The sequence below is a fragment of the Electrona antarctica genome (genome assembly GCF_951216825.1).
Source record: "Electrona antarctica genome assembly, chromosome: 17".
NCBI lineage: Eukaryota > Metazoa > Chordata > Actinopteri > Myctophiformes > Myctophidae > Electrona > Electrona antarctica.
In genome coordinates this window covers 19,645,775-19,717,863 of record NC_136798.1, presented here as the reverse complement: position 1 = coordinate 19,717,863, position 72,089 = coordinate 19,645,775, and the positions used below count along the sequence as shown (strand labels likewise).

Sequence of the window (72,089 nt, the reverse complement as noted above, 5' to 3'; positions counted from 1 at the left end):
ATTTAAGTTTCATCTTCATAAGTTTGTAGATACAGCATACTTTATCTAGGGATGCACAAAGCTGACCAGTTAGAATTTTCAACTGCTCTGTCAAAGATTATTCGAATATTCCCCTGGCCCAGTTTAAAGTCTGAAATGGTTAGACCTATAACATGCACTATATATGCTGATGCAGTGGTTCTCAAAATGTTGTCCAGGGACCCTCAGGGTTCCTGTAGAGGTTTCCAAATGCACCCTGAAGGTTATGCGGTACTTAAAAATAGAACCACTGACATAGAGAGGGTGGAAGATATGCTTGTGTTTATGTGTTAACCTGGACTCGCCTCCCTCCCCCACACAGGTACAAGTACAGTTACATGGAGGAGATGTTGGGGAACATTGCAGGCTGCAGGCAGGTGTTTGAGCGCTGGATGGAATGGGAGCCAGAGGAGCAGGCCTGGCACTCCTACATTAACTTTGAGCTCCGATACAAGGAAGTGGACAAGGCCCGCACCATTTATGAGAGATATATCCTTTTCTGAAAGTGCTTTGTTTTCACTATTGGTCTTCTGCAGGGTCACAATCTTTCTTTTTAAATGGACATGGGAGTTTAGTTTAGGTTCTTCCACAGAGAGGCCTCTGTTGCATAGCTTTACTTCCCTGAAAGCCGAGGAGGTAGGGAAGTTTGCGCTCTAAACTCAAGGCTTACTATAGGGCTGTAAACGGGTGCGAGAGGCCAGCATGAGAGTCCATAAACAAAAAGAAGGGGCTTGCACACTGAAGGATGAAAACTGCCAACATGGCATGCAAGAGCTCCCAGAGACAAAGCGCACAAACCCTGTTGCCTTATTTAGTGGAAATAATTAGAAGTAAGCCCTAGAATAGTGCAGCACAGTAGTTCAACAATTAATGGCAGCAAAAGAGATATGTCCCTTTGACTTGATCCTCGGCACGTGAGAGACGGCACACAAACGGGCTGACCCGGGAGTAGGATCATTCTCTACATCTCTCTTTCTCTACATGGTTCATGCCACCACCTGATGGGATGGCTCAGAAGTATCTACTGGCATCACTGAACCTAACTCCTTCACCGTATCCAACATATCGTTGGTACACAAAAGCATCAAAAGTAGCACATCCACATGAGCTTGTAGAACTGCTACTTTTGCTTGAAAAGTAACAGTTTTGGCCATGAGGTCTCCACCCGACAGAGACAATATACAATTACAAATGCCACACTACTGAACATGTTACATTGTTTTGTCCACAGCCTGTTGCTTTATTACATGGTACAGTGAACATTCATATTGACAATAAAGAACAGGGTAGGAAAAAGGAATGACTTAGAACGCAGGCCATGTGCCAGTATGGAATGATCAAGTAACAAGAATGTATGCATTCAATCTACATAAAAGTTCCTTAACTCCAGTGTACTTGTGATTGTCCACCCTCAAGTAAAGAACTGGATCAAATATGCTCGTTTTGAGGATAAACATGGCTACATCGCTCATGGCAGGAAGGTGTTTGAGAGGGCTGTGGAGTTCTTTGGCGAGGAATATGTGGATGAGAACCTCTTTGTGGCCTTTGCCAGGTTTGAAGAGGCGCAGAAAGAGGTTTGAAAAGTTTAAATGTTAAGTAATTAAGTATGTTAAGTAATGGTAAATTAAGTAATTTACCATTACTTAATTAGATTTTCCACAAATTTAAATTTGAATATGCATGACATTTGTTGACGAGCCCATATTTCTAGCTATGTCAGTCAGAATGGTCTAAAGATAATGAAGTAAAAGTAGAAATGGTATCTTGAGATGAGGATGTTTGAAATCGAATACGTTTGAAAGCCTCATCGTCTGATAAGGAAACCAGAACCCTTTTGTTTTGCGCAATGTTATGTGATGTGTTTCTGTCTTAGTTTGAGCGTGTGCGGGTCATCTACAAATACGCCCTGGACAGGATCCCCAAACAGCAGGCCCAGGAGCTGTTCAAGAACTACACTGTGTTTGAGAAGAAGTTTGGAGACAGGAGGGGCATAGAGGACGTCATCGTCAGCAAGAGAAGGTTTCAGTACGAGGAAGAAGTCAAGGTACAATACACTTACTTAATCTTAACATAACACTATACCGATAACCATATACCTGTACCATAACATAAGCCTAAGTAAACAAGGCAGCATAGTTGTTGACACCCAAGTTTGTTTGTAATGTACACATTTTTAAGTATGTGTGCAGGGGGAAACTGTCGCTCCGTAACAATAAACATCACTACACGTAAGTTTAGGTTTTAGCATTGGCTATTCAAAATGGCAGATATACAAGCTCACAGAGCGTCACTTTGTGCCGTGCTGCGAGCTTGTACATCTGCTATTTTCAAAGTGTAAGAACTGCTGATTTAGAAGGCATTTGTAGAATCGGCCTCAGGCGGTTTTAATGGGTTAAACCTCCCCTACTACCCCTTAGCATTTTATTCCTCATTTAACAGCTTAGCGTTTTTGTAACCAACTGTGTGTTGACCTGTCTGTCTGAACTCATTATAAAACCCCTCAACTCCCCGATCAGGCAAGCCCACACAATTACGATGCGTGGTTCGACTATCTGCGTCTGGTGGAGAGCGATACAGACGCGGACACGGTGAGAGAGGTGTATGAGAGGGCCATCGCCAATATGCCCCCCATACAGGAGAAGAGACACTGGCGGAGATACATTTACCTGTGGATCAACTACGCACTGTACGAAGAACTGGAAGTCAAGGTGGGTCAGTGTTTGATGTAGGCACATTCACATTGTGCAGGAGTTGGTGCCTCAGCTACTTAGCAAATACATGGGATCTGATGACCCTGTGTATATAGAATTGGGTCACCAATGTATTAAACTAAAGCCATTTATGGTAGATATTTACATGGACTGTATGTAGGCTGTACTGATAAAAGTTGTTTGACTTTCCTGTTACAGGATCCTGACAGAACGAGGCAGGTGTACCAAGCATGCTTGGACCTCATCCCTCACAAAAAGGTACTGTGATAATACGGTTTCTTTTCTGGTTCCTTAATTTAATTGGCTGTGAACGTTATGCCAATTTTGATATGCTTGATTAATATTGCATGTTATCCTGCACATCATTTGCCATTTTATTCATGTGTGCTAAATGATTTGTATAATTTTTCCCCCAGTTCACATTTGCCAAGATGTGGTTGCTGTACGCCCAGTTTGAAATCCGCCAGAAGAACCTCCCGTTCGCTAGGAGAGGCCTGGTATGTAGAACACTTACTATAATCCGCCTGGATTGTGTCCATTTTTTTAATGTGCTTTGGATATTATGTCCAGAACGCTACATGAGATGCCTCTGCTCAATTGATTGATTACTTTATTAATCAGAAAAACAGCATGTGGTACAGTGAGCCATTCAGGCTACAATTTCCTATATATTAAATTAATCAACATAACATAAAATAACACGTATGTTGTCAACAAATTCAAACACTAATGTTCAAAGGAGAAAAAGGATAAACGACAGCAGTGAATAAATTCCTTAATTTACATTTATGTTTTTTCAGGTCACTTTAGAAAGAAACCAGTGATTCACATCCTGTAATTGATGGACAAAACAGTCCAGTAATTAAACACTAGAGCTTGGATAAGTCCGCCAAAACAACTATATCCATTTAATTATTCAAAACATTCCAGCTGGAAGAGAAGTCTGTGGTTGTTATACCCTCCTGAGTAGCCAAATATAAATGGTTAATTAAGCATGGGTGGGGTGTAGCTAGAATAATGCTTCTCTTAACTTCATGTAATGTGTGGTTTTTCCCAGGGCTCAGCCATAGGTAAATGTCCCAAGAACAAGCTGTTTAAAGGCTACATTGAGCTGGAGTTGCAGCTACGAGAGTTTGACCGCTGTAGGAAGCTGTATGAGAAATACCTGGAGTTTGGACCCGAGAACTGCACCACCTGGATCAAGTTTGCAGAGTTGGAGACCATCCTGGGTGATGTGGACAGAGCCCGCAGCATCTTTGAACTTGCCATCGGACAGCCACGGCTGGACATGCCAGAGGTACAGCTTTTTCCCCTTCTGAATAGTTGTTAATAATGCAACTTATTTTCTATTGGGATAAGTGTCCATTAATTGTGTTACGTGACTAATGGTTACTGTTTCAGGTTCTGTGGAAGTCATACATTGACTTCGAGATTGAACAGGAAGAGTACGAAAACACCAGAGAGCTTTATAAAAGGCTCCTGCAGCGCACCCAGCATGTCAAGGTAAGAACTTCAGGCTGAATTTATTTTATGGTGGAATAATTGTTTTAATAGTAATCTGTATAGCTCGTAGTAATTTGTGTATCCAATATCAGTCAAAACGCTTCCGGTAAGATGAATGATGAAAGCCTACTAGGGAAAATGCATTTGAAGAAGTGATTTTGCATTCATTTTTACATGCATAGACTCTTTCTGTACATACGTAGATTATTCAATTGACTTTTGCACCCTGACTCCAATTTTAGACCTATGCAAAAAAAACAAAAGTGACCCTCCCCACCCTGACATCACTTGCTGTCTCCTCTCCCAGGTATGGATCAGCTACGGCAAGTTTGAGCTGTCCATAGAGAGCGGTGGCGACAGACTGCAGAGGAGCAGACAGATCTATGAGGAGGCCAACAGGAGCCTGAGGAACTGCGAGGAAAAGGAGGAGCGCCTCATGCTGCTGGAGTCCTGGAGGGACTTTGAGAGGGAGTTCGGCTCAGACGTGGACAGAGTCAGGAAGCTGCTGCCCGAGAAGGTCAAGAAGAGGAGAAAGCTCACGGCCGAGGACGGGGTGAGTGCCTGGCCTGCCACAAGGTTTTGGGTGATGTGGGGTACTGCATAGAAATGTTTACATTTTTGCTCATAGAAATTATGCTGTGGTCTCAAATAGCACATGTTGTAGTGGCAGTGTATAATTATCGTTTCACTTTCAATGTTAATTTGTTGTGTTAAAATCAGTTGGGTAGATTTATGGAATATCATCTTTCACAATTATTTCTGGTAAACATTTCTCAATTTCATCAACTTCACTGTAATGCACCAACCTCACAGAGACAAATGTACAAACGCACTTGGCAAAATAAACTGATTCTGAATTCTAATTGTGGTAAGCTCCAATACATTTTAATTCACAATCCTTTGTCTTCCCCACAACCAACAGTCGGACGCAGGCTGGGAGGAGTATTACGACTACATCTTCCCAGAGGACGCGGCTAACCAGCCCAACCTTAAACTGCTGGCCATGGCCAAGATGTGGAAGAGAAAGCAGCAGGATGACGAGGACGAACCAGAGGAGCGTCCACATAGACCACCGGTGCCCCAGGACGATGAAGCGCCGCCTTCATTGCCGGTACCCGTTCCCGAGAAACCCCAGGGCGCCGTAGTCACGGATGATGCGGAAGAGTCTTCCTCATCCCCAGAGTCCTCTCCCAAGAACCCCCCGGGCCCTGTGCCCAAGGATGATGCAGCCGAATCTTCTTCATCCCCAGATTCCTCGCCCGAGAACCCCCCGGGCCCTATCCCAAAAGATGTTGCAGCAGAGTCTTCCTCCCCGATGGACCAGGGCGATGAAGCAGTGCCAGCTTCGTCACCGGTCTCTACTGAGAAGCCCCCGGGCCCTACTGAGAAGCCCCCGGGCCCTGCGTCAGCTTCCCCTTCTGATAAACCGAGTCATGGCCCCAAATTAAGTGAGCAGGGGCCACAGGGGAGTGCGCCACATCACGACGACAGAGATGATAGTAGTAGTAGCAGCAGCAGCAGCAGTAGTGGTAGCGGTAGTAGTAGCAGCAGCAGCGGTAGTGACAGTGAGGAAGATGATGATGCTGGTGAGAAACAGGCCAAGAAGAGGCGTGATGATGATGCTGGTGAGAAACAGGCCAAGAAGAGGCGTGATGATGATGCTGGTGAGAAACAGGCCAAGAAGAGGCGTGATGATGAAAAGTAGAAAAATGTTTCCCATTGAGTCAGAGACAACTGGGAGGGAGGGGGGTTTCATATCTTTCAATTTGTTTCACAAAAATGGGGAATCGTTGTCTTTTGTATGCCCTTGTTTTTGCAAGTATTCCAATGTAAATACACAATTTAACAGTGAAACAACCCAGTTTGAATTTGTGTTCTTTAATTAAGCAAATGACAATATACAGGAAATGAAATGAACTTGCATATATTTATTTTATTTGAAACAGTGACTCTCTGACTAATTCGATTTTTGGGAGTTACACGGCTTCCGTTGTGTACATTTATATCCCGTTCATCAGCTCCAGCTATGTACAATAGAACTATTCCTGACCAAATGGGGTCTTTTGGTAATTACATAATTGAGCACTGAGAAGCGTCAGAGAGCCACCGTCTATTGTTATTCAATGTCTTCTGGTCTGACAGGATGAGGCAGTGGAATGATCGACTTCTTTTCTGTGTCTCTGGACAAGGCCTTCCTCATATCTGTAGAAGAGAGAAAGAAGTCAGCCGCATCAAATGATTACACTTGACTACAGTTTGTTTATAGGATAAATTATTTTAAAGAGGCTTAGAATGTATACATTGAAAATCAGGAGATAATCAATTGCAACCTTAGGCTTTTGGTATGAGGCCCTGAGTAAGTTAGAAGTCAAAATACTTGTACTTCCCAATATGTCCAACCTTTTTGTGGCCAACTCATCCTATATTATTTTCAAATGTTAGGGGCAGTCCACTCTTCTTGGCACTTTATTCTGACTGATTCAATACTGTGTCGGATGCTTTTTCTCAAAGGGTAGCTCCCAGCAAATGAGGAACGGTACGTAAACACTTGAGAGTTGAGACTTATTTTATTAGGCTATGTTACCTGCTGTGAGCTTCTACGTCTATTTTGTTGGGATGGGGGGGGAAATCCTATGGGGGTCCCTGGCACAATCCTTGAATTAAAACGTGAGAACCAATGGTCTGGTCTTGACACAGGGGTCTATGCAGTTGAATACCATCTTACCATAGGCGTCCTCGTCTGGCTCTCCGTTGCTTGCAGAGTAGTACTCTATAACAGTCCTGTAGACGCTGTAGCCTAGCTGCTTGTACATGTTCACTGCCACCTGGTTGGACACTCGCACAAACAGGTCCACAAAGAAGCCGCCCTTCCTAAACGGCAGAAAGACATAATGAAACAGTTTAAACTTTGTATTTTTTCGTAAATGAATGCCCTACTTGATCAATGATCATACTCAGCATCACACCAAAAGTAGCAGATCCACAAACTTGAAACATAACACGAAGCGACACGTTTTGAGCTTGTCGATCTGCTACTTTTGAATTATGAAAAGTAACAGTTTTGGACACAAGGTTTCCAGAGTCCAGACATTATCATTGATGTATGCAGTACAAATATCATGAATAACATGACATCTGTCACTTATGTAAGGTCCATTTTGTTGCATTCGTACATTCTCAGAGTGAAATGAACTCTATGGATATTTTCAGTGTTACCAGCATTACATCATAATTTCTACATACCTTTCTGAGATTTCCTCCAGCATCTCCATGAGTTTGGCAGCCAGGCCCAGTCTCCTGAACTCTGGGGCCACAGAGAGGGCCGTGACGTGGCCATGCCACTCCTCCCTCGCCACCGATCCCTCCGCCTTCCCCATGACTGCACAGGAAACCATGCTGTTAGCCACTTTACACCTGACCGCCCCGTCCCAGGGCATTAAAGGTAACATCTTTCAAAAATAGTCGATCTACAAGCACAGATGTGTCATGACGATATGTCTTGTTAGCTTGTAGATCAGCTATCACTTTTTGTATATAATGGGGCTTATAGTAAGGGCATTTTATCAGGTATTTGACCAATCTGGGAACTAATTCGTTACCAAAAAATGTCTTCACCAATGTGTTTCTAAAGGTGTCTAATAACATATACTAAAAGTTTGAAATTCAACTCCCGTGGGAAATTGAGTTATTAGCATAATATGTGACCATACCCCATAACATCCTATATAAGGCAAAAAAAGTCCAAATTTCATCATTCTTTAAGTAGCATGTGACATATGAAACTAGGGGGTTTTCATGATTCTGAATCCATTCCAAGCATTAGTTTTGCACAAAAAACACTCCTTGGGGGGGAAACGGCCTCACAAACGTGATGAGGTCAGCACATTTGGTAAAGTGGATATGGCCTAATTTAGCCCAAGGAGTGTTTTTTGTGCAAAACTAATGCTTGGAATGGATTCAGAATCATGAAAACCCCCTAGTTTCATATGTCACATGCTACTTAACTTTTAGTACATGTTATTAGACACCTTTAGAAACACATTGGTGAAGAAATTTCTTGGTAACGATTTAGTTCCCAGATTTTCATAGATTTCTCTTACTATTAACCAAATAAACCTTACATGTTATAATCAGATGGCAAACATTTTGTGAATATAGATTAACTTCTTTTTAGTGGATGAGACACCCATTCTACAGTTTGTAGAATGGGTACATTTCAAACGAAAGCGCAAGTCAATACAAAAACTGCTATAACTAACATTACTGGTTGGTTGACAAGTGCTACTGCTGCCTGCAGGTCAAAACGGCACTAAACAAAACGCCTGTGGTTTCCGAGGCTGAAATGGCACTGACATTGGGGACTCGGGACAGGTTGAGATATACTGTACTTACTGTAACCCATCAGTTCACCACCTGGTGCCTCGGCCACTATGAAATACTCAGGCCAGTGAGCCAGGTACTGGAGGTAGAATGGGATCCCATACTGTGTGGCAGGGGTTAAGTAAACATGTGTAATAGGGCAGAGGCAAAGAAGAGACAACACAGTTGTTCACTGGAGACGTACAGTTAAACAAATGTGTTAAAATAGTAAAAAGGTGCTCCTGGATCAGTCGGGATAAGACATCAGATAAAAAAAAGGAGATCCGGGCACTCAAAGTTTAAAAAGAGGAGAATATACTTTATTAATCCGATATGTTTCGACCTATACTGGTCTTCATCAGGGCTGACCTGATCATCTTTGAGTGCCCGGATCTCTTTCTTTTTTAACAAATGTGTAATACCATTTCTCTATTTTTTTTCTTTAAGATTGATACATACAGATCGTCGCTGTCGGGTTGATTTGAAACATATTCTATGTTTTTTGTCTTTTTCCGTAAATGAATGCCCTCCTTGATCATACTACAGTCAAATGTCACACAACCGTCTCAAAAGTAGCAGATTCACGACACGTTTTGAGCTTGTAGATCTGCTACCACTGATACTTTTAAATTTGAATCCTGAAAAGTAACAGTTTTGGAGGTAAGGTTCCACCCGACAGAGACAATATATATCTTCACCTTAAGGAGAAACAACAGGCCTATATTTCATAGATATTCCACTGTTACGTTCTCAGCTTACGCATGTTTCTTGATAACTACTTGTTATGTGTGTGATGTACTAAATTGTGGATGCAGCATTATATTAATCATGTTGGAATGCTATTTAAACAATGATGCTGTCATGTACACATAAAAAAGGATACAGTCTCCGTCAAAGGATCCAAGTTGCTGTTGAATGAGGAAGATGATGAAGGTTGGGGGGGGGGGGGGGTAAATTAAAAAATATATAGTTTATAGATGCCCTATTAACGCTATTTACTTTTTACTTTAAAATTATGAAAAATGATAATGACAGGACAGAAGACAAATAGCATGACTGGCATATTGTGTCCTGTGCAATTATTGTTCATGAAGCCTAAAAGGTAGCCCTGAAACATGACTGCCATGATAATCATGGCAGTCATGTTTCAGGGCTACCTAAAAGGCAAAGCCTAACACAAATGCCATTTAGACTCTTATGTCAGAAGCATATCTGCTATCAATATCATATCAATGTCAGAAGCACAGTTAAATCGATTTGCATTATCTCGTCCAGTAAAACTAAAAACAAAAGACAGCCCTACTACTACAGCACAGCAGCTTACTGGAGGATGGAGCTGTAGTTAGCATGTTAGCTCTCACAGATAGACAACCCGAACACAACGAAGCACATCTATATGAGCCACAAAGACAAACAATGTCAACTATATGAGGAACGACAGACAGTGATCTTTTACAGCTAAATGTATGGCATAACACTCACATGTTGTTAAATTTAAACAGATCATCACACGTGAACGGTCGCAATGTTGTCATCTTTAGCTTCTTGTGCGTGTGTGTTGCCAGATTTTGCGACAGAAATAAGCGACCAGCCAGGTGACAGGTCTATGAAAACAAGTCAAAATTAGGAAACAAGTCTAAATAAGCAAATAACTACAGTAGTTTACAAACAAGCCCCCCCAAAATGTGCAGCCTACAACTACCAATTATTTACAAGGAACTTCACAGAAAAACAAGCCACGGTCGCTTATAATAAGCGGATATGGCAACACTGCCCCTCAGCCAAAATGAATATTTTACGAAAGAAACGGGCGCCCTCTATCGACGTGAAGGGGGAACCACACTACTGTACGTTTATAACTGGCGGCAGGTTCAATTTGGATTGTTTTTAAACAACCCGCAGGTAAGCCTTTAAAATGGTGTACTTTTCTTGGGAAATGGTCAAATGAATGCCGTTATAGTAGGCTACGAACTTATTGTTGGTAGTTGTGCTTGCATGTGAAATGTAGGCCTGCCGCCTACCCATTCTGCAAACTGTATAAAACTTCATCAATCAATCAATCAATCAGACAGACACTTAAAATGTGATTATTGAGAGTCGACGTTGGTGACTGTTCGTTAGTAGGCCTATCGGCTAACCCAACCACCCATGATTTGTAGGCTACAGTCACAGTAAACGTGTTTGGCTACCGTTTATACACCACTCTAGACTAAACAATGCATGTTTTTACATTTTACAAGAAGAAACGAGTGGCCTGGCCACGGCACATAGCCTACATTTCAGTTTCAGCCAGGTCCGGATGTTATATTAAAAAGCGTGACCCATACCCCATGACCCATAACACGTCATGCAATGCAAGTATGCAATAATGCCATTGGCATTCATTTCAGACTGAAGTTCTGAAAGTTGAAAATTGTCTTTAGGCTATAATTGAGGATTTGAAATCAGTCAGTTATGTTAATTATGTTCTTCTTTATGTTTATGTTCTTCTCTTCAGGAAGAGAGCATGGATAATGTAGGCATAGGCCTACAATAGCTATTAGGCATACATACATAACAGTAGCTTCATAGACTGACCTACAGCACTGTAATCAGTGTTGTGCAAATTCATGTTTTTTTTGTTTTATAGGCCTACACTATCTTTTCTATTTATTATGTTGGATTCATGTTAATGTATGTTTTCAGACATTTTACCCACTCAAACACACACACATTTATTTTGGCCCATGGTCTTCTCTTTTTTCCTCTTTGCCAAACATTTTACTCAAGTTTTGATTGATTGATTGAAAATTGTATTAACAGTATGCAGAATACAGTATACATTTCAAACGAAAACACAACTCAATACAAAAACTGTTACTGTGGACACATAAAAGCATTACACTTGTTTACAATAGGGTCCACCATTTTCAATTCATCAGAAGTACAGTAGCCTTCAGTAAATGTACCAGTTGAGAGACACACGTCACTCATTTGTGCAAAAAGAACATTGGAAGTCAAATAGTCAAGTCCCCGATTATAATACGACCCCGCTTTTTAGGATAATTCCATTGGAAGAAACGTACCGGTAGTCTTATATTCGGGTCAATAGCTAGGGTATTTGTAGGCCTATACAAAACTTGAAATGGACATTCTGCATAATGAGTACTTTCTACTTTTGGTATTAAGTACATTTGGATGCCAATACTTTAGTAGCCTACTTTTACTCAAGTACTATTTTAATTCTTGACTTTTACTTGTAACGGAGTAGTTCTCCATTGCAGTATTGATACTTTTACTTAAAATCAAAACAATTGAGTAGCCTAGGCCTATACCTTTTGCTGCGTGAACACACGCACACACGCACTATTGACTTCAAGTTACCTGTTTGTAATTCCCTGATTAGGATTTTTGTATTATTTTCTTAATATATTGTTTGTTTTTATAATCTACAGGCATAGATGGGTTGACCATTAATCTATTGTTTCTTTTTTTTTATCTCCAGACATGAATTTCAGTTTAAACATTGAGATTGCGGACTACAATTGGCAGACGAATAAAACGACATATGATGCATTCTTTTGGGATGGAGCTGCAATCCCGCACGGTACCCGACTTAATGATATGCTTGCCAAGGTAGCAGTGGAATGTCCCCCAAAAGATGACAATTATATGCCGGATTATAGAACTTACCAGGTGAGAGTTTAAATACATTTGAACAAAAAAATGACATGTAAAATGTGTGTATCATACACTATGTAAGAAATGAAAAAATCGGCACACCAATTCAGGCTCCCAAGTTTCTTTACAATTTACAATTTACAATTTAGGCATTTAGCAGACGCTCTTAATCCAGAGCGACTTACATTAAGCAAAAACAAAAAGCATGGCATACATCACATGTATAAAAAGTAGTTATCATGAATCATGCGTAAACTAAGAACGTAACAGTGGAGTATCTACTTTTAATCAGGTAACGTTTCGGGCCGCAGCCCTTCCTCAGACCTTCCTTGTCTGAGGAAGGGCTGCGCCCCGAAACGTTACCTGATTAAAAGTAAAGAAACTTGGGAGCATGAATTGGTGTGCCGATTTTTTCATTTCTTATATGACTTCAATCACTTCATTTTGATCCAGCACCCAGCCTAACGGCCAAGCTACACCAGGCTTTTCTCGCGCGTTTACCCTAAACGCGTGCGTTTTTTAAAATAGGACTGGACCTAAATTAAACTCACGCGCGGGAGAAAACGCGCGAGAAAAGCCTGGTGTAGCTTGGCAGTAAAGGTATAGATGTGCGTGTCCTTTTTGACTGTTCAGCCTCCTCCATTACTTCATACACTATGTTAAATGAAATATATCTTTACTCTTCACAGACTGTCTACTATGGACATTTGGGAGATAAAGATCCTAAAGCACAACAGATCTTTCTAGCACCCGACTCCGGAGTCAACGCACTACTTTCCAAGGTCAAGCCACAAACAAGCCATTTCCTAAAGCTTGCAGTACGACGTGTACACTATTAAACCCCAGCATCCACATTGCTGTCCTGTTATTTGAATTTGTGATCCTGCCTATTATCCAAGGGTAAATATTAAACAGGATATTGTTAAACCACATAATTTGTTTCTGATTGTGCGTTTGTTATTAAAATAAGTGTTACATACGGAGTGTTTGTTAAATTGTTCAGTAACAATTAAGTGACTGATTGATTGATTATGTTATTCACGGTTAGTAGAATGGGTACATTTCAAACAAAGGTACAGGTCAATACAAAACTGCTACGAGGATGAAACCAGAAAAAGCACCAAGACTTGGTTTACATCAGGGTCTTCCATTTTCAATTCATCAGAACATTTAAAGACGTACAAATATACACTTCTATAAAAAGAAAAAAAAGAAGAAATCATCATAATATACAGTTAAAGAAAGTAAAAAATGGAAAAACATGTAGGCTACAGTATGGAAAAGGGGGGGTGGGGGGACTTTGACTTTACAGGGGCCAGTTTCGACTTGCAGCCATCCATAGGTGCTCTTTGATAGCGGTTTTGAAGGAGTCTAGGGATTCACATTTCTTAATGGCTGCTTGTAGGGCGTTCCACATTTTAGTGACATAGGAGCAAAATTAATTTAATCCCTTGTTTGAGCCCAATGGTTTGTTGAACTCCTTCTGGTGTTGTGATACCATACTATATATGTTTAATTATACAATGCAATTAATCATATTGTAGTATATAGTTTATAGTTTATACATGACTGGACCGGCAGTGAGATGGCGTCAAAAAAATGAACCGGGCCAATTTTTGAGCGCTGCCGCTCCCTGAATGCAGCACAATTCAACGCAACGTCGGCAGAAAGGAGCACTGTTCATTGATTAAAAAGGGAACATTCCCTGACGCTGATGGAGACGCGAAGATAACACAACGCAGATGGCTGCAAAGCCCGCCGTAACGCTTCCGTCTCGTCTTCCTATTGGTTGACCCACATGACGTCACAGGGGGCGGACTATAAAACGGGAAAAACAATTGACTCGCATGACGTCACAGCCTAGTAGCCAATGAAAATGTTGTAACCCCCCTCCCTTTGTCTTCCTATTGATGATGTCACAGTCCAAAGGGCAAATGGGCCAAGCACTATATATTAAGTATGGCCATCACACCTTGAGTTCAGATGCAACCATTGTTTAACCAGAATTCTTCAAGTTCCTTGACCAACTCTCACCAGGATACACTCCAGCACCTTCCGTACTGTATGAGTCGGGATATTTGGCCTGACAACCCAAACATCTCTGCATTGTACCAGCATCTTAAGATTATTCTTCATCAAGGGTTGACATCTCGGTTGACTTAAGTGTGAAATATGTTACAGTGGACAGTGCATCTAAAAGATGCACTAGAGGAATATGGTAATACGACTGTGGTGGTGGGTCACCTGGTGTACTACTTTGAGCTGGACGACAAAATCGATGGGATGGATGTGCATGTCTTCGACACAGTGCGTTTACGTTGGATCAAGGTGCCCTCAGTGACGTCTGGAAGAAGAGAACGTATCCTTGACCGTCCTTCTATGAGGGGGCACAGCCACACAGCTGTGTGCATAGAAGATATCTTTATCTTCGGAAGGAAAGAGGATTGTGCAGGGGAGTACTACAGCATGCTTTATGTATTTGATGTCAACACCCACAGATGGTTTAGGCCTAAGGCTTCTGGGACTGTTCCAGAAGGTAGGAGGAACCACTCAGCCTGTGTCTTGGGGATGGTTATGTTTATATATGGAGGGCTGACCCAGACTAGAGTCCTTAATGACATCTGCAAGTTGGACACCACCACAATGGTCTGGTCTTTGATTACCACCAGAGGCACTCCTCCGTGTGTTTCAGAAAGTCACTCTGCCACCATGATTGGAACAAAGATGTTTATATTTGGGGGCATTGGGGTACAGTACCACGTGTACAACAGCATCAGAGTGTTTGAAACAGAGACCAACCTCTGGCTGAGCAATCCTTATGCACAGCTTCCAGACGCACGCTACAGCCATTCAGCCTTTACCTACAGTGGAGATCTGTATATATATGGTGGTGAAAACTGGTGCCTGAACTTCAATTTCCTTCATCTGTGTAAATTCAATCCAGAGACCTCCTGGACAGAGGTTGTGCCCAAAGGGAAAGGCCCGTCGTTTTGCCGTGCTGGTATGTGCTGTTGCATGGTGGGAGATCGTGTCATCGTCTTTGGACGATACGGATTCAAAGGAAGCAATGAATCCACTGAAGGCCTGTACATCATAGACTTAAGTCCAAGTCTTAAGACATTATGCAAGCTAGCCGTTATTCAGTACGGTCTGAGGCAGTTGGAACTCACACGTGATATCAGGTGGGAACTGGAAGTCATGACTAGTACCAGCAAGAAAAACTGAGCGTGTTCACTCGTATTCTCTCCAAATAAGCCTTCCGATATCCAATTGACTACAGTAGATTGTCACCTGACTCAGTTGTTTAGACCATTGGTTCCCAACCTTTTTATACTGAAGTACCACCTCAGAAAATATTTGGCTCTCCAAGTACCACTATAATAACTGATGTTAAAATACAGGAGCCCCTTTTGTTCCATTACTAAGCCAATAATGCTGCTGCTCTGACAAAACTCTGTCTAATCACTAATCAGCACGACTGCTGATATTTCTAATGTGATTAATCAATTCTCAAATATTCTATTAATGTGTGCTGTTATGTGTGCTGTTATTCTCATTTGAGCACAGCTGGATAAGCCTATTTCAACCAATTGCTTGGTCAGAAGAACTACCTGTAGTAATATAAATATTTCATTCCTGTTTTTTCTCCTTTTTTGGGGCGACTCCTCTGTGTACCACCAGAGGAGGGCTCAAGACAAGTACCACTATAGTGGTTGGGAACCTCTGGTTTAGACCAGGGGTTCTCAACGTTTTTGTCTGGGGACTCCCGGAAATTCTTTGGCCATGTCTCGCGACCCCCGCCTGCCTCCCTCCTCACCCCCAATACATAGATATGGTGGCGTGATAGCCACACCCAGTCGTGACACGTCATGCCACCATATATGGCCGTCAGTCCGCCACGCCTCGTCACAAGCTCTATTTATGGCCATCTCCATATGTGAAGATCACGACACTGACCTCATCTAACCTTGGATAGCCATACATGCGAAGACTGGATCATCACCTAGATCTGCATACTGTATATGGACCCGGCCAGCAACTCTACATCTGAACACAGCCATCAAACAAAAATGTTTGGTCAAACCATGTGACTTCCATTGGAAATGCATTGGGGCGGCCATTAAACACGGACAAGACACGGACAAGTCAGGTGTCTTTTAGGTGTGAATGAGGCCTGAGAATGCACACACACACACACACACACACACACACACACACACAGTAAATAATCCCCACTTCCTCCTGGCTGTGTGGAACGAGGCACTGAACTCCTAACCACTCCGGACGAGGCATCATTAACATTACACTTGTAGTATAACAAAATCGAAAGTACTCATTCTTAGTACCCATTTCACACATTCTTAGCAAACGTTTTCAAAATGTATCAATGAAAGCCAATCAATGAAAAAAGCCATATACTTAATATTTTCAAATTGAATTTCTACAGTTTGTTGTTGAAGTTGAGTCTGTGATTGTTCCTGACAACAATCGGTGTACAACAATATGACACATTGGACTTTAGATAGAGCAGATAGAGTTCTAAACCAGGGGTCTTTGCAGGGGCTTCACAAAATTATATAGGATTCAATATATTCTGTACACAGTACAATGTAAAATAGTGTGAGACTTAGTATAAAGTGATTTACAGTATCGTTCACTTATTCATTGTGTATAGCCTACCTTTAAAAATAAATAAATAAGAATTTAATCCTATTGCACAAAACATTTAAAGTGTTCAATAAAAGTCGAAAAACCCTGTGAGGATTCTATCGGTTAGCAAATGGATAAATGTTCTCTCCAAATAATCCTCAATTGACTACAGTTAATAAACAGCTGTTTACATCACTGGGTGTGTATTTAGAGGGCACACCAGGGACAAATTATCCATTGAGCGAGTGGGGCCGTGGCCCAGGGGCCCTTAGATCTCAGGGACCCTTCGGGGAAACTGGACCGCGCGATACTGGGTTTGAGGCCCTGAAATTGGCCGTTGATTGTGTTAAATTTAGGTCAAACAGATGATAAAAACGCTCGCCCGCACGCTATGCCCCCCCCCAAATAAATACTAGCACAAGGGCCCTCATGGGGGTTAATCCGTCCCTGGGGCACACAGGTGCAGTATTTCATTATTTTCAAATATAACAACAATAGCTGATATCTACAATCATTGTGAGCTTGTAGCTAGTTTCACAATTTTCATAGCTATTTTCACAATTTTCATATATCTTTTAAAGTATAAGACTTTGATGGATTTTACACGTTTGCAACAGCCTGTCCTTCAGTCATGCTTGGGTGATACTTTGTATTCTCTCTATGTCATATGGGCCTGCCCTGTAGTAGCCTATGCATGTAGGCTATATCATGTATCGCATGTGTTTTGTGCCAACGTACAAAAGGCTTTAGCAATATCTTGTTCTTACTGACCTATCTCAACTGAAACAGCACTCGTGGACATACCATATAAGTGGCCTAGCTCCCCCGGTGTGAGTACCTGATGTAAAATGATATTTCCAACCCAGTGTTTCTCGCACAATAGCCGTTCTGAATCACAGTGAAAAGTGGTCTAGAGCTAGGTGCAAACCGAGTCCTCCGGGGGCTCCGTGTGTAGGGTGGGGTTACGTCTCACCAGGTATGAATACCTGCTCCTGAAATGAGCTGATTGTAACGTACAGTAGTACTCCAGCATTCTGTGGTGCAGTGCAGACAAATGGAGTGGTTTCGGGTGCTGCTGGGACTCTTTGGATTATTCCTTCACACTGGAGCCCAGAATAACACGACAAGGTACGGAACAGGAACAGAAATCGTGATTATAGACGTAACGTTTCTGATCATTTCTTTATTTCACCTTATTTTTGTTACTTTCATCTCTGAAGACATGTCTGTAATTCAGTGGTTCTCAAAATATGGTCCCGGGTCCATCAGGGTTCCTCGAGGTTCTAGGGGGTCTATCAAATTGAGGATACTGATATAGGCCTACCGTTATTCAAAAATAATCAATCTACAAGCTCACACTGCGCTGTGATGCGTTGTCAGCTGATATTTTTAGAAACATTTTGTAAGAATCATGACATGGACGAAATTGTAAAAATGGTTGAATCATTTTGTAAAATATTCTATTGTGCGGATCCCGGCACTACAATTTGATGGCGTTCCTTGACATGAAAGTGTTTGAGCTCGACCAACTGATTTAAATCATGTTCTCCATCTCGGTTTAGAATAGACATTGATGGAAAGTACATTTACTTAAGTACAATTTTGAGGTATTTGTACTTCCAGTACTTTTACTTCTACTCCACTACATCTCATGGAGGCAAATATTGTACTTTTACGCCACTACATTTTGTTTGAAAACGTTCTAGTTCCTTTGATTACTATTACAAATATACATTAAACACTTCAGACATTATAGCCTACATTTCTGTGAGCTTGTAGATCTTCTATTTTCAAAAGATTTTGATACATTTGAAAACTTGAAACGGGACATTCTGCACAATGAGTACTTTTACTTTTGGTACTTTAAGTACATTTTGATGCCAATACTTTTGTAGCTTTTACTCAAGTACATTTTGAATTCCGTACTTTTACTATTTCTACATTGAAGTGTTGCTACTTTTACTTAAGTAAAACAAATTTACAATTGAGTACTTTTTCCACCACTGAGAATAGATTCGATTCGGCTGTTTACCTGTGCTTCTCCATTCGTTGCTCCAGTGCCGTGCCTCGGCCCTCCTACATGCTCCTGGCTCCAAGGTCCTTGAGGCCTGGTCTTCCAACTACAGTCTCCGTCACCATCCTCACTGCTTCACCCGTCTCTGTGGTTGCAGAGATTGTGAGTGGAAACAACAGCATCACTGCAAAGGCGACCGTTAATGGAGGTGAATTTTACTTTTATTTTTTACTGCACTTTTACATGTTCACTTCTAGTACCGAGACATTAAGTAGACCCTCTTGAATCTTGAACTTTTAGTTTTCAAACTGTGTCATCGTTTGTTATCTACAAATGGAAGTTAATTACACGGCTGCACTAGCTGTAAGAAACTTAAGAAGGCATTTTATGTTGAAACGTAAAATGTCAATTACAGTAACTGAATTTATTTGACATTTTCTTTACAAGGTTCAACAGAGCTGTTGGTGTTGCCACCGGTAAGTACATACTACATATACAGTTTTATGCCTAGATTGATTGATTGATTTAATACTTTATTAGTCAAATTTGTAAATGAAAGTGCAGTAACACTTAACGGATAACACAAAAGAGTTCTGGGGACTTGTTTCCATTGTGTTCTATTCAATTAACAAAGAGAACACAGGTCCCCTCATATCAAGAGGATTTAATATCTATCTTCATTTTGGGAGATTTCAGATCGTATGCGCTCTCTCTCACCAGCAGTGAGATGAATTGAGTAGGCTACAAAAGGACCCCAATGGAAACAAGCCATATAGGCTTTCTTGGATAAATCCTTTTAGCAGACTTTGTATTGTACTGTACTTCTCTCCAGACGGTTAATAAAGTGTTCAGTCAATCAATCAATCAATTGATTGGACAGGTGGACACTGATCTTGCGGGTATCTAATACCAGTCCCATTGATATTTGTCTTAATACATGGGCCTAAGTCTAAAGAAAATAATACACAGAAGGACAGCACAAACATTTATTTTGATGTTTTATGCATGTTGAAATACCCCTTCATCTTTAATGCTCTACTTCATACTCTCTTTTCAAAGCAAATACAATAGATTTGTTGCTTCCTGCTGTACAGTACAATTGATGCAAAGAGTCGACTGAGAACTGATGGCATTACACAGCACATCACTGCACTGCACTGCACTGCACTGCACTGCACTGCACTGCACTGCACTGCACTGCACTGCACTGCACTGCACTGCACTGCACTGCACTGCACACAAGACAACCACAATGTATTAGCTTCAACAGCGACTGCAGTTCACAAAGCTTTCTAACCCGAGATACCGAGGCAGTTTTTTTTTTTTTAGCTCAAAACTAAAATGACACATGCTTTCCCGGTCTTCATACTGTAGGTCTGAGGATGTTGTTTATGGAGTATGGACACATGAGAAGCCTAGGGTGACGGGTCGTGTTTGGACCTCTCTGTATACCACAGCAAATAATATATGCTACAGTAGGTCACTCGTGATCTAGGTATTGCAGACAACCATTGTCCCCGTTAGAAAGAGAACAATCACTTCTTTGCCTTTCGTGTGGGACAAATGCTCAGAGACTTTCTAGTCGAGTGCAAACTGCACCCAAAGGACACATCTCTTTGGAGACGACTTTCATAATGAGCACAAGATTAAATGCAAACGTTTTCCTCTAGAGCCTCTACACACGTTTTCCTCTATAGAGCTTCTACACACGTTTTCCTCTATAGAGCTTCTACACACGTTTTCCTCTATAGAGCCTCTACACACGTTTTCCTCTAGAGCCTCTACACACGTTTTCCTCTAGAGCCTCTACACACGTTTTCCTCTAGAGCCTCTACACACGTTTTCCTCTATAGAGCTTCTACACACGTTTTCCTCTATAGAGCCTCTACACACGTTTTCCTCTAGAGCCTCTACACACGTTTTCCTCTAGAGCCTCTACACACGTTTTCCTCTATAGAGCCTCTACACACGTTTTCCTCTATAGAGCTTCTACACACGTTTTCCTCTATAGAGCCTCTACACACGTTTTCCTCTATAGAGCCTCTACACACGTTTTCCTCTAGAGCCTGCCCTCTACACACATTTTCCTCTATCTAGAGCCTCTACACACGTTTTCCTCTAGAGCCTCTACACACGTTTTCCTCTAGAGCCTCTACACACGTTTTCCTCTAGAGCCTCTACACACGTTTTCCTCTAGAGCCTCTACACACGTTTTCCTCTATAGAGCCTCTACACACGTTTTCCTCGCGTGATTTCTTTCTACGTCCGAGCATAGACATGGTAACGCCCCGCCTGCCTCTGATTGGCCTACCGACACTGCCCGTCTTGCCTGTCCTCCGAGATGCAAGGGTACTCCGTGGTGGGAAATAATACAAGAGGCAAACCAATATTGTTTGTACCGTTGAATAATTGATTGAACAACTATGATTTGATTTGGCTGTGTTCTAAATTAAAGTGTTAGTGTTGATTATCGTGTATTAATCTAATTATATTAAACTAATACTAAAAAGATAAAGATCAAGGGAAAAGAGACCTTTTTACAGTACAATAATGTTTCAAGTTTACACATGTATACAAATAAACAGGCCAACGGCATAAACAATATTAGTTTGCCTCTTTTACACGAGTTACAAGCTTACAGCGCATTGTTGTGGCACATTGTGAGCTTTTAGATGAGATATTTTTAAACATTTAAATTAAAAAAGGGGGGAAAAATCTAATTTAAGGCCTGAGTGGTTGGCATAGCCGTCTGGGAACCTATAGGCTGGTAATTCACCCCCCCCCCCCCCCCCCACACACACACACACACACACACACTCACAAGCACTTGGCATTGCCACAGATAAAATATTGTGAAAATAGCCAAACTATAAAAGCTCACACCGCCTCGCAGTGAGAGATCGGCTATTTTCACAATGTTTGCCTCTTTCTTACTTAATATTTGACAATTTTACCAATTTGGTATAAAAAAGGATTTAAAAGTCATTACATTGTAACTTAAATGTGCAGATACTGTATTGTATATGCTGGTTTGTTAAGCGGTGCAGCCACTTGCCAGAATTCGAATCACCATCAGGCCCAAAAGTCTGGCACCGGTCAGGCTCCTACTTCCCTCATTGTTCCATCCCATTTCCTATGTCTGCAGATAACGCAAACTGAGAACAGCCACTCGTACCCCTATGAGCTGACAGTCAGAGGCTATGCGGGGGGCGACCTGGTCTTCACCAACTCATCTACTCTGCGGTTCCATCCCAAAAGTGCATCGACCTTCATTCAGACAGACAAGCCTCTTTATCGGCCTGGCCAGGTCGTGAAAATCAGGGCTGTATCCATTCACCCAGACGGCATGCCCTTTGATAGCCCTGTGGATATTATCGTTAAGGTGAGTGTTGCCAATCATAATGTGCTCATGCTGCTTATGACACTGCATAGAAGCATTTGTTTTATTTCAGTCAAGGTATCCGCATGTCTACGCATCAATATCCTGAGGGTTAACTGAGCGAGTGAAAAACCATTATTATCTTATCTTGGTCTGTGTGCGCTTACACAGCAAGTAGTTGCTGTACAGTACACATTGTCAAGTCATAGGTTTATACTGTGTGTCTGCCTACACTGAGTGTGTTACACATTACACCTTCCTCCAGGGTTGTAGGTTGAGTTCACCCTGGGACAGTGTTTTGATTATTGTGTATTGCCCTTCTCCACGTGAGGCAGGATCCCCGGGGGAACAGGATTCGACAATGGTTGTCTTTGGACAGTGTTCTTGGGGTGGTGTCCCAGCAGTACCAGCTGTCTGATAACCCACCGCTCGGCAAGTGGACCATTCACACATCGGTCAATGTAGGTCTGCTTTGACACACTGCTACATGTGTCATATACCTTTGAAACGATGGTATAATGGAATATTAGTAATGTATGGAATAATTAATCAGCATAGAGTCCACTGAGCAAGTATTACAAGGCAAAAATATGAAGTTTCATTTAATTTATGTTTTAGTTAATTTCAAAGATTTCCCTGTCTTGCAGAATATTGTCAGTGAAAAGCATTTTAAAGTGGATCATTATGGTAAGCATCATAGGCATTACTTCTACTGTCTCTACACAGTAACATCTCTAGTAGTCCGGCAGCCGTCAGGCTTCTTTTGTTAAAAGTGGGAAATTTGGTATATAGTCTAAAATATTGTCTATATACATACATTCATGAATCCACTTGCTGACCGGCTGTCGGCATTGAGCAATTTTTTAATAGGGGTTTATATATGTGCTGACCTCATCACGTTTGTGATGATTGCAATGGCCGTTTTTAGCCCAAGGAGTGTTTTTTGTGCTAAACTAATAATAGTTTGACATTGTTGCTGGTATGGTCACATATAAACCCCTATAAAACATTGCTCAATACCAACAGCTGGTCAGCAAGTGGATTCATGAATGTATGTATATAGACAATATTTTAGGCCAATAAAAAAAACTATATACCAAATTTCCCACCCCACAACCCCGGCTGCCAGACTATAGTGTTTATTTAACTCTGCCAGTGAATTATGTATGTATTGGCAATTAAATCAATTCCCACAAGTCCCACCACTTCATCAGTAAGTGACTCAACACTTCAAACTGTTTCATTTTGCTTCCAGTACTTCCCAAGTTTGAGGTTGTGATTTCGGCACCTCCTACAATATTCCGCGAGGACAACCTGAGGGGCTCAGTCACGGCCAAGTGAGTCCATAGTACCATTTACCATTTTCAGTACTGTTCTGGTCACTTTTGTCTAATGATTTTTCTTATGTGTTTCCTAGCTTCTGCCTTTCTATATTTTAAATTTTTATATAATCTACTCTCATGTCCTTTTTTGTAATATACTTATTATTAATTTCAGTAGAGTGTAACACCTTGCTTCTATTCTGACTATCACTTACAGTAATGCTCTGTCTATGAGCGATACCAAGGATGTAAGATATCAATATCATAACATGTTCTGATCCTCAGGTACCTTTATGGCAAGCATGTCCATGGACAGATGAACATAACATACCTGCATCACTTTCATGGCATTGAAGAGTCTTATTTTGAAAGCAAAATGGTAAGTCATTCCTGTTTTGAGTAGAATGTACACTGCATCTCATGTCATATTTTCTTCTTACTTTAATTACCATGCCATATTGGATAAAAAAAAAAGCAAATCAGCTGTAGGTCAAATCACTGTGCAATACAGAAGATATAATCATTGTATAGTAAATGATGTTTATCAAATGTCCAGCCTGGACTTGTCCTGGGTGAGAGGGTGACTAAAGGACCAACCAGGTAATTTGTCAGCTGCCCTATCGGCCCTAGGGATAATATGGCAACTGATCAGTCATCGCCATATTACTGCCATATAAGCTAGCCTGGGACCAACTGCTTTTGCAGGTCTGGTCTAGAGAGAATCAGCAGATTCGTACATGGTCTGTGCTTCCAAAAACAATTACCATCTACAAACCAGGGGTGCCACAGTGGTAGGGCCTGCCAAACGGGTGAAATCTTCTGATTGTGGCTGTACTTCTTGGAATACTTTGTTTGGTATGTTCGTGTTTTATTCTGGCGAGACTAGGCTACTCGTCTCGATTCTGCATTTATGCGGGGGTACATGCCCAACTGGCAGGGATCATCGCCATGCTGGCTTGTGGTGGACATTTTTGTCAAGTTACATTTTGCCACGGACACAAAATAAGTGGACAATATTATTACCAGAAACACATAAAGAGATAGCCCTGGCTGTAGGTCTGTAACTCTGTTACTCTGAGAATGTTCAAATGGAACCAAATGGACCCTTACGGATGCATTTGGTTCCATTTGTACACTCTCAGAGTCAAGAGGGTCTAAAAATGAAACATTTGAGAACCACTAGTACTAATTGGACTCCTAATGTGCCATAGTGTCATAGTAAATAAGTGTCATACATATTCTGAAGAAAACCTGGAAACTGACATTAAATTAAGTAAGTTGGTCTTATGATCAAAATAAGAACATTATAATCAAATCAAACATTAGCCACAGACAAGACGATGGATTTGCCACGGACATTTGTCCTTGTACGGACATGTTGGTGACTGCTGCCACCTGGACATGGATATTATTAGTAGGCAGGTAGGCAGGCTCTAGACGGGATCACACTGGTTAATTCGGAATGAAAATCAGGAGCTTTCCTCCAGTGGAAAGCCTGCATGGTGATGTGAGGTTTTAGAATATCAGCCCCAGCCACGGATGATATGGCAGCTGAACAATCAGCGTAAGCTAAAGAGCGACTGCACCCTGAACAGTCTGTGACCACGAGTGACCTCACCTCTAAAGGAACTCACCATGTCGGGCATGGATGAGACTCGGCCGTCAAACTTGTTTTGTCAAATTCATGGCTGGGGAGACACTGGTGTGTATCCGGGCACAAAGGAAGCAAAATACACAACGGACAACAGCGTCTTGTAATAATGATTCATACAGAATGTCTGTGTAATGGCAAAAGCCAGACCAGTCTTCAGCCCTATACACTGTTGAAAAGTCCCAGCGGGACTACTATTTTGGTTTTCCGGGCTGTTCTCAGTTTCCAAACTTGGGAAACACAAATGACAGGGCAACAATCTATAGTTATTATTTATAATATTTATTATGTTGGAATTGTCATTATAGGTGAATATCCTTTTTTTTGTTCAGAAATGTTCAAGAATCTCTGATATACATATAGAATAATAGAACGGCTATTTCTTAAGTGGCTCTTAATAGAATAATAAAACGGCTATTTCTTAAGTGGCTCTTAACAGCTTAAGTGGTTTAACTTATTATGTCTTCTTAGTTCTTACATGTACTATATATAATAATGATATTTCTTTCAAACAGCTTGATGGGAGCAAAGCCTTTTTCTCATTTGAGGTGCCTGACTACACGTCCTCCCAATTTAGCAAACGGGCCATAGAGTTCAACGACTTCGCTGATTTCAGCTCTGATGAGTTTGTGACTGTTGTGGTTAATGTTACAGAGAATCTAACAGGTAAATTACCATACATTGCTCATTGTCAGCTTTGCTTTTGGTTTTGTGATACGTTGTACCCAAAATTAAATGTTTTTCAAACAAAGGATCGAGTAAATTATTTAACGCAGGTTCTCAAACATTTTCATGTCAAGGAGCCCAAATGTATTGTGTATGTATTTGCCTGCGGACTCCGATCTTTAAAGATTGTGTGCCAGGGACCCCAATAAAATAACAGACGATTTGTGTTGTTAAACATGCATTTACAAGATTTTTCAAGATTTCTCGAAACGCTTTGAACGCATTGTGATGCCATGTGATGCGTTGTATATTGGCTTTTTTTTCGAATAGCCAAAGTATATAGGCTACGGTTAAAATGGTTCAACTTATTTAGATTGTGTATTACTAATTTTGCTGGGGAATCCGTAGAACTCTTAAAGGCCTCTAGGGTCCCACTTTCATTACTTTGTGTCATTGTGTTTGTATCAAGAGATATTTGAGTTCAAGGGTGTAATGGGTGTATGTGCAATGTCTCCAATTGAATAAATCAGAACTTGGGGTTCTAAAGTTGTATCACTCCTAATACACACACAGCACAGTCAGTCACATCCATCACTGTTTCTTTTGTTTTTCTGCTTCTATTTCAGGATTGACATCTAGCAGTACAACGCAGGTGTATCTGTCAAGGTCCAGATACCAAATAACCTTTCAGGGATGTCCCACATTTATTCGACCATCTTTGAACATAACTGGTCAGGTATGTACACTGTATAGCGACATCAAGTCAACAACAAAAAAGTTGTATTAAGCTGGATGCTTTAACGAGTAGCAAATGACACATGTTCAGATGAATTGCATTGTATTTTTGTTTTTTGATATGTTATGATATGTTTGATCTATTTTTTGTACTACATGCTAAATAAATAAACCTAAAAAAATAAATAAACCTAAACCAGACACAATAACATGTCTCACATTGACACAGTTCAGAGTCAATGTATTTAGAATGTCGCTAATCCTCCCTCATATACTGATGACATCAGGGATCTGCATATATGGGCATTAAAATAACAAGGCATCTCTATATATAAGCATAACGTTCAGATCGGAGTTTTGAGTGAGCTAGTATATCTAGTATATTAAAATTGCCATGTTGGCATCACAAACTGGACACAAACATGTTACAAACTTAACATCCGGATTCGATTCGCTTATAGTTGGGTCGTATCTGATACTTCCCTGATCGCGGAGAGCAAAGGTCCGTTTCTCAGTGGATTTATCATCTATGAAGGGCCTGCATGTGAAAACAAAGTGTCTTGTTTTTTTCTTCAGTTGAAAGTATCCACATGCGACTCGCAAGTTCTGCCCCTTGAAGACGAGGGCAAGATCGTGACAGTAAGAGTCACGCAGCAGGGCCGCGGTCCCTGGAGCTTGAGGTTCGACGACACGGTCATGGATTTCCCTATGGACATGATTCAAAACAGGCCCTTGGTACCTCATCCTAACATGTCCCTGCCCTTTGGGGGCAGAGACATGCCCGTCTACCCCCACATCCCCGAGGAGGAGCCTGTCGTGGTGGAAATGGAGTTTCCCTTACCCCTTGATGGAGTCATCCCCCTTGTCATTCAGCTCACAGATGACGTGCAGATGGTCTTGATCGATGTAAAAACCCTTCAACGCACTCATCTGTGCTATAGCTGTCAGATTTGAATTAAATTAGGCTTTATCTTATCTAATATTAATATTAATTAACATAATTTAGCTTCTTGTCTCCATCAGGGTGCCATGCGTGAATGATATTTGTCTCTCATGTGTGTGTTCGTGTCATGTATTTGGACTCATTTAGGTCTCATTTGAGGACACTCAGGAGAGTCTTGAGCTGTACCGCAGTTACTCATCACCCAGTCAGTCCTATATGCAGATCCAGAAGCCCCTGCAGTCTCCTCAGGTAATACTGGAAAAGCCAAATACCAGGTGCCATGTGCATAGTAGACATTGACAAATGAATGTCACAGTCGAATAACAGTCTAAGTCCACACTATTGATCCATAATGTATAAATGATAGATAAGGGTTCAGGACAACGAGGCCTTTTCGTGGAGGGGTCAGAATGAAATTTGGACTTGTTTTTCGTCTGTGGTACTCAAGAAAAAAACAAGGACACACAATAAGAATTATGCACATTTTGTCACCCATACACTTACGGCACTCAATCTTGGATACATACATACACACACACTCACGCACGCATGTATGCACGCATGTACCAGTATGCACGCACGCACACACGCACGCACAAACGAACACACGCACGCACACAAAACAGGACATAAACAACCCACATCATACGTATATCTACAGTAAGTCACTGTCTGCCAAAATAGTCCTCAGATTACACAGTCCTTAGACTGAATAATGGAAGCTATCGTTCTTAATTGACAAAAATCCTTTATTCTTAAGGTTGGTGTTCCCCTGCCGTTGGTCATTCAGAAAAACTTCCCAGTTTCTGAAGTTCACTATTTGGTAAGTATAGCCTACCTACTCGGGGAGAAACTCCACCCAGTCACTGTTCATCTTGCCATGAACCATTCATACTGTAGATGCAGTGGTTCCCAACCCTTTCTGGATCACGGCTAAAGGTCTGGATTAGACCTGACGGGGGCATTTAGTGGTTTATTCTTCTCAGTGTATTTTGTACGCCTTGGATCATATTTCTATTTGTCAGTAGGTCAGCACAGTACTGTTGTAGCCAGAGGTTAATTGTAAACAGAGTTCTCACCTCCGGTCATGCATGTAATCCCAGACCGCCGGTATAGTTTTCTGTTTCATCAGGCAGTCAGGTGACTTTCATCTGGTCTGGTGTGTCTTCCTAGATCACAATCTATGGATTAATCCTCATTTATACTTTTCGTCATATGACTCTGTTGCTCTCACCTCATGTTTCTCTGGGCTGGGAGACACAATCATACAAGGACGTGTAAATTGGAGACACAAGATAGTGTATGCCAACTGACCAATGAATGTCTGATATCAATGTTTGTTGTCGGTGGCGTGCGTGCATGCGTGCGTGCGTGCGTGCGTGCGTGCGTGCGTGCGTGCGTGCGTGCGTGCGTGCGTGTGGGTGGGTGCGTGGGTGCGTGTGTGTGTGTGCAGGTGAAATCCAGAGGCCAGATTGTGTCAGCTGGCACCGGCTCTGTCTCCAGTGTGGTTGTCACCCCAGAGGAGTCATGGGCACCGCTGGCTTGCATCATAGTCTACTGTGTACGTCCTGATGGAGAGATCGTCAACGATGTGCTCCAGCTTCCTGTCGCCCACGGCCTGAAAAACCAGGTGGCTATTTCATGGATTAAATAAAGAAAAAACATTTGTTTAGCAAACTCCACAGGACAAATTAATTATTGAATTTAGGGCTGTACCTATCGATTATAAAAAATATATATGATTATTCTATTGATTACTTTTTCAATGAAGTTCAATGAATCAATTAGTTGCCATTGTTAAACGATTTGATTGCGCCTGTGGGGTTTCATAAAATGTAACAAAAGAAAACTATATTGGCAATTGGCTGCGACTAAAATAAGAATGGATCCATAAGAAGGTATGTGACTCCCATTAGAAATGCATTGTGGTGACCATTAAATTCAGACACAGAACATGTGTCCTGTATGGGGCCTATGACTGAATGCTGTGCTGTTCTTCAGGTGTCTGTCGGTTGGAGTGTGTCGCGTGCCATGCCTAATGAGGTGGTCACTTTGAGTCTGGACGTGCTTGAGCCGGGCTCTCTGGTCAGCCTCCTGGTGGTGGACAAGGCTACGCGCTTGACAGGCGCACACAATGACATCACGGAGGAACAGGTGAGGGAGACTGCATTGTTTAAACCATGTATACTCTCTAGATCAGGGGTTATCAACCTGGGGGTTGCGACTCCTCGGGTGGTCGCCAAATAATTTTGGCGGCTCTCAAAGATTATAAAAAACAAAACAAAAAAATACATAGTACACATAGTGGTACATGCATAAACTTAGCCGGCTTCCCATATGGGGCTTAAGTGGTTAACTAAGCCATCAACTTGTATTGGGGGCAATTTGGGGGGGAGGGGGACACACACACACACACGAGACAAAGCATTTCCGGGAATCCCCAGCCAAAAAGGTTGAGAACCCTTGGTCTAGTAGATAGAATATAAGAGGCTCTGTACTTGGACCACTTTTTTCCATCTACTCTACCACAAGATCTGCATGTTTGGCCCACCAGAATTAGTTGTTAAAATGTTCAATTTGAGCGAATCATCAAGTCTTGTATCCAGTCTTAAAACGAGTGTACGGGTTAGGTCATTTTTGAAATACTACTACTACTACTGAGTGTAAATGGACCCTCCCGGGTCCATTTGGTTTCATTTTACACTCTCAAGAGTTACATTATATTGTTAAAGATCTGCATTAATGACTGATTGTCTATACATAATTAGGCTATACAGAATGTAGAAGAATTGTTATTTTGATAATCGTTTGCATGTTGTCTCTCGATGCCAACATCAATACAGCATGGAAATGTGGACAGCAGCAAAATATTCTTTAGTTTTGGGTCTGAGAGGCTAAATCTCATGAAATGGTGGTCCGTGGCTCAAATTCCAAATAAATTATTGATATGAAAAGGGTTGAAAACCACCGATATAATGTATTCCCCAATCGTTGCCCTGGAAGGAAATCCAATCCACTGCTGGCAGCCAAGTATGGGCTTGATGAACGGAGGCTCCATGAAGTGTTTCAACTTGGCTAACTGGTTCCTAACAACAATAACCTGTTCTGTATTGTCTCCATCAGTGTTGTGTCTGTACCGTCTATGGTCTGTACTTTGTAGGCTGTAACAGTAGCAGGCTTTGAGGATGCCAGTGTGCCTTAGTGCCAAGTAGTTTAGTGGACAGTAACTAAGTACATTTACTTGAGTACTGTATTAAAGATTAGAATTATTTTGAGTATCTGCACTTTACTTGAGTATTTGCATTTGTGTGGATACGTACGACTTTACAATTTACAATTTAGGCATTTAGCAGACGCTCTTAATCCAGAGCGACTTACATTAGACAAGAACAAAAGTATGGGAATACATCACATATATAAAATGCATTTATCAAGAAACATGCGTAAGCTAAGAACTTAACTAGAACATATCTATATAATGACACTATACATATTAACTATACATATATACTATACTATGCTATACATATTCACTATGATGTGCTATGACTACATACAATGCAATTATTGTGCTGTCTACATGACATGCTATAAGTCTGTTTCAAATGCTATCTAAGTCTAAAAAGTGCTATCTAAGGGGGTAGGATAAGTGCTATGGGCCATGATGGAGTCTGAAAAGGTGGGTCTTCAGACTACGGCGGAAGATTGGGAGTGATGCTGCAGTTCTGATTGCAACGGGGAGTGCATTCCACAGTTTTGGGGCCAGAAGGGAGAAGAGTTTGGGACGTGTGGAGCGTTGTCCCGGCGTTTTTAGTGAGGGTACTTCCAGCTTTCCAGACTTTCACTCATCGCAGAGGCAAATAGTGTACCTTTTACTATTATTTGACAGCTTTAGTTACTTTGTGGATTTAGATTATTATTATAAAACATACAGTTAAGGTACATTTTATACTTCAGCTATGTTATATTAATACCCATTCTGTATTGTCTCCCGACAATGGAAATAGGCTACTCAAGTAAAGTACCATACGATTGTACTTAAGTAAAGTACTACTTCAGTGGTTCTCAAAGTGGGGTCCTTGAGGGGTTTAATTTCCAGGGGGTCCCCAGCAAATTCAGCACAGTGTTAGACTAAAACTTTAACAAAAAATGTCCGTCGATTAACCTTTTCCACTGATGAAAACTAAATGGAAACTAAATAAAAACAGGCTATGATGACTAAAACTATGACTGATATACAAGCTCACAGCGTGGCTAATTTTGAACATTTTTTAACACAAATCTTCTCTTCTGGGCAGGGGTCATCAACATGTCCGTACACTGACAAATGACTGACAGGTTTTCTTCAGAATATGTATGACACTTATTTACTACGACGCTATGGCACATTAGGAGTGCACCAGTACTAGTGGTTCTCAAATGTTTTATTTGCAATGACCCCCTTAACTCTAATAGTGTACAAATGGAACCAAAATAATGGACCCTTACGCGTCCATTTGGTTCCATTTGTACACTCCCAGGCAGTATTATGCATGTCTTAAGTACCAGGTCGTATTACTTAACTTAAGACATAAGAGAGGTGTGATCAATGCCATTTGGCTATTCTGAGTGGCCAAACAGCATTGACCACGCCTCCAGGTCTTAAGTTAAGTAATAAGACCTGGTACTAAAGACACGCATAATACTGCCCTCAGAGTTACAGACCAGTGGGATAGCTCTTTATTTGTTTCCGGTAATAGTATTGTCCATTCATTTTGTTTGTCCGTGGCAAAAATGTAGACAAAAATGTCCACCACAAGCCAACAGAATACTATGAGTACATGTACTTACTGTTGTTACTTTGGTCGGGTGTCCTTTTCCCACAGGTTCTGGAGGAGCTAGCAGGGTACAGCAGTGCAGACCTCTCCTCTGACGGGTTCACCATGGCAGATCCACACTCCATCTTTACGGTAGCTTTAAAGTACTCAGTATTCACAACTGATTTCAGTCTTTTGGATTACATAGAAGCCAGCATGCATGTCTTCTATGGAAGCATGTTGGGGGAGCGGTGGCCGAACGGTTTGCGGAGCGGTCTTGTTATCAGAAGGTCGCCAGTTCGTATCCCCGGACCGGCACGTTAAAATTACCACAGCTGAAGTGCCCATTGAACCACTACCATGAAATGTTCTATGAGCAGGGTCTGGCTGTAAACAAGTTTGTCGAGCTTAGTCCATTCACCCTGGGTAAACAAAGAACTTTGCTTTGCTTTGCTTGTGCAGAAAAAAAAGTCTACAATCTCTCAATGCGTCACTGTAGATAGACATACAAGGTTTCCACCCGACAGTGACGATATATTCATTGTATTGCAAGTGTTTACAGTAAAATCCCCAGTGTTGATGTATTGTAACTATGGTTGTCCCGATCCGATCACGTGATCGGAAATCTGGGCTGATCACGTCATTTTCAAATGATCGGAATTGGATTGGAAGCAAAAATATATATATAAATATCAGATCGGAAAAATCGGTATCGACAGATACTCAAAATCAAATGATCGGAATAGGATCGGGAGCAAAAAAACGTGATTGGGAAATTGGTATAAGTGTGTAAAAAGAAGAACGGACACACACACACACACACACACACACACACACACACACACACACACACACACACACACAGGTTCTGAATCGAAACCACTGTTTGGGAACCACTGTTCTAGCTGCATAGGAATGTCTGTTGTCTGTGTTATGTGATTTTCAACTATTTTACATGTTGATGACACTTAAGCTTAGCCTGCTGTGGAGCACGACACTTTGTTCAGTTGAATGTGTAACTTTTTACTCACTTAGAGGGTTGTGTGTGAAGTATGAAATAAGATCTTAAGCATTTTCTCTTTTGTCTCTGTCCAGACTTGCGACCTAGTGGTGCTGACGGACGCAAATTACCAGTTAAAGAATACTCCCAATAGGCCCGAATTCCGTAAGTCTTAAGATGCAACTCGGTTGAAAGCCTTGTTTTCAGTAATGAGAAGATTTCTTGAGAAATGAGAAACTACTTTAAATGCTTTTGTTTGTTTGTTAAGGAAACATTAACAGAGCTAAATGCTTCACTGAGGGATACCTCTAAGAACATTGTGTTACATCTCTTACAGATTACTTTTTGTCTGCTTCAAAGGGGCGTTTCTTCCACCAGTACACCACATTTATTTAAATGCTGCCATTTTGGCCAGGTCTTGCTTGGAAAACGTGCTCATAACGTGATTATATTATTATGTTTTTAATAATCTTTATCCCACGATTTTGCAACCCATTTTTTTCACCCAGTGTCAATTATCTAATAATGTAATCTTGGGCGCTACACTTCCTCTGCCAATCTGGGGGGGCAGCGAACTGACCTCATGCTTCCTTCTATGCATGAGGAGTCCAAGCTGCTTCTTTTCACCTGACAGGGGGAGGCCGGACATAACGCATGGAAGGAACACGTTATTCCGACCAGTTCCTTTCCCCTCCCTTTCGCCAACCCCGCCTCGGGTATTATACGTGATTATATTATTAATGTTTCATGTGAAGCATTTTGTATTGCCTTGCTGTTGAAATGTATATTTTAGGTTTCAAATAAACGTGCCTGACCTCACCTGGTAAAAGTCTCTCCTGAGCCAAGATCTCCGCCAGGCCAGGTTGCCTACCCAGGCGTCAGACTCGGGACACGAGGAAGCGGGAAATAGTTTGTGATGTCTTTGCATTTGCGCCAGATGGGGCAGCAGAGAGAACACAGGGTTCCCCTCCTCCTGCTCTCCCTGTGTACTCTCTGCTGCCCCATCAGGCGGAGTCAGGTTAGTATAAATGCACCTCAACATGTGACTTCAAATTGGGGGTGATTCGATTTTGCGTTCATACGATAAGGTATTTTTAGATAATAAAGAGTGTTGCGAAGGAAATTGCAGTATGGAGCACCCAAACCCTGTTTGACAGTCATTGTTACATGACATGACATGAGATGAAATTACCTTGCTTACTGTAGTGAAATGCTCTCTTGCAAAATGAATTGGGTCGCTAGTCGAGCATTGGTGGATGAAATGGCCCCTTTAAGCAGACAAAAAGTAATCTGTAAGAGATGCCATTTTGAAAGTAATCTACTAACCCCTATTCACAGCAGGGGAGGGAGTCATAATGAACGGTGAAATGACCCATATGGAGCACCAGGAGCAGGCAGGGAAGGAGCCGCGAGAGCGATGGAACTTCCCAGAGACTTGGTTCTGGCAGGACTTCAACACAAGGTGAAATTCGGAAAATTCCCAACCCCATCTCACAGAAATATGGCAAAATAGCACGGAATTGCAATTCCGTACATACACACCTAGAAAACCCCCAAATCCGTACATATTACACGACTACTGTTTTGACCGCGACGGCGGCGTGGCTTTCACTAGTACGGAAGTGCTATTTCACCGTAGCTGGGTCGGGCTGGGTGAGTTCGGAATTGACATTATTTATGTTGAATAGAGGAAGGAAGCGCTGCCGTGGTCCTTTGTTGAACTGAATACAGGTGCTCGTTTTATTTTTTTTATTTTTTTTTAAGATATTTATTTTGCGGCTTACGCCTTTTATTGGTTTTTGAAGGGACAGACAGTAGGCTGACAGGAAACGGGAGAGAGATGGGGGAAGACATGCAGTAAAGGCCGTGTCGGGCTCGGGAGTCGAACCCGCGGCACACTGCGACTGGATTACCAGTCGGGTGCCCAGACGGTTACGCCACCGCCTGGGCCAATACAGGTGCTCGTTGGTGAGGTTTAATCATGAAGATAAAGAAGAGGGTCCAAGGCACAAGTGAAAAAGCCTTTATTATATGTTTTATGGCATGGCAAAGATCATTAAAAAAGGGAGGACCAAGGCGTTTCGGCTATAAGCCTTCGTCTGGATCCCACAAAGGCTTATAGCCGAAACGCGTTGGTCCTCCCTTTTTTAGTGATCTTTGCCATGGAAACTCCACACAGAAAGGCCCTTTTGCCAACCCCGCCTCGGGTATGGGCACTGATGACGCGGGGGAGAGAGCATGCCTCCAGCGCCCACAGCATCCCCAGCAGGAATTGAACCCAGGACCTTCTAGCTGTGAGACGACAGCACTACCGACTGTGCCACCGTGCCCCCTGCATTTTGCAGTTTATAATGTACAATAGCTGCTCTCTTGTGTGTGTGTGTGTGTGTGCGTGCGTGTGTGCGCCAGCCACCTGTAAATTACATTTAATTTCAAGGATCCACATTTTAATGGCCACTGACACCCTTTTTTATGTTTTTTTTTGTGGCTTTCGCCTTTATTTTATATTTTTTATGGAGGGACAGACAGTCGGCTGACAGGAAATGGGAAGAGAAATGGGGGGAAGACATGCAGTAAAGGCCGTCGGGATCGGGAGTCGAACCCGCGGCACACTGCCTGGTGGTCCCTGGACCTGACTAGTGGCTTAACCACTACCCCAGAATATGTCGTCATTGCATGTACTAGATCTGATATATATAGGATATATATAGGTTTGCGAGCCCTTGCTCTAGTCTCCTGACAGTAAGGTTCCCTTTCTGTCTCCCAGCGGCTCAACCAGTGCAGAGCAGACAGTGACGGTACCAGACACCATCACTACCTGGACAGCCACGGCCTTCGTCATGTCTAGGAACCATGGTCTGGGGATCATACAGATGCCAGCAGAGGTACTTGCGCATGCATGACATGACTGAGATTCCCTCTCTTTCGCTGTAGCGCAAATGACTTTTTAACAACTTAAACCATATGCACTTATGCAATGCTTTTTTCCCCCTCCCTACGCGACACCAAGGGCCCTATCTTGTGCCACACCTTACCCCTTATCCCTAAAAATATATATTTCTTTACTATTTTTAAATGGTTTTTCAAAATAGTAAAAAATGGCAAATACGTTTAGGGATAAGTTGTAAGGTGTGGCGCAGGATATAGCCCCAAATCTCTTTGCCAAAAATAGCCGATCTACCAACACGTGCAGATTGGCTATTTTTTTGCTGAACATTGACCCAAGAATAGGGAGCTTGGGGGTTATCCCCAAATTGCACCGACATGCAACGGGGCAATTCAGACCGCTGCATTTTGCAACTTACATTCTGCATAATGAGTACTTTCTACTTTTGGAACTTTAAGTACATGTTGATACCAACACTTTAGTACTTTTACTCAAGTACATTTTGAAATCCTGACTTTACTAAAAATTGGAGTACTTTTACTTTACTTTTACTTATGTGTTCAGCTCGTAGTGTTCCAGGACTTTTTCCTGTCCGTCAACGTGCCCGCCTTCATCATCAGGGGGGAGGAGCTAGTGCTGGAGGTCGCTGTGTTCAACTACATCAACGACCATGACCAGGAGGTATAAAGCACTCCCCTTCATCACATGCAGCTCTGACTATACTTTTCGCAAAAATGTGCGAAAAGTATAGTCGCTCAGGGTGGCACAGTGCTTAAGTGCCTGCCCACAATACGATAAATGGCAAATTTCTATAGCACCTTTATCCAAAGTGCTTTACAATGTGAATTACATACACCCATTCACACCCATTCATACACTGACGGCAGAGGCAACCATCATGAACCATGCAAGCCACCGACCTGCTCATCGGCACCAGTTATAGGAGCTAAGTTTCTTGCTCACGTCCACACTAAGCCAGGAGGTGGGATTAAACCGGGAATCCTTTCTTTTCCCAAGTTGCCGCTCTACCTCCTGAGTCACTGTCGCCCCAAATGATAGGTCGTATTGTCTCAGACAACAGGTCTGAAGTACTTCATTATTCTACAATTATAATGCACCTAGACGTGTGGTGTTCTCTATATTGTGCACTGGATATTGGAGGTGTGGTACAGTAGGTATATTCCATTGGTGTAGTGGTTAGCCTATCTTGTTTAGCATCAGGAATTTTAGCATCAGCTTTTGTTATAGTAGTCACTTCACACCTCTAAGACCATGCCAAAGATATACAAATCCGAATGTAGACTCCTTTGGGCTTCCCACTACAAAAGCAGAGTCAGAGAAATATTCCTCCGTGTACAATGTTCCTGACTGTTCACGTTGCCGAGACAAAGGGCACCTGCATATTAAAGTCAAGTAAAAAGAAAACATCTCCTCTCATTTCTCCCTGCATTCTTTGGGGCTTTTCAAAGCCTCTATAATGTGATCTGGGTGGATCCCCAAGGGTCTGCTTATCATGTCTTTCTCTTGGTTGCTGTTAGGTCACAGTGATAGTCGCTGAGAGCGAGTCCTTTGAGTTTGTGACCCGGGACAATGAGGAGAGCGCCATGGCCGGTGTACGCAAGCTTTATGTAGGAGGTGAGAGTGGGGCATCTGTCCTATTTCCCATAAAACCCTTGGTCCTGGGAGAGATCTTCATCTCCGTCAAAGCCAGGTCATCCATGGCATCCGACGCCATCCAGAAGACCGTTCTCGTCAAGGTAAACTGCAAAAACACAATACTGGTAAATCGTTGCCAACATAATTAACTGGAAATAAATATATAGTGGTTGTTGCCCCCAGAAAGGCAAAACACACATTATGTGAGGAGAAAGCACATCAAATGTCAAATGAAAGGACTAATACACACAAAACACATTGTAGTATCTGCAACTGCAATGTGTTGAAACATTATTAATAGCATACAATTTAAATATATTTCTGGCATGTTTTAAACATTTGTTGATTGTGTAAATCTTGTGTTAACAGCTGAAACATGTACATTTTAGGGCCCAGGACCCACTTGATACTTTTGAAAGTGTTCATGGCTGCTGTGTTAACCCCTTTTGGACTGAATTAATTTCTAATGATGAAAATAAAAATCTTTGTGTTTCTGCCATCAATCAGATGCTATATTAAGTTGAGATACTCAATTTGAATTTAGCACAAACAATAGATATACATTTAATTTAGGTATGTGCCAAATTTGGCACAGTAGGCTATTAGGGTTATTATACTATTACACTATTATACTAATTACACTATTACACTTATTACACGTATTACACTATTACATTACACTTATTATACTTATTACACTATTACACTATTACACTATTACAAAATTAGACTTATTCCACTATTTCACTATTCCACTATTACAGTTACTACTATCTCTATTATTGTGATGCCATGTCCTAGTGCCTGATAGGTCAAATTTGTCCCAAACAGCCAAATATCTCAGACAAAAGTGAGGTCAAATGTAATCTACTTCGATATTTCTATAGTTGAGTCATCAAGTTAGCTGGTGTGTATTTTTATTTTAGCACAACTAATCTCAGATTTGGGCAGTAAGTCATACACTGGCAGCCTAGAGCCATGTGCTGTCATCTCCACTTCCTGCTTTTTCAAATGAATGTAATTTATTCTCCAAATCACTTGATGGCGCCAAAGTGATTTCAGTCCTACCTTGGCATGTGCCAAAACTAACCCATTGACAGCCTTCTTTTTCTACATCGCCTATATTTGGCCATTAACTGGTATGTGCCAAATTTGACCCAGTCGTCCAACTGGTCAGATGGGTGGGTCATTTCATTTTAATGATCAAATCAATCGATTGTGTTCCGGCCTGGATACATTTTCATTGTCATTCCTGTATCGGTTTTAAAGAAAATACATACCAGAATGTGTTTTTTTGCCAATTATTTGGGGGCTCACACTGGCAATACTCCTCACAGCCCACCACCCGAAGGTGGGAATCGCTGTTTTAGATCACTCATTCTTGAGATGAGGGACAAAAGTGGAAAAAACATGTCCCACACATAAGAGCCTTATTTATGTTAAAAATAAATTAATTCATAAAAATAAAAGCACTTGCAAAGTTAAATGTAATACAGTTGTGTATTATTATGCCATTAATTTCATTATATATTTTTTCATATGCCATCTAAATTAGTTAAAAGCAGGCACTGTACCCAAAAAGGCCTGTATTTAGCCTGTCCCCAGCAAGTTGTCACAATTTCAAACTGCCAAAAAAGTGTCTAATACTGTCACGATCACATAAATATACATACTAAATGAAAGTAGATTGTCAACAACATAGCAAACAATATACACAGTTAATTTTAATTTATATTTTAAATTAAATATCTCATATCAAATGTGTGTCCCACGTCTCCGTCAACTCCGTCAGGTTTTTTGAAAGTCTTAAATTAATCAGAAAATATTGTCGACAGATTTAGCCTGAAGACTCCTTTTCCAAGTCCTGTTTATATTTGTTGCAACAGTGGAGCACCTGGTCTGACAAGCATTCAATTGTTTGATATTTTAAACAAACAATGTTGATATCAATGTGGTCACAGCTTTTACATGTCAACTCCGTCAGGACATTATTATGATCTTTGTTAAGAATTCCAAAATAATGTTTAGTATTTTAGTTTAGGGTTAGGTTTAGCTAACAACTGAAGAAAAACTAAATGGATAAATTGTACTACAGAGGGTTAAGATGAAAACAAATGCCATTTTGTCAACTCCGTCAGACGTCAACTCCATCAGGTTTTGTGTCTGACGGAGTTGACATGTATCTGACGGAGTTGACAAAAGTGTTCCCAAAACAATAAAATGATAGTTTTTGAATAATGGGAAGTATTCTAATTTGGCAGACAGTTAGAGCATGCCTTAAGGAACATTTTTGGCTATAGGGCCATCACAGATTTGTCTCGTGGTGACCATGGCAGCCATCTTCCAAAATGGCCGCCACCTGATGTTATTTTACAATAACTCAAGTTCTACACCACCTAGGATCTTGATTCTGGTGACTAATATTACATTTTCAAGGATGAGGGATACAGTGGTACAATTTAGATTTTCCCTATGACCATGGCAGCCATTTTTAAAAATGGCCGCCACCTGCTGTTATTTTACAATAACTCAAGTTTTAGACCCTAGGATCTTGATTCTGGTGACTAATCATACATTTTAAAAGATGAGGAATACAGTGGTACTATTTAGATTGGTCCTGTGACCATGCCAGCCATTGTTTTTCAAAATGGCCACCAACCTGCTGTTATTTTACCAATAATTCAAGTTATAGACCACCTAGGATCTTGATTCTGGTGACTAATCAATGTAATCATACATTTTAAAAGATGAGGAATACAGTGGTACTATTTAGATTTGTCCTGTGACCATGGAAGCCATTGTTTTTCAAAATGGCCATTTTACCAATAACTCAAGTTTTAGACCACCAAGGATCTTGGATCTGGCGACTAATCATTACATTTTCAAGGATGAACTTTCTCTGGGAGGGGTCAGGGCTTATTTCAGGTGCAGGTTGAGTTGCTACTGACAGGACATTACAGTAGGTGGGCTTTATGGCCTTTGACTTGTCCCTTTCAGGCACAGACGCACAGTTTGACTTCACTGGCCACTGCAGGGAACTGTGGGGGTGAAACTTTGGTCTCTTGACACCCCGATTAGGTTCAGGGTTTTTTTGGTAGAGACTTGCCTTTCATGACATCGTTGCTGCAGCAGTTGATCTCCTTACTGCGAGCGGTGGCACACTCTGGGTCTCTTGGGCGTTGTATCTTGGTGGCCTCCTGCCAGTGTTTCTCCGTCCTCATGAGCTCTGTGTTCTGGGGCTCTTACATTGTCTTGGCTGGAGATTGCTTTCCTGCAGGGTCCAGCCCAGTCTTGTGCAGATGGCTGCTGGCCCACCTGGAGGCCCCAACCTCAATTGTTCGGTTGGTGTGATTAGGTGGGGTGGTCTTCCCCAATCAGGATGAGGGGTTTGACCCTTTCAAACCGTTGTAGCGGCAGTCTGGCCAAGTTGTGAGGCTAGATACAGGATACGATTGCTCACCCAGCCCCAGGTGACTTGAGGTGAAGGCTCCTTTGATTTGGTAACATTGCTTTGGTTGACATGCTGGGGACACAGAGAACGACACTGATGCCTTCAGTGTCTGCACATCCTGCCTGATAGTTCTGAAGGCAGATCTTCAGGTTTTCCGTTGAGGCAGAGTCTTTCGCTCACTGTTCACCTCAAGCAGGACTTCAAGGTGTTTGCCTTTGCACAGGCTATATGGCTAGGACTCGTGCTTCAACCACTCCGAGAACTCCAACAGGGTGTTGGTTGCTCCTGGGCCGCAGAGCATTGTGCGGCGGAATTCAACTCTTATTTCTGGTGGCAGCTTGTTGAGGAGTCGTGCAACTTGTGAGCCGCATCTAAGTGCTGTGTCTCCCTCTGGGCCTAGGGTTGTTAGCATGACTACCAGCGACTGTACTTGAAGCGCAAACTTCTCAAAGGCCACGCCATCGCCTCGACAGATGTTGGCTGCCTCCAAGACACTTGCTATTTTCCGTAACACTAATTTGTGGGGCTGTCCAAACTTGTTGTTTAGGTGTCACCCGGGTCTCTGTTGGTTAGGTCGGGTCTATAGGTGGTCTAGAACATTATTAGAACGTTATTTAGTATGGGGATATTAATAAATTCCTTACCAAGAATGTGTTTGGAAGGGTGTCTACTAACATATCCCACATTGCTTTATATTCAACCACCCTAGGGGAACTTTTGACAGCTGCTGAAAGTTGGGGTACCATCAACAACCAATATAAGGCAAAATGTTCATTATGCTTATAGCATGTGACATGTCAAACTAGGGGGTTTTCATGATTCTGAGCATTAGCTATGCACGAAAAACACTCATTGGGCTGAAAACGGCCATAGCCGTCATCACAAATGTGATTAGGTCAGCACATTTGGGCACATTTGGGCAAGTGGATATGGCCGAATTTAGCCCAAGGAGTTTGACCCCTAGTTTGGCCATAGACCCCCTAGTTTGGCCTAAATAGTACTACTGTATTCCTCATCCTTGACAATGTAGTATTAGTCACCAGAATCAAGATCCTAGGTGGTGTAGAACTTGAGTTATTGGGAAATAACAGAAAGTTGGCGGCCATTTTGAAAAATGTCTACCATGGTCACAGGACAAATCTAAATAGTACCAATGTATCCCACATCCTTGAAAATGTATGATTAGTCACCAGAATCAAGATCCTAGGTGGTGTAGAACTTGAGTTATTGTAAAGTAACAGCAGGTGGCGGCCATTTTGAAAAATGGCTGCCATGGTCACAGGGCAAATCTAAATAGTACCACTGTATTCCTCATCCTTGAAAATGTGGGATTAGTTACCAGAATCAAGATCCTATGTGGTCTAGAACCTAAATCAGTTCAACTTGTCAACTCCGTCAGATGTCCGTCAACTCCGTCAGACGTTGGTCACATGATGTTTTTGTTAATTTCCAAAGAAATAGATGATTCAATGTCAAATATTTTGTGCTTATGTATTGAAACACCAACTGAAATACTACTTAATGATGCTTTTTATTTTTTTTAACATGGTTTTTATGTTATAATATTGAAAGTAAAGGTTTAAAATGAAGGATTTGAGAAATGGGATATTTCATAATAGTGTGATATTGGAATAAAACCATATTAAATTAATTGTATTACTTAACTTGACTACTAAAAGCCATTATAAGATAACTGAGGACTTTATAGTATTGTTGAAATTATCAAATTAAAATAAAAGGGATTTTAGTGTGTCTGACGGAGTTGACATAAATCAGTTATAAAGTGCATAAATGTCCCATTTTAGAAATAAATGTTATGCGAAAAATCTGTTCCTTCTCAAGATTGGTAGTTGAGACCTGTGTCTACAAATACATCCATTTCATTTTAATGGTTCTTAAAATAAATCTGATTTGAAAAAGGTTTTGTCCCTTATCTCAAGAATGAGTGAGATACATTGAATTGCTTGTGGCCGGGCTGGTGTGCCACATTGAACTTATCCAAAACGTCTTCAGTTGCCAAAGCGAATCGTGTTGCCTCTATGCCCGGCTTTTCCTTTCCTAGAATAGTTCCTTGTTGACTATTTATTTATGCTATGTGTGCTCATTTCCCCCCCCTTTCCCCCCCTCCTTGCTGTTGGCTTTGTAGCCCGAAGGCCTGGAGCAGTCATTCTCCAGCACCACGCTCCTGGAGTTCGCTGCCTCCGAGAGGCACCTTTCCAAAGAGCTCTCATTCACCTTCCCAGCAGACGTTGTCAGAGGCAGTGAGAGAGCCCGCGTCACTGCATTTGGTATGTATAATAGTGGTGGAAAGTGACTAAGGGCAGATTCACACCGTCCGTTTGATTCAAACTGTTCCCGAATACGATTTCCTGGTCCCCGCTGGCCATGATTCACATTGGCCTTGATTCTTCCGCACCCGATTACACTTCATTCAACTATATTCAATGCTTTCACATTGCAGCGAGTACACTTCAATCGGTCCCATGTGGTCCTGCGAACGGTTGGGTGATCCACTCGAGGGAACGGTACGCAGCATTCACACTACTTTGCAGTCTATAATGTACAATAGCTGCTCTCTACTGGTCCCGAGTACACACTCAGGACCATAGTGTGAATCTGCCCTAAGTACATTTTCGTTATACTTACATTTTGAGGTACTTTTTACCTTACTTGAGGATTTCCATTTTCCTACTTCTATCTACTCCACTACATCTCAGAGGCAAATATTGTTCTTTTTACTCCGCTATAATTGTTTGGAAACTTTAGTTATACGTTTAAATAAAAATGTATAACCATACAACCTTCGATATTGTGAAGAAATGCCCTATATACCAACATTAAAAAAATCAGAAAACTTAGGTCAGGATTTAGAAGGCGTTTTTGGAATCGGCCTCAGTCCTATAACTCTTAAAGGGGAAAACCACCCATTTTCAACGTCATTAATATACCTTAGAGCTGTTGTGTGGAATAATAAAAAGTCCCCCCATTCTGTGTTTCCTAGAACTGTTAAGTATGAAAAAAATCATTAACATGGTGAAACGCATCTTGATGACATCATCAAGATGTGTTTCACCATGTTAATGATTTTTTTCAGACCTCTAGTTCTAGGAAACACAGAATGGGGGGACTTTTTATTATTCCACGCAACAGCTCTAAGGTATATTAATGACATAGTAAAATGTTGAAAATGGGTGGTTTTCCCCTTTAAGTACTTCTTCCACCACTGGTATGTAAACACGTGGACAAAAGCCCTGAGACTTGAGTCATGCACTGGCAGAGCTGCATTCCTTCAAAAACCTATAGCACACATTCTTATCATTAAAGCAATTTCACTGTCTCTTGCTCTTTGATCACCCCAGGGTTTTCTGTGTTTGCCTTTTCACTATAAAACACCAAGGCCATGGTCATACAATAATGGGAACCATCAGTGCAGATTAAACTGACGCAAGGCCTTCATAGTTTGAGCGTGTTCATATTTAACACGTGCAAAAATGGAAAAATAATGATATGATTACACAAGCTATTTTTACGACGGACAGCTGTGTGATTATTTCCTTGCCCCCTCCTGACCGCTTCAGGCTGTAAAATGTCTGTATGTGACACGTTAGCCAGGCTACTCTAGTGGCTTGTGTTTATCCTCTCTATAAACATGCCTCTTGTTTAAGTGGCAGTTGTTCTAAATATTGGAAAATCTAGATGATCAGATCTCCCATTTCTCCTTTCTGCACTTAGTTATGACAATGTCGAGTGAAAGTTCACACGTGGAGTTTGTGTCTTTGGTCTGACAGTTTCAGTCTTGGACACACATGACCCATCTCACCAGGCCAGAGATCATTGAGTTTTTATTGGTTCTGATTGTGATTATCGATTCTGTTGTGATTAACTGTTTCTCTTCCCAAATGGTAAAAAAGTCAAATGTTTAGCGATAACTGAAGTAAATAGTATAGTATTTACTATTACTAGTACAAACTGTGTATATTCGAAGTACCTGAGCCAACGCTAAAACTTTTAGAATTCCAGAATTCCACTTTTGGTATTTTAAGTATAATTTGATACCAATACTTTTTTACTTTTAGTCAAGTAAATTTGGCATTCCGGACATTGCAGTAGATACTTTTACTTTACTTAAAGGGATAGTTCAGATTTTTTGAACTTAAGTTGTATGAAATACTTGCCATTAATATAGTGGTTGCAACTGTATTAATTGATTGCCCGAGTCCTGTGGTGGGAGTTCTGCTCTGGTTTTGGTGAAATATCAAGTAGTTCCGGTCATTTTGTGGGGGGCACTGGGGGCCACGCAGTAAAAGTAAATTAATCCACAAAACTAACGTCATTTGTATTGTTGACCTATTTCTAAAATATTAGTGCAACTTCCGTTCTTTTTTTACCCCTCTATCACACGAAACTATGTTTTTTGTGTCCATATCACTACGCCCAAAAAATAGTTCCATGTGATAGAGGGGTCAAAGTTGAACGAAAGTCGCGCTAATATTTTAGAAATAGGTCAACAATACAAATTACGTTAGTTTTGTCGATTCATTTACTTTTACTGCGTGGCCCCAGTGCCCCCCACAAAATGACCGGAACTACTTAATATTGACCAAAACCAGAGCAGAACTCCCACCATGGGACTCGGGCAATCAATTAATACAGTTGCAACCACTATATTAATGGCAAGTATTTCATACAACTTAAGTTCAAAAAATCTGAACTATCCCTTTAAAGTAAATTTAAACTTAAAAAGTGAGTACTTTTTCCACCACTGCTCGGAACCTATAACTTCCATTACCCATACCTACTCGTATCTCTTGTCTGGTGGTGTGGCTGGTGTGACTTTGGTTGATCCCTTGTAGAGCCCTGCACGGGCCTAAAATATAGGCCCTGGCCCGGCCCGGGCCCGTGGAGTTAAGGCCCGGCCCGGCCCTAAGCCCGTTGGTAAAGTCCAGAAATGGCCCGGGCCCGGCCCGAAGCCCGACATATTTGTATGTATTATTTCTAGCATGCGTGCCGCCGCGCACGGAACGGATGCAGCAGCAGCAGCCACTCTTACAACTGCACTATCTGGCGCTCTGATAAACCCACATTAAGAACAAGAAGTCAATAACACCACACATCACACTAAAAAGTAGCCTACTTAATTATAGTTTTATACAGTTACTGCTGCACGTGCACTGTCAATCAGCGCAACGCGTTGTGAGCTTGTACATCGGCTATCGCGGACTCACGCTGCATTATAAAACCCAGACCGCAGACCCACAATAATAAGAACACTTACTATGTATCTGCAGTTTCTGCACTGTACAAATCCAACTTTGTTTAGTGTGGTAATAATGCTCACGCCGTATTTAAATTGTTTTTATTGCGGACTGCAGAGGAGAGGAGACCCTATAGCGGTAGCCTACTCGGAGTCGGTGTGTTTGTGTGTGTGCTGTGCGAGTGCGTGTGTGTGCGCGCACACAGCTGCGCTGCATAATACTTAGGGGAGAGAGAGAGAGAGAGAGAGTTTAGACGCGGAGCGAGAGAGAGAATGTAAAACGTTGTTTCAAAGTCTTTATAGTTTTTACCAGATTTGAGTGTGCTTGTGTACTTTGTGACAGTCAGTGTTGTGTAGTAGCAGCGCAGCAGCCAAAGGAAGGAAGGAGAGGCGACAGCATTTAGGCGCGCGCGGTTTAGACCAGGTGAAATTCATTGCGCAAAATGTTATAATGAATCTCGGGCTCGGCCCGCCCGGCCCTGGGCCCGTTGGGCAGTGACAAAGTCGGCCGGGTCCGGCCCGTTTTGGCGGGCCGGGCCGGGCCCCGTCGGGTCCCGACGGGCTTGCAGGGCTCTAATCCCTTGGTGATGCAGGTGACATCCTTGGACCATCGATCATGGGCCTGGACTCTCTGGTCCAGATGCCGTACGGCTGTGGGGAGCAGAACATGGTCCACTTTGCACCAAACATCTACGTGCTGCAGTACCTCAAAGCCACGAGAAAAGCTGACCCTGAGATCGTTGCCAGAGCTACTTCCTTCATGATGAACGGTAGGCGGATTTGGATTATAAACTATATCTCATTCATGACTAGGTAGTGGGGTGAACTTTCATGATGGAAAGTAGGGCGATTGGGATTGAAGTGATAGTTAATCCCCAAAATGACTTTCCCCCCCCCCTATCGATTACTCATCCCATGGAGAATTGAATTCATGGATATATATTTTTCTAAGCCAATAATTTGATGATCAGCTGTGTTTCCCTATGGAGACACAAATTGTCTCCTTTGTGTCTCCATAGGGAGTATATATAGGGAGCACAGGGGGATGGAAACCTTGTATGTCCTAAAACTGTCGTTTTTGGTCATCAAATTATTCTTTTAGGAATGCGACAAAAGCAAAAGAATAATATCCATGAATTCAATTCTCCATGGGGGGGAGTAATCGATAGGCTGGGGAAAAAATCGCTACCTCATTTGTGAATGAGAGTGATATGGATAGCTGCATCTTTTTGCACGTTATATCTAACCTTACCCTTTTCTATGTCCCTTTCATGAAAACTACGAATGACGGAGCTTGCACAAAAATGAGAATCTAACATGCAATGAAGTACTCCCCATGTGGACATTGGACAACTGCATTGATATTCCTTGGCTGTGTCTTTAAACCAGGTTACGAACGGCAACTGTCCTACCAGAGAGAAGATGGTTCCTTCAGTGCCTTTGGGGACCATGACCAATCTGGAAGCACATGGTATGGAGCCTATACTGTATGTATATCGTCTGTCGGGTGGAAACCTTGTATGTCCTAAACTTTTTTGGATATAAAAAACGGTTATATTATATCTGCTTTTTATGCTCTGCAATCAACAGGGCTCTGCTGATTGCTCGACAGTAACAAAGTACATTTCTTTTACTAACATCGGTACTTTAACTCGAGTACAACATTTGACAGAGCAACGTTCACTTGTAGTTGAGTAATATTTGGACCAGGAGTATCTATATTTTGACTCCAGTACTTGCCCAGCACTGATCTATCTTCTGTTAATCTGTTCTGTGTCAACGTTACAGTAGTTTTGACGGCAAACTTTGATTTAATTTAGCCATAGACTTTTGAATAAAATTTCATTGAGTTTTAGTCATCGGAAATGTTTTAGTTTTAGTCTAGTTTTATTTTAGTATACTAGTGTAGTTGTTATTTGTTGACGAAATGGTCAATATATTTAGTCTCAGTTTTAGTCATTATAGCTTTGGTTTTAGCTATCGACGGTGAAAAAAGGTTTCATAGTTTTAGCAATAAGTAAGTAAACACTGTTCTGTGTGTGTGTGTGTGTGTGTGTGTGTGTGTGTGTGTGTGTGTGTGTGTGTGTGTGTGTGTGTGTGTGTGTGTGTGTGTGTGTGTGTGTGTGTGTGTGTGTGTGTGTGTGTGTGTGTGTGTGTGTGTGTGTGTGTGTGTGTGTGTGTGTGTGTGTGTGTGTGTGTGTGTGCACATGCTTTCTCTCTGTCCTTCGCAGGCTCTCTGCCTTCGTGCTGCGGTGCTTCCTCCAGGCTCGGGGCTTCATGGACGTGGACCAGAGAGTTGTGCAGAGGACGGTCGCCTGGCTGGGACAGCGGCAGGAGGGTCCCGACGGACGCTTCGTGGAGCCGGGCAGGGTCATCCACACAGAGCTCCAGGGAGGCCTGGTGGACGGGCCCGTCTCCCTCACCGCCTACGTCCTGATGGCTCTGCTGGAAGACCATGACCTCAAGGTGGTGGAAGAACACTGAACCGTGAACTTGTGTTTTATTATGAACCTCTGCCAGTGAGACAAATTTGTTTTTAGTGGATGTTCTTTGTCATGTGCTTGAGAAGCGCCTGGACTACATTTGCACACACCACTACTGACGACCGTAAATACGACTTTTGTGACAACCTAGTCCTGATTGGCTGCCTCCTAAGCCAATGGGAGTCTTACCCAAAACCCATAGTCTGAACGGCATAAGAACCCATACTGAACGCCGCAACGTGGAGCGAGTGGCAACAGAAGCTAATGTTATGAGCTAACTGGAGCTAGAGGAAAGCCATAACAAAACACAGTGAGTGAACCAACAAAATAACATTGGAAACTAACGAAAACGGGAGCTACAAGAGCTTGTTGCACCTGGCAGTTATGACTGAGTAATTATTGTGTCAGTTGGTAAAATACATTTTATTTATTTGATCATTCATTTTAGAGGACATGGTTGTGACGACGACGTTAATCGTTATGATATCATTGTGTGATGATGTAATTACATAGAATACACAATTAAACTGACTGCCGTCTGGAGGATAACCCTGACCTCCCTATGAACATTGAAAATAATTTAAAAAGAATGTGAGCTTGTAAATCGATTATTTTCACTACTTTAGTTTGCTGGACACTCTTGGTACAACTAAGTAAGGTATTAAGAGAAGAGAAAAAACACATAAAAAGTAGACATATGATCAGGCCAAGTGTGGATACCGATACTGATACTTTACGTTATGAAGGAATCTCAAAGACGACCTCCTCATTAACATCCTCTCCCATTGTTTCCTATACGCTCAGAGCCAGTATTGGAGCCAGGTCTCTTCGGCGCTCACTTTCCTGGAGACCAGGCTGGCCTTGGGAATCTCAAGCAACTACAGCCTGTGTCTGGTCAGCTACAGCCTGGCACTGGCCAACAGCGACAGTGCAGAGGATGCACTCCAGCAACTCATGGCACGAGCAGAGATGAGAGGTATACCTGTACCATGTTGGAGCAGAAGTGCAAAAGTTCATCAAACGAATTGAGTTAAACCATTTTACGAATGTTTTGATATAGTCGATAATTTAAAGAAATAATCGGTTCATAATCGATCCCTATTTTGGGCGTGTCATCATGAGTGAAAACTAAAAAACAAAATATCTATCTCTGGTAATATTATTGTTCGCTCATTTTGTATATGTCCATGGAAAACAACAAAGTGACAAAAATGTCCACCAACAACAAGCCAACATGACGATGACCCAGTGTTGATTTTGACAGCAAATTTTGATTTTAGTCATCTGAAATGTTTTATTGTTAGTCTAGTTTTAGTCAACCAAGTGTAATAATATTTTAGTCGACTAAATCTACAGTTGATTTTGTCGACTAAAATGTGTTTTGGCAGGCCTTGATGGTGTCGTAATGGCTGATTTTAGACTAGCTGATCTACAAGCTTGTAGATCTGCTATTTTCAGCATGAAACCAAACATACAATTTCTTGTCCTTTAGTTCTACTGGATCTCTTGTCCACTAGTCCCTCCCTAACATTTTAGTCTAGTTTTTATTTGTTGACGAAATTGTCAATATATTCAGTCATAGTTTTAGTCTTCATAGGTTAGTTCTTATTTCGTTTTTATTCAGTATTCCTTAGTGAAAAAAGGTAGTCAACAAATATTTTTCCTCATAGTTTTTAAGTAGACAAAATCAACACTGCGATGATGACACCCCCCCCCCCCCCCCCCCCCTAATCTCTCCTTAGACGGTGTACCATTCTGGGGCTCGGCAGACACAGGCCTGACGCCGTCATGGCAGCCGAGGTCCACCAGCCTGGAGATGGCTGCATACGTTCTTCTGGCTCTCTACAAGCTGGACCAGCACGAGCAGGGCGTCCCTCTGGCCAGGTGGCTGAGCCAGCAACGCAATCACCTGGGAGGATATGCGTCCACGCAGGTCAGAGCTCTAGCCCACGAGGTCACAGGCACGTGCACACATAGCACACCCGTCTGTAAAGCCCTAACCACACCAGAGGGTCGCCATGCAACTCCTTGCAACATGCAACTCCTTGCAACATGCAACTCCTTGCAACATGCAACTACTTGCAACCATTATTCCCAATGGCAGTTAATTGCAAGGACTTGCATTGGTGTGGTTTGTTTTGTTGCGAACAGTTGCAAGTAGTTGCAAGTAGTTGCAGCTTGTGTGGTTTGGGCCTAAAACAACCGCCCTCTCCAGACCATGAATGCAACATTTACTCTGGTGAAAGAAATCCATGCCATACCCGATGGAAGCATTCAGGAGAATTAGCCCTTCGCTAAGTCCCTCCCCAACCCGTCCTTGTCCAATAGGCACGTTAGCAGCGAAGAGACAGGTCAAGCTGTCCTTCTCACCCATTGAGATGCATGTTAAATGACGGGATTTCTCCATATAAATAATGGATCATTGCAGAAGCAAAACCTTCAAAATGTCTTCTAAATCTAGTGAATCAGGCCTGCAGTAGGCTATGCACTGGGCAAATGTGCATGACATTATTTAAATAAACTAGAAATACGAGGAAATGACAGAGGGATAAATCAACTTTTAACGACCGCCTGACATGAGTTTTCATGTTGCACGGTAAGACTACAGTCATTAGTATTATTGCCATCACCTGGGTGGGTCAGTCGTGTAACTTTCCCGACGTTAAGCCGTGTAAATGCTCAACAACACAGCCATGCAAAATAACATTGACAGCTATGAGGTGGCGAAAGCTTGACCTGCATAGCAACAGTTGCTAAACTATTTGGATTAACATTGGACAATCACTTTTTGGGGTGGGATTTAGCGAAGGGCTAATTGATTTTTTTCCGAACTCTCCATGTTGTATGGCGCATCTCCAGTAGATAAAGAGCTGATATACAAGCTCTCAACGCAGTGTGACACGTTGTGAGCTTGTAGATCTGCTACTTTCGTTTATTTTCGTCCAAAAGTGCCCTTTTAGGGAATTTCAGACTATCTGTCTAACACTCTCTGCACGCTGCGAGGTCACATACAACGGACAACTATGGGCGTTAAATTAATGTATTTGCAAGTCCTAGACAGTGTGCGGGACCTTTTTCATTATTTGACAAATGGAACCAATTCAACCAAATGGACCCTTATGGGTCCTGGTTTCATTTCTACACCCATAAGGTTCCATTTCCTATGCATTGCCATCCATGCGGATGATGCGGTAGGGTAGTCCAACACTTGGGGCAAGGTTGGGGTATTTCAACATCGTGGCACACGGACCGAATCAAACGATATCAATCATTATGCATCCGTACAAAATCCTTAGAAACCCCCAAGTGTAATGCACACAGGATGGAATCAGGTATCAGGAAGGTGGCATGCAGCCAACATGCTGCTTGAACAGAATGAAAATACATAATACAAAAAGAGATCTATCTTTGACCCCTATATCCTCTCCCCGTGCAGGACACAGTGTTGGCTCTGCAGGCTCTGTCCCAGTTCGCCGCCCACGTCAGCGCTGACGGTGACACGGACATGATGGTCAATGTGACGCACACGGAACATCCCGGAGCCACCGTGGCCACCTTCCACATCCACCGCACCAATGCTCTGCTGCACCAGAGCCAACGGGTACAGTATATAAACCCTGTTAACACCTTCCACATCCACCACACCAATGCTCTGCTGCACCAGAGCCAAAAGGTACAGTAAACCCTGTTAACACCTTCCACATCCACCGCACCAATGCTCTGCTGCACCAGAGCCAAAAGGTACAGTAAACCCTGTTAACACCTTCCACATCCACCGCACCAATGCTCTGCTGCACCAGAGCCAACAGTAGTATATAAACCCTGTTAACACCTTCCACATCCACCACACCAATGCTCTGCTGCACCAGAGCCAACAGTAGTATATAAACCCTGTTAACACCTTCCACATCCACCGCACCAATGCTCTGCTGCACCAGAGTCAACAGGTACAGTATATAAACCCTGTTAACACCTTCCACATCCACCACACCAATGCTCTGCTGCACCAGAGCCAACCCTGTTAACACCTTCCACATCCACCGCACCAATGCTCTGCTGCACCAGAGCCAACCCTGTTAACACCTTCCACATCCACGGCACCAATGCTCTGCTGCACCAGAGCCAACCCTGTTAACACCTTCCACATCCACCGCACCAATGCTCTGCTGCACCAGAGCCAAAAGGTACAGTAAACCCTGTTAACACCTTCCACATCCACCGCACCAATGCTCTGCTGCACCAGAGCCAACAGTAGTATATAAACCCTGTTAACACCTTCCACATCCACCACACCAATGCTCTGCTGCACCAGAGCCAACAGTAGTATATAAACCCTGTTAACACCTTCCACATCCACCACACCAATGCTCTGCTGCACCAGAGCCAACCCTGTTAACACCTTCCACATCCACCGCACCAATGCTCTGCTGCACCAGAGCCAACAGGTACAGTATATAAACCCTGTTAACACCTTCCACATCCACCGCACCAATGCTCTGCTGCACCAGAGCCAACCCTGTTAACACCTTCCACATCCACCACACCAATGCTCTGCTGCACCAGAGCCAACCCTGTTAACACCTTCCACATCCACCACACCAATGCTCTGCTGCACCAGAGCCAACCCTGTTAACACCTTCCACATCCACCGCACCAATGCTCTGCTGCACCAGAGCCAACCCTGTTAACACCTTCCACATCCACCGCACCAATGCTCTGCTGCACCAGAGCCAAAAGGTACAGTATATAAACCCTGTTAACACCTTCCACATCCACCGCACCAATGCTCTGCTGCACCAGAGCCAACCCTGTTAACACCTTCCACATCCACCACACCAATGCTCTGCTGCACCAGAGCCAACAGGTACAGTATATAAACCCTGTTAACACCTTCCACATCCACCGCACCAATGCTCTGCTGCACCAGAGCCAACCCTGTTAACACCTTCCACATCCACCACACCAATGCTCTGCTGCACCAGAGCCAACAGGTACAGTATATAAACCCTGTTAACACCTTCCACATCCACCGCACCAATGCTCTGCTGCACCAGAGCCAACCCTGTTAACACCTTCCACATCCACCACACCAATGCCAACGGGTACAGTATATAAACCATGTTAACTCCCGTGAGGGAGTTCCAGGGGGTCCCCAGCTAAATGATATATAGTTTGGAACCAAATGGACCCTTATGGGTGAGTGTACAAATGGACCTGTTAGAGTAGACTAATGCATGTCAAACTGGGGGTCCTTGCAATTAAACGGGTTGAGAATCGCTGCTAGAGCCATACAAATCTTCTCTTATGGGGGTCCCTGGCATATCTCTTCAAATGGGGGTCCGTGGGCTAATGAGTGTCAATTTGGTGGTCCTTGACATGAAAAAGTTTGGGGACCAATCTGCACCCTTTGTCAGCCTTCTGATTGGTCCCTAACTGACTAACCAGCATGCTCTTTCTGCCTTGTTCCGCCTTGTTTATGTTGAATTTGCTAATATAAAACATCATTTTTGGAAGAAACTAAAAACAAACATGATATGCCCAGTCACCGTGCTGCACCTGTGATGTTTCTTTTTACTGACACCAAGTTTAAAATAAGAATTGAATGCACAGAATATCAATGCAAAGCAACAGAACAACATTATTTCAATGGTAGTGGATGGAGAGAGAGGTTTTTTGTCCAACCACGAAATGGCAACCAATGGGTGCGAAGAGGGGCACAACCACGGGACTTGACAAAGGGTGAATTGAAACAATGAAAACAATAATTACAACTCCCTTTTGATTGATTGATTGTTTGGTATACGTGGTACAATAAGACATTAGCTGCATATTTAAAAGGATATCACAAAAAAGGTCCTGCAGACTTGTTTCCATTGTGGTCCTATGCATTCATTCATAATACTAGTATTAATAATAGTGGTGGAAAAAGTACTCAAATGTTTTACTTAAGTAAAATAATCAATACTGCAATGTAGATGTACTTTACTTACTACCCGTATTCAAAATGTAAAAGTACTCATATTGCACTTATTTCACAAGTTCAACATTTGTACATCTTTTAATAATGGCCGATCTACAAGCTCACAATGCTTCACATCGCAACATATTGTGAGCTTGTAGATCTGCTATTTTCAAAAGGCTATATACATTATACAGTATATACAGTAGGGTTGAAGTAGTTAATGTATGTTTTCTAATTAAATTAAAATCTCCAAAGTAACTAGGAACTATCTTAGGGTGTATCTTTCCCTCAACTAAAGTTCTCAAATCATTTTAGTGGAGTAAAAGTAAATGTTTTGGAAATTGTAAATACTCAAGTAAAGTACAAATACCTCAAAATTGTACAGTACTTAAAGGAGCATTCAGTGATTTGGGTGATTTGGAAAACCACCCAGTCCGCCCCGGTAACAAAATGTGCACATGCACGCTCTACAGTGGGGGGAAGTGCAACAGGCCAACAGCATGTGCACCAAGGCCCGCCCCCACTCGATCATGATTGGAGGAAGGCCCCTCTCATCCTGATTGGATGAAGGCTTTGCCACCCGCCACCAAAACTGAAACTAGGGTTTTTTGACCCCATGGGCTCACTGGGGACAGGGAGGAACTCCTTATATGGTCAGCACACTCTATAGTAGGGAGGATTATCCAGAAAAAAGAAAAAACAAGTGATATTTGAATTAAGTCAAATCACTGAATATACCTTTAAGTACTTAGTTACTTTACACCACTGAATACATGTCATCAACAAATCTTGTTATGCTAAGCAACATTACCTTTTTTTCAACCCACATGCATATGCAGTATTCAGCAGCACATACACATACAGACAGGGTTATAAGTAAATGGTAAACTGGTTGGAATAGATAGTGTGTTCCTTCCACACACTACATCCAACGGGGGAAACTCCCCCCTGTCTAGGTGAAAAGACTCATTATATATTCCACTGTTTGCAGCTTACATATGATTCTCGATGACAATTCTTTAGGTATTTGATGTATTTCCATGTTTCTTGCTTACTGTAAATCGCTCTGGATTAAGAGCGTCTGCTAAATGCCTAAATTGTAAATTGTCACCTTTCAGATCGAAACGAACGGCTCAGAGTTGCACCTCCAAGTGACCACAGAGGGCCAGGGCTTCGCCCTGTTTCAGGTAACATACACAGCTGCCTGCCGATGTATCAGATGTGTGAGTAGGTGGAGATGTATTGTTGTGTCTCTGATTGTCTCTGGCTATGTGAGACTATGCACTGGGTTGGTAATACGATAGATAATCCTTGGAAGCCACATCTCCCGAGGAGATGCGGTTTGACGGTGCAACAGCCACTTGACACAGATCTAGTCCTCCTGGCGCCGCCATGAAGCCGAATCCAGTTCATGACGCGTGTTGCATGTCCACGCCTCTCTCTCTAACTCCCCCTTTTCTGCTATGAAAAACGAATCCATAATTTATTATGCAATAGGTAGTCACCTCCCATCAATGTTTCCTGCAACATGGAAGGAATGCGGTAATCTCTTACATGCTATGAAAACATTTGATCAAAGCCCAAGTTTTGGTTGCACGACTGCTTCCAGCTATGGCTCCGATTGATTCACATGTTTTGAGCACCTGCTGTTGTTTTGCTCTCGAGCGATAAACACCCTGGCGTCACTATTCTGGGCACGTCATAATTGACGATCATTCGGCGAAAACAGCAGATCCACAAGCTCACAACGCATTGCAACGCAACACATTTGTGATCCATTTTTGATAAGTAGTTAAACACTTGACCACAGACAGGCTCTCACAGACTCTTTTCTTCTTGTTGTTCTTTCTCTCCCCCCTCCACCCTGCTCGTCCTCTCCCAGCTCCATGTGTTTTATAATGTAGACATAAGAGGGCTGGCGAGACCTCTAGGGGCGAGACACAGAAGAATCGCCCACCACCAGGACGAGGCCTTCAACCTGCAGGTGGACCTGGACGACCATGATCCCTTCGGTGCCCCAGATCTGCACATCTGCACCAGGTGAGAGCTTCCACTTTGGTGTTGATTGAGACAGCAAACTGATTTAGATTTAGTTTAGTCAGTCTTTTGCGTAAGATTTCATTTGGTTTTAGTCACATTTTAAGTCATCTGAAATGTTTTAGTTTTGGTCTATTTTAAGTCGACTAAATATCATATGATAAGATCTTAGTCGACTAAATCTACAGTTGATTTTGTCGACAAAATAATATTTTGGCAGGCCTTGGTGGCGCAACACATAACCACACATCTACTGTATCACTTCTCCACTAGTCCCTCCCTAACATTTTAGTCTAGTTTTTGTTTGTTGACGAAATTGTCAATACAATTTGGCCCCCATTTGAAAACATTTGGTGCCAGGGAGGGAGCCCCATAAGAGAATATTTTTGTGGTGTTAAATGTTTTCAAGATTATTTTTCAAAAATAAATAGGTAAAAATAAACGTAGGGTCCATTTGGTTACATTTATATATATCGCCACTGTCATGTGGAAATCTCATAGTATGTCCAAAACTGTTACTTTTTCAAATTTAACAACCACAAAAGTAGCAGATCCACAAGCTCAAAACGTGTCGTTTTGCACCTTTTGCTGCTTTTGTGCGACGCAGTAGTATGACAAAAAGTTATGCCCAACAGTGACGATAATATACTCTCGTGGTGTGAAGCTAAAAGTCAGTCATGTTCCCGTGCATGCAGTCTGTCGAGGAGCCATCAGGGCGTGAACCAGACAGGCATGGTGCTCATGGAGGTGGGACTGCTCAGTGGCTTCACCGTGGCCCCGGATGGAGTCCACACCAACGATGTCGTCAAGAAGGTGGAGATGCTGCCGGGGAAAGTCATCCTCTATTTAGACTCTGTAAGTAAACATGCACACCATGGTCATTTCTGACTGTGTCTCGTGCATTCATTTCCCCAAGGTATTCGAACGGACATCGCTTGACTCGCAAACGCAAGCTCATTTCTTCCCTTTCTGTTGTTGTTTGTTTTAGACATGGTCAAGGGAAAGGAGTGCATGTTTTATGGTCCCCTGCAAAGGGCGAAATGGCTTTTACTGCTTCACCCAGCAGATGGCTGCTCAGGTGCCTCTGATGAGCACACTAGTGGGAGCTCTCAGGTTTTGCTCAGGGACACTTTGACACATAGACTGGGAGTGCCAAGGATCGAACCGGTGACCTTCCGGTTCCTGGCCAAACCTTTTCAGGCCCATTTTCCAAGGATGACGTGATCACCCACCCAGTGCCTGACAATGAAAACCACTATTCCTTTTATGTCCTTATTATAGGCTGCTAATTGGAAATAACACAATTGTAGGATAAGTCAACACTTTAATAATAACACCTAACAAAGAAAGAGTTATTAAGTTTATATTAATAACAAGTAAGCCTTACCGAGCCATGAGGCCCATAGAGCAAGAGTCCATCTCCTGTTTCTGTAACGTGAGGCAGCTTGATGTACAAGTACACCCACTGGACATGATGCTAGTATGTCGCAGGGAGTTACCCTAAATCCAACCCTTGATGCTGAGTACCAAGCAGGGAGCCACTGGGTCCATTTTTCAGAGTCTCGAAACACTGCAACCTTCCAGTCTCAGGGGCCAGGGCGGACGCGCAAACAACAAGGCCACTGAGCTGGTTATATACCTTTCTTATATTAATAACAAAGGTAAGATGAATTGTGACTGGGGAGAAAGGTTTCATGCACATCAAACAATAATGTTTGTTTGTGATAGATCAAAAACAGGTTCCTTGCATGGTTCCCTCTGCATTGATGTGCGAATGGGTGAATGTGAAATGCATTGAGTGCTTTGGAGAACGGTGCTATATGCAGTTTATGTATTGTAAACGCTTTAGTCTGGCTGTCATTCAACACATTTTGACTGTGCTTTTCAGGTGACAACCACAGAGATGTGCATAGAAATCCCCCTGGTTCAGGAATACAAGGTGGCAAGAGTCATGGATGCCAACGTTGTCATCTATGATTATTACGAGACATGTAAGAAATCGCTCTCACAACCACCATCATACCACTATTACTACATTAAACCACTCTCAGTCTCACAACCACCATCATAATGTCTACTGCTGTTTACCACTATTACTACATTAAACCACTCTCAGTCTCACAACCATCATCATAATGTCTACTGCTGTTTACCACTATTACTACATTAAACCACTCTGTCTCACAACCACCATCATAATGTCTACTGCTGTTTACCACTATTACTACATTAAACCACTCTGTCTCACAACCACCATCATAATGTCTACTGCTGTTTACCACTATTACTACATTAAACCACTCTCAGTCTCACAACCATCATCATAATGTCTACTGCTGTTTACCACTATTACTACATTAAACCACTCTCAGTCTCACAACCACCATCATAATGTCTACTGCTGTTTACCACTATTACTACATTAAACCACTCTCAGTCTCACAACCATCATCATGTCTACTGCTGTTTACCACTATTACTACATTAAACCACTCTCAGTCTCACAACCACCATCATAATATATACTGCTGTTTACCACTATTACTACATTAAACCACTCTCAGTCTCACAACCACCATCATAATGTCTACTGCTGTTTACCTCTATTACTACATTAAACCACTGTTTACCACTATTGCTACAGTACTGGAACACTGCTGTTCCTGCTTTTAACCACCCTAGACCTGTACGTGCCCGTCGGCCACCGGCCTACTTGGGAACGATGTAGCTCTGGTCCATAGCTCTAATGCGATGCATTTAGAGCTATGTTACTCTCGACTTCCGCCGCTTGCATGAATGCAGACCAGCCTCTCGTCTTTAGCGTAAATAAAAATAATGTTTTTGTCACCAAAACAAAGACGTGTTGGGTCATTAGAAAGCCTACTTTCCTTAGTGGGAGCACTCTGAGCCCCCCACCACACGTATAAACGGTACTTTTTAGCCAAAATGGGATTTTTTGAGGCAATTCTCTGGGTAATATTGATAGAAGGCGCAGTGGAGTAACTAAACGTATTTGTTTTCCCGGTGGAAACAAAATCCCCTTTTGGCCAAAAAGTACCGTTTATATGTATACCGTTTATACATGGATAAAGTGTTTAAAATGACTGTGATGCTACGGACCCCCTGGATATAAATCTTCTCCTCCAGGGTCCCCTGGCACAAAACCTTTTCAGATGGACGGCATGAAAAGAGTTTGAGAGCCACCACTCTAGGTTTTGCCCTTCCAGTTGCCCTCACAGTGGTTTTTGAGCCTTTTCATATCAAGGTCCATAATTTATTCTCCATTTGAGTAACGGACATCCATTTGATGACATTTAGCCTCAGACACAAAACTTGTTATGGTTGGGTCCAATTTTGTCCACAATTCCATGCTGTATTGATGTTGGCACCTTAGGAGAGACAACAGGAAAACATTGATCAAAAATATTATTCTACATTCTCTAATTGTGTAGACTAGAAGTAATGCAGCTGTCTAACAATAATTGAACTATTTGAGATATAGAATGATCTTCTAAATCCGAAAATAATGAGCTCTTCACCTTTCTTTCTGCCCCTGCCCCCCCCCTCCCTTTCTCTCTCTCTCTCTCTCTCTCTCTCTCTCAGCGCGGAGGACGGTGAGGTCGTACGCGTCTATGTGGCGACACAACACGTCCACCTGCTGGTTCTGCGGGAACGGCTGTCACCAGTGCCGAGCGTCGTCACAGCAGGACGGCTACCACTCTGTCTCCAGCACTCTGCACTCTGCAGCACCGGCCAGCTGTCGCCACCTAGTGGTCAGTCTACTGAGTGCTCTGCTGCTCCTCCTTGTCTTTACTAGGTGACAGTCCTCAAAGTCCAGACAGTCCCTGGTCAGTGGTGGGGAAAAAAAGTACTCAAATGTTTTACTTAAGTAAAAAGTATAAATACTGCAATATAGAAATACTCTGTTAATGAAATGAAAATAGCAGATCTACAAGCTATGCCCGAAATTTATATAGCCTAACGCTGAAGTGGTTACTGTATGTTTTGTAATAATAATCAAAATCTCTAAAGTAACTAGTAACTCAAGTTTTCAAATAAATGTAGTAATCAAATATTTGATTCTGAGATGTAGTGGAGTAGAAGTAAATGTACTGGAAATTGGAAATACTCAAGTAAAGTATACTCAAATAACTCAATTGTACTTAAGTAAATGTCTTTAGTTTCTTTGCACCACTGGTCCCTGGAGACGACCTGCAGGAGGGGTCCATGAGGGGGTTCCAGGGGGTCATTCATAACAATCAGTTGAACAACTTTAACACAATGTATGCCACACCCGCAAAATCCCGGGTTTATTGCTTAAACCCTCTTTTGCCAAACCGGGAAATCTCGGGTTTCTTTAATGTCTTAATCCAGAATTAATAGAATTTTATTTACCTTCCGTTGGATGTTTTTAACATCAGTCGCTAGCCTCCGGTAGCTCCCATGTTGTGCAGTCATCGATTACCCCAAATCTCCAAGCACACATCTTTTTACTGGCACTGGCTCTGTAGTCTGTATGGAGCCATCTGGTGGCTGGCATATATTCGGTAAACCTCTACATACACTGGCTGTTGTATAGGTTATGAGATCTTGAAAACGTGAAGCATTTCGAATGTTGTTGGGGTTTTTTTCAACATTTTAAAGAGTGTACAATTAATTATCCAATCAGTGAAGGCAAGTTGAGGTGTTTTGTTGTTGTGCTGTGCAGCTGTGCTGCATGTTGTCAAAGCTGCAATATATATATATTTTTTAGAATAAAATGTTCTTTTCAGCAATCTTTACTATAGTCCGTCTAATACAATGTAACTATAACACAATGTTTCTTTTTTTTATACAAAATAAAAATAAAAATAACGTTGTACATTTTAAAACAAACAAACATGTCCAAGAAATTCCATAAATAAGAATAATTCAGAAGCAGTGAAAATACTCGATCTATACAAGCTCGAAAGCATTGTGTGCCTAATCTCTCTTTTGTTCTCGAGCTGAAAAGTTTGGGAACCACTGGACTATAACTAGCACAACTGCTGTGGTTGGAAGAGCTCTCCCTGCTCTAGGTCCACTACTAGTCACTGTAATGAATCCCACAGTGCAATACCTCCCCCTGTCCAAGTGGTGTTCTGTCAGCAATACAAAATGTTGTTCCTCGCACGGGAAACTGCGGTTCGAGTCCAGGATAGGTCGCACCCTGGAGTCTGGACTCACACCCTCCATAAGATGCATCTTATGGATTGCAGCTTTATAAGTGTAATATTTTGTCTAAAGTTAAACATCATGATTGCATGCATTTTTACCACAATGAAGGCACAAAGGGACCTAGTAGATGATATCGATGACAATGATTTTTGAGTAGGCCAATGATTCTGTAAATTCGCTGTGCCGAATAACCCATTGCCTTAAATTATTTGTAAATTATTATTTTTTTTTTTATAGTAGGCCAAGGCTTTTCTTGCATTGTGTCTCGGGGATGTGTTGGAATGGCTTGCACATTATTAGAAAGCCATGTAAAACTGTGATTTTCTGCCTGTCACCTTACACTGTTAAAAATTATAAAACTAACTTCTAACATTGTTTTTGTAACTGTGCAACAATGTACCAGAGAGCAGATTACTAGTCTACAACCCAGTAGAGTAGTGTATCCTGGTATTTTACCAGTGCAGGACCCTTGGCCTACTAAGCATTAGTAGGCCAATACTATAGTATAGTATAGTATAGTATAGTATAGTATAGTATAGTATAGTATAGTATAGTATAGTAAGTACTTTATCACACATTTAGAATGAATTTCAATTTTCATATTGTTGTCTAAAGTTAAACCATACAGCAGATCCCTCTGAATGTTAACAGTAAAGTCTAATATTAGTGACATCTGTTTTGATATGTGCTGCTATTATATTATTATTATATTATATAGTGTTTGTTCAGTAACATGGGTCTCCCCATCTCTCAAGCTCTTAAAGGAGCATTCAGTGATTTGAGTGATTTGGAAAACCACCCAGTCCGCCCCGGTAACAAAATGTGCACATGCACGCTCTACAGTGGGGGGAAGTGCAACAGGCCAACAGCATGTGCACCAAGGCCCGCCCCCACTCGATCATGATTGGAGGAAGGCCCCTCTCATCCTGATTGGATGAAACTAGGGATTTTTGACCCCAGGGGCTCACTGGGAACAGGGAGGAACTCCTTATATGGTCAGCACACTCTATAGTAGGGAGGATTATCCAGAAGAAAAGAAAAAATAAGTGATATTTAGATTAAGTCAAATCACTGAATATACCTTTAAGTGAACAGGAAAATACATTTTCAGGAACGGATACTAATTTCACATGCCAAAAATGATCTACTGGTAGATCGTGATCTACCTTTTGGGCACCCCTGGTACAGGATAAACATGTGAAAAACAAAACTAAAACATTGTTACTGGAAGTTGATAAATCCCAGCAAGCCAAATAACGTCATGATAACGTCCTCCGGTGACGTTCAGGACTAGGCCAGATCACAGCCCATATGGGGATGATCTTTATGTCATTTCCAGGACGTCTTCACCAGTTTAAATAATATAGCTTATTCTGGGCCAGATCTGACTAGTTATGATATGTCTTAAGTTGATCTGGCCTCGATCAGACTCTCTCTGATTCATCCAGGGACGTCCGTCTTAGTGGGTAAAATGTAGGTTGGTTGAAATCAGGTGATATTTTGGGCCAGATGTGACTAGTCTTGGTTTGACTTGATCTGGCCCCAATCGAGACGTCACTAATTCGTCCAGGTCCTGACCGTGCTTGCTGGGATGTGTTCTCTCTACTGGATTGGATGAAATTGGCAACCCACCTGAAAATGTATATATGGAATATGTATATGGAATATATGGTATATGGAGCTTAAACTTTAAAATAAAATAAAAAATATATAAACACTTACAGCACCCTTAATTTAACTATTTGTAACTCTTGAGAGTATACAAAAACATGTCTATTTGGTTCCATTTCGTACACACTCAGCGTTAAACTGTTTTCCAATTCACTGCCAAGGTGAAGGTACATGACATTCAGGATATGCACGGACACATAAATAACCAATATGGGCTCGCACCGGTGTCTAAAGCTAACTCGTCAGATGAATCACCTTTAATGCACTTAATCACAGTGCGACCATGACCGAAAGGAGAGCATCCATCAGCGCCAGCACTCTAGGAGTTCCCATAAATCTCCATACTTAAAGCAGGTATGCGGCAGCAGCAGCGCATGCAAGCTGCCATAAATCTTAAAATGACAATCAAAATTAAATGATTGAGACGTTACTATACACAATAATAACTTCAAAGTCCCTCGGTGATGGATGTACATGGACTTCTCCAAAAAACAAGGCTCAACCGCTTAACTGCTTCTTTTGAAAACCAGAGGCCCTGGCTGGCTCGCGAGACCATCGAGATCGCTGAAAAAACTTCTGTGGTGAGATGTTCAAGGTGAGAGAAAAATGTATTTTTATTCTCAGATTCTTCACACAGGTGGTGCACATACCGCAGGCATCGAAGCAGCCTTTCTGCCTTCACACATGCAGGGAAACACAGTGATTAGACATCATGCTTTATTACGGTATTTATGTGACTTATATCATATCGTTTCGGGTGGAACCTGTCCAAAATTGTTACTTTTCAGGATTCAAATTCAAAAATAGCAAAGTATCAGATCTACAAGCTCAAATGCGTCGCTTCACGCCGCGTTTCGATGTAGATGAGATCTGCTACTTTTGTGTGACGCTGTAGCATGATCAAGTTGGGCGTTAATTTACGTAAAAAACACAAAAAGCTAATATGTGGACATAGGAGGTTTTCTTCCCGACAGCAACGATGGGTAACTTGTTACATGAGCCTTAATATTTCCTCTCACTTACAGTTACAGGTACCCAGCAGCAGCTTTAGACTAGCAATCTGATTGGTCAGGGACATATACACAAACCATTACCCACATTTCCATAAAGCAAAAGCTGGTGGTGCTGTCTGGGGTTGCTGCGGAAACCCACATGCTATCCCACCGAGCTTGTAAGCAACGCTTTGTTTGGCCAGCTTTATCCATGTGTGAAATGCATTCACATAACAACATTTTCTTTGGAGACGGCAAGTTTGTGCCACTTCGAGTTACACTACACAGTACATAACTTGTATCCATTGTCCAAAACACTACAAAATCCCTTTTATTTATTTTTAGTTTTATAGCCGTGACACATCTGGTCTTTTTGATCCCTTTATATGTATGATTTAATCCGTCTAGATGGGTCCGCTGGGAGAGAAATCCGATTGCGTACCCCAGAGACGCATGGAGGAGATCAAAGGCACCACATTGTATAACCAGGCTGCAGCCCCACAACCTGTGTAGCCAGATCTGTGTGAGAAAATAAACAAGACCGCAAGATGCAGAATAATTCCTCTAAGACAGTTCCTCGTGCTATGCCAGCACACACACAGTCCCTCCCTCCATTCGGTTCGGGAAAAAGCCTACAACACATGTATGCACAGTGTACAGTGGTGGGATGTAACTAAGTGAATAAACTGAAGTTTACTCCAGGTTCTTTTACTTACTTTACTACACTTGAGTATTTCGACTCCACTCCAACCTTCTTTTTACAGGTTACAAGTTACCAGTGGTGGAAAAAAAGTACTCACATTTCTTACTTAAAGGAGCATTCTGTGATTTGGGTGATTTGAAAAACCACCCAGTCCGCCCCGGTAACAAAATGTGCACATGCACGCTCTACAGTGGGGGGAAGTGCAACAGGCCAACAGCATGTGCACCAAGGCCCGCCCCCACTCGATCATGATTGGAGGAAGGCCCCTCTCATCCTGATTGGATGAAGGCTTTTCCACCCGCCACCAAAACTGAAACTAGGGTTTTTTGACCCCAGGGGCTTACTGGGGACAGGGAGGAACTCCTTATATAGTCAGCACACTATAGTAGGGAGGATTATCCAGAAAAAAAGAAAAAATAAGTGATATTTGAATTAAGTCAAATCACTGAATATACCTTTAAGTCAAAGTATCAATACTGCAATGTAGAACTACTCTGTTAAAAGTAAAGGTCTGGAATTCAAAATGTAGGACCTACTCGAGTAAAAGTACACTTAAAGTAACAAATGTAGAAAGTACTCACTATGCAGAATGTCCCATTTCAAGTTTTCAAAGTGTGTAAAAATGGGACTCATTGTGAGCTTGTAGATCGGCTATTTTCAAATGGCCGAAATGTATATAGGACTGAAGTGGTTACTGTATGTTTTTTTCACAATCTAAATCTACAAAGTAACTATAGTAACTATTTTTTCAAATAAATGTAGTGGAGCAAAAGTACAATATTTGCCTCTGAAATGTAGTTCTCTGGAGTAGTACAAGTATTGGACATTGGAAATACTCCAGTAAATCTACAAGCTCACAACGGGTAGCAGCTAGACGTTTAGATCTTTTTGAAAGATTTTGACAATTTATTTTTTGAACTTTTACTTTTGGCTTAATTGAATACTTTATTAACAACAAGGTTGTTAGCAGTGCGGTTATAGTACAGTCAAAGGTTATGATAAAAAGGATAACACAAACAGCCCCAGATAACTTGTTTGCATTGTGGTCCATTGTACTCAATTCATCAATAATACATTGTGTAAATACATCACATGCGTGCTTTTACTCAAATAAAAAAATTGCATGCACGACTTGCACTTGAAACAGAATATTTCTACATTGAGGTAGGCTATTGCTACTTTTCTTGTAGCATACTTCAAGTAGCCTACTTTCTTCCACCACTGGGTACAGTCCATCAACACGTGCACCGCAGACCACACACACCACCTGGATATCAAACAATGCAAGTATGTCATAATTATATAGCACACACACACGCTACTATATTTCACGAGAGAGAATTTATAGACAAAGCAGTGGATGAGTCAGTGAAACAGATATGATACTATAACCGTCCCAGGCTGGCTCCAATTATCAGCACAAGGACTGCTATGTATAAACCTCAAAACACATTTGTTGGTAGAAGAAAAACTGTTGGGAAGGTTGAGTGGGAAAATGACTGCTTCTTTTAGAGTTTTTTTCGGGGGAGGGGGGGGGGGGGGGGGTTGCTGAAAATTAACAGCCATATGAGTGACATTATAGGCTCTGAATCTGTTGCAATTTACCATTACACTTTAGGCATAGAATGCAGAGAGCATCTGTAACAATAATTGTATCGGAACATTGACACTACAGGATACCAGGTAAACAATTAACCTAGCGTCTGTCTAAATAACACCTAAATGACATTCTTAACATTCAAAGTCAAGAAAAACAGAAGCAACAAAACATGAGAATGAGTGACCAAATATGTCTGCAATACTCTGCATGGTAACCATATTGGTCATTCTTAAACTTGACATGCACACTTGGACACCTACATATATGGATGACATTTTATGCAAAGAACAATAGTTATGGTCTGTATAGGTGTATATATAGCTAGATTAACTTAATGATTTTTTCCCCAAAGTGCTGCACAATAGAATTATATGAACTGCAGGCCTACTCAGCTTTGACCAGTAGGTGGCAATCTTGCCTAAGGAAAAACCAAAGGTGAGTCTAAAAGGATACCCCAAATGATAGAGGGAGGGCGTGGGATAACTTTCCATGACACAAAGGTAACTACAGGGAACTTTTTTTTTTTGCATGTACTATTTTTCGGTCACCACCATTAATGAGAGGCAGATGGCGCTGCTGGACCCCTACCAGCATCTCAAGGACCACAAGCTGCACCACTAATGAACAAAAAATGGAATCACACATAGACTAACAGCAGCAGTATAGTGGACTAAGTAGTCAGTTTGAGTCAGTAGTAGGCTATACTGGTCAAATATTTCACGGCTGCAAGTTGCTGTTTTAATAATACAGCCCCATGTTTCCTGGTGTAAAGTACTAAATTCAAGTAGGCTACTGTACAATGTTGAGGTATTTTGTGTTTCCAGTTTTCAGCACTTTTACTCTAATACATTTATTTGTGAATTTTAATACTAGTTACTTTGTAGATTTAGAATAGTATTACAAAACATAGATTAACCACTTCAGCCATATCGTCTCTTTGAAAATACTAGTATGTAATACCCGTTGTCATAGCACCCGTTTTAACCGTCTGTCTGTGTGCCTTTTGTGGCCAACTGGCCATATATGCAGATCTCTCTCCGTATCTGTCTGTCCGCCTGTGAAGAGTGCAAACTGACTGTGAAAAGTGGACTGACTGGTTACGTAATCAAATGGTAGGTGTGGGTTGCCATGGTAATCAGTTGGCTGAGGAAGAGGTTGGGAATTATACAGGTGATGGGATTTAGGCTCATTAGGTCCACTGACAGAGCCCGAGCAGAGCCTTTTGTATTGGTAAGACAAGTACATTTTGAATTTCAAAGTTTTACTTGGAACAGAGTATTTCTACATTGCAGTATTGATACTTTTACTTACTAAGTAGGCCTAAAACAAAATGTTAACTAAAACTTGTTTCTACCACTGCCCTAAACCAAAGCCTAACTAACTCTGAACTGAGGGATAATAGGGCTGAGGGAACATATGGGCATGCCCCCTCTCCAGGGACAGGTAAATGAAAACTGAAAGGACTACTACAGAAGCAGAGCACCCAGACACTGTGTCCTATGATGATGTCGGGGAAAATGTCATAGCAAAGAGGACAAGATCCAAAAAGACAGGTAGAAGTTTGTTTTGGGTACTATTTAACATATGAATGTAGCCAAGGTCATATTAACCACATAGATCTGATTTATACGACGGTGTAGCGCGACGAATGATCTACAAGCTCGTTGTGAGCTAGTGGAAATATCGCCTATAATCAGAATAGAATAGTGGCTTATTTTGATTCTGTGCATGTGGTAGATCCAAAGACAGACAAGATCAAATAAATGCACCATAGCTTAACAAAACACCACACGATTCAGAGACGACATGCAATGTGGTCCGAAAGTGACACTGGAAACATGCTAAATTTATGGAAACATCTCCTCAACATTAGCAGCCTTCTTTAAGACTTTAATATATCTCCATAAAAGGAATGGAGAGAGGATAGGTCTTGCTAGTGAGATGTGTTGACATGGATAATAACCACAATTATTCATTTACATGAATTATTGTTCATTTTTCACCATGTTCTGTTGGGCCATTGAAGTTCTATGATCCAGTTCAGTTGTGCCAGCTAGTGCTTGTCACATTCACATTTAGTTTCATGTTGACCCCTTGGAGTTTTTAAGGGTAAAGCTGAGCTGAACATTACTAATCTCTGTTTAATTGCACTGAATTGAATTGAACTGAACTAAACTTAACAACAAAGTGCAGGGAGGAGACTATGTAACATTTCAGACCACCCCAAGCTGGTGAAATGAGGATCATCTTACAGACCAACCCAGTGCAAAGTGTGGACATACAACCTGTCCCAGTAAGTATAAGTGAGTTTGTCCTACAAAGAAGGGCTCTGCATCCCAAACAATGTAGGCCTATTGCCAAGTATGAGATTCATTCATACAAGGAAATTCCATTTGCTTGTGCAATTTTACAGTGACAACCCAATATTTTACCGTAGATACAGCTATACGGACATACTGTAGTCAGCAGGACTCACTCTATGAAAAATAGCATTTCAGAGCATAGTAGACTTACAGGCTAACAGGCATATAAGGCTAGATCTTGGCTGACTCTATATAACGTCAGGCCATAAGTGTCCTGTTTCCCGCGCAAGTTTATAAACGATATAAAACTTTCCTGCGTCTACATTGCGGTTATGTTAATTATGTATGCTGTATACACGAGACCGGTAAACTGCTCCGTTTTCAAGAGAAAGCTGTAGTACCTGTAGATGGCCACCCAAAAAAAAAAGAAAAAGCTTACACTTTAGCAAAATATCATGTCTGATGAGAATGTACTGCGCTGGACTGTACAAGGCGCACCGTGGAGTCTGTCTCACTCACACTCTCCAACAGACATCCTCAGGCTCAGCCACGCTCCAAAAGTGGCAGCACCTGTCAGTCATTAGTAGGCTAATCACTCAGTGAGGAGTGCATATGTGTGGAGTTCCTTTTCTCCACAACGGACTTTTTCGCTTCTAAACCCCTTGTTGCTTTTCCCTGTGTGCGTCACTCAGCAATAAGGTGAAACAGAACACAAAGATGAGTAGCCTATTTATTTTTTAACACCCCTCTCCCTCTCTCTCTCTCTCTCTCTCTCTCTCGTGTGCGCACTGCTGCGCAATGTCTGTGACTGTGAGACTGTGACACAGACGCGGTCAATAATATATAGCATAAATAATAGGCCAAATATAACACTTTTCCTCTATCTGTGACTGTGATCAGCTCCTCACACACATAACTCCTCTCTCGTGCATGCACGCCTGCTCAATCTCAGCAACTGTTTGCGTAAATATGTAATTTCTTCCCCATCGGGGTCGTGCGGTCTTCCCCCCGGCCCGGCCCAAAGTACTTCCGCCAGTGTCTACACTACACCATTTAATAGTAACAATAATGTAGAAGATCATCCGTTTTTTTTCTTGTCTTTCCAGATTGGTAATCACCGTAATTTATATCTGTTCTCCAAAAATAGCTCCTCTACAAGCTCATGCATGTGGGCTGCAGATCGGCTATTTTTGGAGAAGAGATTAATAGACATTATGTGCAAATATAAAATAGCTGTGATACTTAACTTAACACTAGTTAGTTTGGAGGGGGCGAGGGGACTATGACATCACCGTTTCAGCAAATTAGGCGGCATTTGCTATACACACGGAGACGAGAAAGTCGCGTCTCCGAACTTCCCCACTCTGGAAGGTGGTTTCAAAATTAGCCGTTTAAGTCCCCCGAAACGCCGTCTCTGTGTGGCAAAAAGGGCAGATCGGCTAAATACTTGCCCAGGTAACTCAAAATACGTCCTCGTCTGTACACCACCTTAGACCTATAGACTCTCGTCGATGTATTTATCTATTCTTACATTTTCAATCTACGAGAGTCTACGCAAACTCACCCCATGGTCCGTACCGAAATCCCATGCCCTAGAATATCTCTGAACATACAAATGCAAAATCTAAGGCGTAACCGAACAGGCTAGAATCTACCATGGTTATTGAAGTTTAAAGTTACAAAAATGTTTGAAAGTGAAAATGTCCCTTTGATATAGTTTACCGTCCTATATTCATGGCACAATCTGCTGTGTTGATTTAAACATGGCATGACACTGTGGGTTTTCTCCTCTTACGCTGCATGTCACCCCACAGGTAGAACCGGTCTACGCATATAACTATATGGTCGACTCTACAGACCCTACACCCTCCCCAGGACCACGATACGTGGGGAGGGGGGATTCATATCATAGACCATGATGCCTTGTGGCTCCCCATTGTAATGCTTTCTGGAATTATTGCCCTTTAGGTGCGAGTCCAGTTTTAGCCCTGTTTCTCATTAACCACTTAAAGCTGCATTCTGTAACTTTGACGTTGCCCCTAGCTCCCCTACAACAACCACAGTTGTGTTATAGTTATAAAGAGCGGCGATCCGAGCACTCAAAACGTTTTTAAAAGAGGAGAAGGCAGATATACAATCAGGGTACTTTATTAAAACGCTGTGTTATTGTAGTAACACAATGTTTTATTTCACACACAAACAAATGGATTGCAGCTTTAACCACTTAAATCCCATGGAGCATTTGTATTGTGGCAAAGGCTTTCACAGAAAATTGCAGATCGACAAGCCCGCTGCAACGCATTTTCAGGGAAAACATTCCCCACAATACCAAAACAGAAAATACATAACCACATGGGGTTTAAGTGGTTATGTCCTGTTTAAACTATTTTCAAAACTAGATTTACAAGATCTACTTAGATCTCCATATACTGTATGGAGCTGACCTGTTCTGACATTCCATATGTTGATCTGACCTCATCAAACCCT

General features: G+C 41.9%; 3 protein-coding genes across 3 annotated transcripts in view; 2 read left to right on the top strand and 1 right to left on the bottom strand.

Moving 5' to 3' along the window:
* Positions 1 to 6,073, top strand: part of LOC306940438 (crooked neck-like protein 1) — an 8,248-nt gene extending 2,175 nt beyond the window's left edge. The window contains exons 5-14 of the mRNA XM_079525518.1: positions 341 to 507; positions 1,414 to 1,592; positions 1,892 to 2,062; positions 2,535 to 2,726; positions 2,928 to 2,987; positions 3,146 to 3,226; positions 3,787 to 4,026; positions 4,131 to 4,232; positions 4,540 to 4,785; positions 5,155 to 6,073. Of these exons, the coding sequence (XP_079381644.1) occupies positions 341 to 507; positions 1,414 to 1,592; positions 1,892 to 2,062; positions 2,535 to 2,726; positions 2,928 to 2,987; positions 3,146 to 3,226; positions 3,787 to 4,026; positions 4,131 to 4,232; positions 4,540 to 4,785; positions 5,155 to 5,937 (2,221 nt within the window). The 3' untranslated portion in view covers positions 5,938 to 6,073. The remainder of the gene's footprint in view (positions 1 to 340; positions 508 to 1,413; positions 1,593 to 1,891; positions 2,063 to 2,534; positions 2,727 to 2,927; positions 2,988 to 3,145; positions 3,227 to 3,786; positions 4,027 to 4,130; positions 4,233 to 4,539; positions 4,786 to 5,154) is intronic.
* Positions 6,074 to 6,159: 86 nt separating this feature from the next.
* On the bottom strand, positions 6,160 to 10,157 carry naa20 (N-alpha-acetyltransferase 20, NatB catalytic subunit). Its single transcript, XM_079525532.1, has 6 exons — positions 10,074 to 10,157; positions 9,475 to 9,499; positions 8,625 to 8,715; positions 7,476 to 7,611; positions 6,958 to 7,103; positions 6,160 to 6,434 (listed from the first exon to the last, which is right to left on the bottom strand). Exons 1-6 carry the CDS (start codon positions 10,124 to 10,126, stop codon positions 6,349 to 6,351), a joined length of 537 nt encoding a protein of 178 aa, XP_079381658.1. The 5' UTR covers positions 10,127 to 10,157; the 3' UTR covers positions 6,160 to 6,348.
* Positions 10,158 to 17,955: 7,798 nt separating this feature from the next.
* Positions 17,956 to 65,509, top strand: cd109 (CD109 molecule; the record flags this gene model as incomplete). Its single annotated transcript, XM_079526317.1, has 31 exons — positions 17,956 to 18,029; positions 18,960 to 19,107; positions 22,061 to 22,297; positions 22,630 to 22,759; positions 23,550 to 23,631; positions 23,902 to 23,995; positions 27,245 to 27,574; positions 27,759 to 27,860; positions 28,372 to 28,434; positions 29,065 to 29,241; positions 29,613 to 29,765; positions 32,477 to 32,560; positions 33,503 to 33,572; positions 34,345 to 34,425; positions 34,746 to 34,869; positions 36,175 to 36,292; positions 36,859 to 36,975; positions 37,833 to 38,051; positions 43,548 to 43,689; positions 47,249 to 47,425; positions 48,045 to 48,126; positions 48,887 to 49,121; positions 49,943 to 50,114; positions 50,881 to 51,071; positions 52,575 to 52,739; positions 56,219 to 56,287; positions 56,983 to 57,140; positions 57,833 to 57,992; positions 59,026 to 59,128; positions 60,741 to 60,910; positions 65,405 to 65,509. 31 exons carry the CDS (start codon positions 17,956 to 17,958, stop codon positions 65,507 to 65,509), a joined length of 4,332 nt encoding a protein of 1,443 aa, XP_079382443.1.
* Positions 65,510 to 72,089: the final 6,580 nt, after the last annotated feature.

Coding starts and splice junctions, on each gene's coding strand:
- naa20 (XM_079525532.1), bottom strand. CDS start 10,126: ATGACAACATTGCGACCGTTCACGTGTGATGATCTGTTTAAATTTAAC. Junction 7,612..8,624: donor TGGTGAACTGATGGGTTACA/GTAAGTACAGTA, acceptor TTTCCTGTGCAG/TCATGGGGAAGGCGGAGGGA. Junction 6,435..6,957: donor GCCAGACGAGGACGCCTATG/GTAAGATGGTAT, acceptor TCTCTTCTACAG/ATATGAGGAAGGCCTTGTCC.